The sequence below is a fragment of the Amblyomma americanum genome, chromosome 3 (assembly GCF_052857255.1).
Source record: "Amblyomma americanum isolate KBUSLIRL-KWMA chromosome 3, ASM5285725v1, whole genome shotgun sequence".
Lineage (NCBI taxonomy): Eukaryota > Metazoa > Arthropoda > Arachnida > Ixodida > Ixodidae > Amblyomma > Amblyomma americanum.
This window is the reverse complement of record NC_135499.1, coordinates 223,041,351-223,103,322: the sequence shown is the minus strand read 5'-3', so window position 1 is coordinate 223,103,322 and position 61,972 is coordinate 223,041,351. Positions and strand designations below refer to the sequence as shown.

The following is a 61,972-nucleotide window of genomic DNA, read 5'->3' as shown; positions in this document are numbered from 1 at the left end:
TGGCATTGCTATTTATAAAAATAAAGCTACAATGAGAGCTGCACTATCATGAAACATCTGCTTCATCAGGGTCTCAGCAAAGCACTCGTCAGATTTTTCTGTGCACTGGCAAATTTTTGGGGTGGCAACCACCAACCCTTGCCTTCCCTTGGCACCATCACTGCTCATCTCCAATATTTTTCCTCTTGCTTTGAATGCATAGCGCGGTGTGTGGTGAAGAGTGTTCAAGAAGTAATGTTAAAGGAGAGCAAATTTTTAACTTCAACCAAGTGAAAGAGTTCAATTGCGATGCTTCCTGGCAGTATGCACAGAGGTGGCAAAATTGCATCGTTCCGGTTTGAAAATACAACAGACTCTTTTTAAGACAAATTCCCAGATAAGATGAACAATAGGAGACCACCTGGTACATTTGTTTCCGACAGAACTCAATATAAAAATGTCCGCTTAAAATGAACTGTTTTGCGTGTCCTTCGGTTAAGACCACCTTGAGCAGCGACCGCATACCACAATGACTGCGCACAAAGGCACTCATGGGGCATTTGCGTGGCACTACGAAAGAAATAAACAAATATACAGAATGGTTCTACGCAGTAAAAAATGCACCCAAGATGGTTCCTGAGCACCTTTGTGAAAAACTGTGGGGAAGCCGTCTTGCAACAGCGCGCGTTCTTGGGGGGAAGCTTTTTTTGCCAGTGCGGAAAAGGCAGGGCACTATCCCGCCCACTCTGGCACTGAGAGCTGACATGCTTAGATCTTGGCATCGCGTGCGTCACGTGGTCTCCCACAGACTAAAAGGCGTGTATCTGCGAAGTGAACCCACTTATTGACTTGGGGCTTAAAAACTCCGGGACCACATTTTCAGTTGACATGGCTCCGCAATATGTGTTACTGTGGCGTAGTGATGGCCAGATATCAGATCCGCGCGCATTGCCTGCGGGGTACGGAAAGGCGTATAACGTGCCTGCTCGTGGAGTGGACAACAGCTATGCTGCAGAAGGAGTGAGGTATGAGAGAGTTGCACTGCTACCCAGCTGGGCACCTTCGAAGCACTCAGAGCAGGAAGAAAAGAAAAAAAGCAAAGATCATACACACACATGCGCAAAATAGCCGCCACTGTAGAATAGAGAGAGAAAAACGACTGTGAAAAAAAAACAAAAAAAAAACTAGACCAGTGACATTTTCAAGTAGGACTATGTTGTTGAGCTCACTTCATGCATGGTGCAATAAATGCTCTATTTGCAATTATTCTCTCTCTGAAAGGCTAATTTTTTCATTGTTTTTATGTAACATATATATGGACACACCTAGCATGCTCACATGCCTTTTCTTAAGGGCACTCCTGTTAGGACGAATTTCTGATTAGACGAACAAGTTTTCTGGTTCCTTCAAATACGTCTTAAAGACTTACATCAAGAGAGAACTCCACTGACTATCAAACCTCTTGATGGAAACGCTATGAATGTGCCTAGAGAAAGGTGCCACACTGTTTTCTGCCTAATGGTACATGCACTTCAACACTCTGAAATTTCAGCTGACTTTTTCAAATTTATGTTTTCAGTTTTGCAAACTCGCAAACTACATGCAAAAACAGTTCTCATATTACTCTGAAATTGCTGCAAGAAAGGAAGAACTTGTAAACTTGCTGATGCTCCCATGGTTTGTGTACCAGCAGTCCCACAGAAAAAATGCTGCTGAATGCTGTTTTATACCTGTGCTCATGTCATACTCAGACAGCAAGAAAATTGCAAAGGAAGTTCTGCTCTTTTCATGGCAGACTTCCAAGCCTGGCTGCATATTGCCATTGAAAGCAGGACAGAACGTGCCTGTATACCAAGTACAAATGCCAAGTATTGAGCCAACAGCTGTGACTGCTGCTGCATCTTTGCCATACGTGAAGGTGGAAAAAAGCTCCCCACACACATGCACACTGCCACTTCCTTCTTGTGTAGGTCAGCCTTTATTGTGCTAGCTCAGTGCATCCAGCACAGAGGTGTCGGACACTGTGTGCAGCAAACAGTGCAGCCAGGTCGCTGAAGTTGGGCCTCTGGTCGGGGGCCATGCGCCAGCAGTGTTGCATGGCTGCATATGCCCAGTCGGGACAGCCGTCAGGCATGGCCAGCCGTTCACCGCTCTCCACCAGTGCCAGCACCTGCACAGGGGCAAAGCACAAACACAGGTGCTTGTGCATTGCAAGCTCAGTCTGCCACACTCGAGGGGCTACTTGAGGGACCCCCTTCCCCCAAGAAGATAAAATGCACTAGTATCACTTAATGAAGAAGGAGGGAGAACCAAAAGCAAACCAGGAAATCATTGTGGTGTGCAAGCAGGCATGTTGGAGGTATCCAGCTTCCATGCTGGTTATTAATAGACAGCAGCGAGTGACAACAAAAGCTCAGGAAATCAATCTGGCCTTGTTCAAGCAAAACACCTGAACTAATACAATTCAACTATGCTGTCATGACAAAGGCCAAACTAATGGACAGAAGACTTGATATATTTTTTATTTAGGAAAAAAGACGAGAACATCTACTGAAGACAGGACAGAAATATATGGTTCGGCTTTAAAACACAAAAAAAATGTTACCTCAGTCCGCATTACTATGTATAATGCCCCTAATTTTTCGCAGTGAAAAACTTGCCAGTGCATGCCGCGTGCTTCCCCTTGATGGCCCAAAGTCATTGAGAAGTTGGCTTTTCATTGCTGTGGGTATATCAAAGAACAGTAAAAATAAATTTCTATAATATCCTTAGCTTGGTTACAAACATTATGCAAGGTCCACTCTGAAACAGATGATTTAAGGAAAAAAAATGCATTATATACGTATTCGTGCAAATATGGCGATTGACTGGCATTGACTGGCATGCCATTGACTGGCATGCCAGTATTGTCAGTCTTTCCATTCAAAACATTTGAGAATGTTGCTGCTAGAGCTGAAGCGCTTGATGCGCTAGCTTGATTGAGTAGATGGGGGAGCAAGCATGTCAAGTCATCAGCAAAACTTTGTTCGTTGCCAGATTCTACATTTCAAGACAATTCACATGATAGAACTAATCCAATTCCCGTCATTCTATCATTCCCACAGATGTCAACAAACAAAATATCTTAAAAATGGGGAAGGAGGGAATGCGGCTGCTAACACACAATTCTGCGCCCATGTGTCATCTTTCATGGGCTGTTGTCTCAGAGCGCTTTAAGTCTAGAATTCCTCAAACTGTGATTTCTTGCAGAATTTTGACAAACTAGGAACCTGAACTACGTATGGCAGGCAATGTAATGAAGACAGTCTCCTTCTGCAACACAAATTAGAAAACATGATGCCGAACATGTCTTAGGTCATGTTTACGATTCATCAACTTTCCAACTCCAGACCGTTGAACAAATTAGAAAACGTGCGTGTGCTCAGGCCAGTACAGCACTACCATTTTAGCACACAGCTAGGGCCATGTCATATTCTAGTTCCTGCAAGAACTGGTTCTTGGAAGCAGTTGTGTTGGCAAACTTGTAACAAAGTGCATGCACAGACACACTGGTTGTCCTCACTTCCCTACAAAAGCCTGGAGCACACTACAGTTGCAGCGCTGCTCTTCAGTGTCAACTTAACTACGCCGCACCCTCCCAAGGGCTCGTGGTGGTTATTCCCATGAAACGCACACGCAAGTGGAAAGCCCAGAAAGAAGGGAGAGGGCCATGCACTCTCTGCCTAGTCCTCTGAGCAGCACCGCTGTATTGAGGGGCAAACTAAGAGCTACGTCAGCTGTGCGCTTATGTGCGTGAGCTGTGAAAGTTCGTCACCTTCAGCACAGTGCAGGACTAACGCCTTCCGAAAGACAGCGCGAAACCTGCTCGGACTACAAGATGCAGATGCTACACGAGAGCTGGTACAGCAGTGTTGCGCGACAGCTCAGCTCCTACCACAGCAATTAACTGGGCAAGATGAGTAGCCAGTAGCTTACGAGGTCACAAAACAAGAAGTGACCCTGCAAGCTTGCCACCAAGCCTAAGAACGAAAACGCATGTCGCATGCCTGGCAAAATACCACAGTACCTTATCAAAACAGTGCAAAAACATGGATGTGAAAGGAGGACACAGACAGCGCCGTGTCTGTGTACTCTTTTCACGTCCACGCCTTTGCGCTGTTCCAATAATGTTGAACCAACTTGCTCAAGCTCCTACTTTGTTCACAGTAGTATGTACCCGAGAAGCCCAGGATGCATGTGTCAAGCAGGTCCACTACAACTACAGCAAGATGCAACCTAATTAAACAGCAGCTGGTAAACACTGGGCCATGGTCCGCGGCGTCCTGTGTTACTCCGCTGCCCAGTCACAACAGTAAATGAAATCTGCTTGTTAATGTTTGACTTCAAACAAGCCAGGTATCGAAATTCTAGAGTTAATAATTGTTTCTTGTGATTAGCTTCTTATTTAGGTAACAAGAAAATTTAACGACCAACTACTTTTTTGTCATGGAGGAATTCTGAGCGGCAGTCCTGAATTTGAGCGGAGCTTCACTGCAGACTTAAGTTGTATATCCGACCACAGAAACACCTGCACACTTAGTATTCAGCACTGCAGCTTCATATGCCCTGCATGTGCCACTGCCTCCCTTCTACTGGCAGCTCCTCATGCAAATAGGGAGCCATCACATGATATTTAGGATGTTCTCCACATACAGGACAATCAAAACAGCCAGAAATCCTAATTTTCGAGAAGCCTGCTGCACTTGAAAGAAATAACAAAAGATTGGCAGGCAACAAATCATTACTCTTTTATGCACTGAGATTAAAATAAGCCTTGTTTTCACTTCATTGCTTCAACTTCACATTTGAACAAGTTCAACTATACTACAATCCCTAGCTGTGCAGTGTTTTCCGGCAGTCACCTGAAAAATGTAACAGCACGGTTATACTGCACCTGTTTTAGTCATGTTGTGCAAAGTTGCAAAAGGAAAACTTGAAAATTTTAAATTGTGTACATTCCAACAGTTCTTACCTGCACCCCAGTGAGTGAGCCATAGGGAAGCTCTCCAAGTGTGTACATTTCCCAGAGGGTGATGCCAAAGCTCCAGGCATCGCTGGCATGTGAGAATGTGCCAAAGTTGACCGACTCAGGGGCATACCTGCCAGAGTACAGACACCAGCACAAGCAGCTGTGAGAGACGTTACAAGGTCAGCAGTGTACCAGTTTTCCTCAGCAGTGAACCCCTAGCACAAACAAAAACAAGACTCTGCTAAGCAGAGAGAATACAGACCACATCCAACACCTTCCAAAATGCTCAAAGCTTTCAGTGAAGTGCAAAAGTGTGCCGCTTGGTGCATGGCAACAAGGAGAAGGGAATGCATAGCACAGGGGCGGGACTCAAGAATACAGGAGACATGGTCATGCCAACCAGCAACTGAACAATTGTTCAAGCAAAGCACATGCAAAAGAATGTGATAGTGCACACACACACATGCAAACAAGAAGAGAAAGGAAAAGAAAATAGTGGTGATGCAACGAAAGTTCACGTGCAGTTGGCATGACGCCGATGCATTCACTTTTTGGTTGATCACGAAAATACAAAAAATCTCCCTGGCCCTTTGCACTACATTTGACAACGCTCAAATGAAGGAGAGCACCCACGCTTATAGCAATACACAGCTAGGTGTATATTCTTTCAGCGAATAAGCATGCTCTCTCAGTCATCAATAATATTAATTAGGAGGTTTAATGTCCCAAAGCAACACATGGGCCATGAGGGAAGCCGCAGTGGAGGGCTGCGGAATAATTTAGACCACCTGGGGTTCTTTCATTGTGTGCTGGCATTACATAGCACATATGCGTTCTTGCATTTCATCTCCATCAAAATGCAGCTGTCGCAGCCAGAGTACAATTCTTCAACCTTGGGATCAGCTGCCAGATGCCAAAGCCATTGAGCCACCGCAGCAGGCAAACGGTCATCAATAGGTCACCCATTGGTCTAATGTAGCAGCGACCGCACAGCAAAACTCAGCTATAACCGTCAACAAACTGGTGATCCTGCTACTCACAGCAAGTATTCCTGTTGCTACTTTCCTTGCTTACTTATCTGCAAAGCCCAGACAGTTTCCTAGGAGCTGAAAACACAACCCTTACTTCAGCATTTTTTCCTTGACATTATGGGACAGCTTGTCCATGTATGACATTATGGCTGGGAGAGATTTCTAAGGTCCAGACATTTGCAGCTGAATTTTCACCTTTCGTTTGCATGACAAGACACTAGGCTATGCCTGTCTGCATGTGCTTGGGAAAACCAGCCTTCCTCAGCCTGGCAATAAGCCCCAAAAGGTGTCCTTCTGTCAAGTGGTCGCAAGTTCTTTTCAAGCTCCGAGACCCGTTTTAGCAATTTCTGTTTTGACAAGTTTAAATTGAGCAGAATGATACAGAAGAAGAAATTGTGACATTTGAGGGGCGCATTTTCAGCAAAGGTTGCTATCAGATACAAGTTCAAGGTTTGAAATTCAAGGTCTTAATATTTGGATTGTCTAGTGTTCGGCAGAAAACATGGATACAATTGCAACCATACGACTTTTCCTGAGACAAACAACTCCTATCAAAGAACCGCTTTGATAGTTCCCACAAAAGTCCAACATGAACCATCATTTGCATGAAATTTAATAAACAAGTGAAAAATGCGATATTAAATTACTTTCTCACGTGCACAGTGGAGAGCATTGTGGCACAGCTATGAATATGCAGCCGAAACATGGCCAAGCCAAACACACTCCCGGTGTGCAGAGGTGCTCTTAGGTGCTCATACAGACAGTGGTGCCCTTCTTTTAGGGAAACTCCATGGCCTTGGGAGCTGGAACCTCTGGAGCAGAGCAAAAAGCCTGACAGCTTACACAACTCCACTGCATCTCATTGCTGACACTGCCAGGAATTCATTCAATGCAATCCACTATACCTGGACTTTTTATTTTCAGCTCTGCCTTCGTGCCCTGCTTTGCTCCCACATTTCATCCACACGCAATATAGCAGTTGAAGCAATACACGGGTTCCATGCCATGTTTGTGGTTTACCACAGAAGCATTATTTCTGCCCTTAATCACACTTCTTGGTTTCTGCAGCCAGCTAACTACCGTTGGGTAGCACATGAACAAATTGGTTGCGTTCATGCGACTACATTAGTTCGGACAACACCATCCTCACTTCGAGTTGTTGATCAATTCACTCTCGAGAGCCTCCCCATCTGCTAGCCACCCTAGTTAACATAGTTGGTAGAGTGACTGCCTTGGTCAGGTGGTGGTCCCAGATTCGATGCCTGGACTGGGACGAATCTTTCTTCAACTGTGAATTATCTCTGAAATCTCCTTAGGTTTCCCTTGTAGCAGCATGGCTGCGCTCGGGTGGATACTCATCGGTAATTACTCCCTTAATACAACACTGCTCTCCAAAATGCATTATGCTTGCAATCACATAACTAGTGCCATCGTGTAGTGATTAGCAACCCTGTTTTCCTGCCCAAAATATACAAGCTCCGTGGCAGTGGGGAGACTGCACCTATACTCACCACTTCAGAGGCCAGCGCCCACCTGTGGTTGCCCGGTAGTAATCGCTTCCCATGGCCAGAGCCCGAGACAGCCCAAAGTCGCTGATTTTCACCTTGGAGCGCATGAAAAAAGGAAGCCAGGTTGCCACGTATCAAGCTGGAAGGGTTCACTTGGACTGCCTTGTGTGCTACCATGCCTAACTTGAATGTTCTGGCATTTCAGCAGGAAATGTGCTGAAACAATTGAACCTGAGTGTGTGATGCCTCTGGGCAACAGCAGCACACACTCGGTACAGTGGTAGCTTATGCTGCTGTAGAATGCACGGTAGGTCCCTTCCCAGTGCACAAAACATTTTGACGCAGCTGCTTGTTGCACAAATGAGAGGACTACATTCAGACACAAAAGTGGAACCTTATAGCACAGCAAAACTGCTGCTTTCCCAAACAAGTCACAAGAGTAACTAAGGTGTCCTGCTGATGAGTGTAAAGTCGTAGACTGAATCGGAAGCTGCAGGTGCATATTTGTTAAGTACAATGAGCCATCACAAGATGTGCCAGAGACACACCAGACATGCATGGCAGTGCTTGCAAAAACACAAAGAGGCCCAACCTGCATGCGGGAAGCCAGCAGCAAGTTGCGGGCTGCCAGGTCTCTGTGCACGAAGCGGCGCGCCTGCAGGTAGGCCATACCACAGGCCACCTGGTGGCCCCAGCGTGGAACATCCTCTTCCAGGTCCACAGGGCAGCCCTGTTGCAGGTAGTTGAGCAGAGAGCCCAGGGGCAGCAGTTCCTGTACCATCATCAGTGGTGGTCCCAAGCAGATGGCGAGCAGCCGCACAATACAAGGGTGCCGCAGATCCACCATAAGTTCTGCTTCACGTGCAAAGCCCTCACCAGCTGACACTTCCCGCAGTCGCTTCACGGCCACCGACACCTGCACGTGACACAAGGTACAATGCATGCAGCATTGACACACGAAGCCATTATACACCTAAGTGGCTGATCAAAGACCCGAGACAGCTTCGGCACATAACAACTTCCGCTATAAAAACAGGAAAAGCTATTACTGTACGGTTTTTTACGGTAATGCACAGCTTCCCTTGACAGCCAACCATTCCCAAACTCTCAAGGCCGCCTACCTGCAAACCCTAGGTAGCACAATGTGCAAATCCTGCACCACAAGTGGCAGCGACACTGCCATGCACCATACACATTCCAAGGCCATCAAAACCTATCCATGCCACAGTGCAGTGCAAGAGCAGCTGCCTACAGACATGCTATTAATGCCTTTTTTTTTTCTGTGATTATGTTTTTCTTTTCTTCAGTTCTTCGATAAAAAATTGCAATGTCGAACCCCTTCATGACCCTTTCAGAGCTTTATTTACTCCTTCGGTTAGCCTAAAGAGGCACAATCTACAAAAAAAAAAAGTTGCAAGTTGTGCTGGTCAGTACTTATAATAAACTGCACATCTCCAACCAAAAATGTTAACTTCAACCCAACGTTTCGAAGCCGGCTCGGCTCCTTCATCAGGGGTGACTGAGGGCAGTAGCTAGTGTTTTTAAGTACGGAGGAGAGGAGGCGGTCAAAGGAATGAAGGCTGTGATGAGAAAGGCGTGGGAAAGAGGGGGGAAGGGGGGAGGGGTTACGGCTGTGAGTCACGTTGTCGCACTGTGGGAAGGCGGTCAATGGCGACTTTTTTTCGTTGAGTTGAAGAGCGAAGTCCCTGGGTGTATACTGGGGGCAGGTTTCCTTTTTTGGTTGGAGATGTGCAGTTTATTATAAGTCTTCAAACCCAACCAGACAGGCAAATCTGTCAATATGTTCAGTTTTCAATCTGGTCAGTACTTGCAAGTACAGTTCCTAGCCACGCACTAAAGCAGAACAAAATCTCAAAAGCATGCGGATATTAATGTGCTAATACCTTTGCCATTCAATAAATAACTGGAGGTGTGTAACCCGTAATTTTGAGCTAAACAATATGATTGCATTTTCAAAAATCAAGTACTCAGGTTCTCGATTAATTTAAAATTCAAATAGTTGGCTGTACTTGCATGAGTTCTAATGCCAACTTTAACTGAGCTTAAAAAGCTAACTCAACCTTGCCACAGAGTGCATGGCATTTTTCACAATGCACCTCCTGTGCTTCAGTGCACTTAACACACTGAAGTTCAAACCTTCAGTTAGCCACTGTCCCTTTTTTGCACCCGCACAATCAGAGGCAGTGCCGCAAAAGCACTGCAAATAGCATGGAAAATTGCACAGCCAATGTTAACAAAGGATTTGCTAGCAAAACCACACCTCGTGGGTCCTTTGCATATTGTTTCTTTTCCTGCGTTCTTGAATCGGCACACACATATCTTTACACATGTACTGCGATTTTGCAGTAGAACGCTTTACAACTAGGCTGAAAGGAACCTGGTTCCTGTTCTACCCTGGTGTACAGAACATCTTGTGTCACTGGATGAGAATTCACTATAAATGCAAACAATCCTGCCTTACTACACACCCTGCTGCAGGTCATTTACCATGGCCTACTGTACACATGGATAGCAATGGTGTGAAAGAATATCCAGAGTGAAATGAGCAAGGGAACAGTAAGCAAGTAAAACCTCACGTACACATTCCTTTAAATTTAGCTTTGGATAACTTGGTTCTGCACACTCAATGAAAGAAATAAGCGAGTTTCTTCCGTCTTGCAATTGCATCCTCATTTATTCCTGAGTCCTCTATGTGTAGTCTTCAGTACTGGCATACCCTTACAAACAATGATAGCCCACACAGCTTTCACCCTCCTTTGCATTTGTTTACAGTCGCATGACCTATGGTACTGCTGCTCGAGGCAATGCTTGCCTTATTCATATTTCATCTGTGCAACATAATTAAAATCGGGCCATCCACATTGCATGTAGTGCTCCACGAATCCTAGCTCTTTACTTTAAGGGGGGAAGAGGGTTTTCAAAAAATTTTTTATTAAGAAGTCACATTTATGAAATCTTCATTTTTGCATGCTGATTTCAAATGTCATTTAATTTTATGTAAAAATATTTTATTGTGCACTTATGTAATATGTTATGTAACTTTCTGCCTAGGGCTGTCAAAGAAACTTTGGTGCAAGAGACTAGCTAGAATGCATGCCGTTGGTTTCTCTTGACATCAAGCTATGCAATAAACGTAAAGTTATCGTCCTGCCTGTCATAGAAGTTGAGTTATAGGATTTTGAGTTGTCACTTCACAAATGGGAAGAAAATTTTGCATTACAAACAAAGTGCCTAGCATTCATGGGACTTCCAGTGTGGCTGGGCCTTAAAGATATAGAGCAATGGCACGCACACCTCCTGTTTCAGCCCTGTGAATACTAGGCACTCAGAAACTGCTCCCAAGATGTCCAAGCAAGCTGACCTCAGTGCCTTCGGGTGTCACCCACACTCCTTGCAGAACAGATCCATACTCTCCTTCGCCCAATGTTTGGCCTGCACACAGAGACTTGAGTTAGCTGCAGTATATGTATTGCAGGTTAGCATTTCACACCCACACACAAACGATCAAATGATTGCTAGGCCACGTTGCCCTGAACATGCATCATGCATATTTAGCTGTAAATGCTGCTTTGTTTGGCCAATTCTGGACCAAAAACAAATTTTCATTATGCACAACAATAAAATGGCTAAAGCTCCCATAACTGCAGCGAAGGAAGAAGGTAGGGAAAGAACCAAGGAACGTGTTTACACTGCCTGGGAAGCCAGAAAACATTGCTGATAATCATGCCCTTTACTGGATATGAAAAGGACACTGAATGTTTTCACATTTGCAGGAAACAGCAGTGCATGGATCCTACTTGACGATTTCACTGAGCAAGCACTGCAAAATCTGCCCTTACACACACATACCAAATGCATCAGGCATACCTGGTTACCCATTTAGGTAGATTAGCTGACCGTTGCTCCTTGTCTATTGAGAAAATGGAGAATGATACCTCAGGAAAAACAGGCAATTTACACTTAAGCTGCACTATGCCATTTGGTCACAACCATAATTTAGCAGAAAAGCAAAATCCAGAGACAAGTGAGCACATAAGGCTGCATTTCTAACAATCCGTGATTGCAAAGTACACTAGCTCCCAACTGCAGTGCACACACTGTTTAGTTTTCATGACAGGCCATCATCCCCATCGAAACGCACAGTGCCCATCACAAGGATTACTGGGGGCTCAGGTGGGCCCCCACTTGCGTCTCCGCACTCACCCAGCCGCAGCGAGTCTCGGCTGACTACCGCTGTCAGGGTGGGCGTCTGCCGTTGGGATGTGGGAGACCGAGGCCCAACCGGTGGGGGCTCATCTGGTGCCACTGGTGGGTGCAACATACAGAAGGGAGCACTAAGCAAGCAGAACTGCTTCACACACTCACTCAAACAATGCTCCAGCCTTTCCCAAAAAGAAAATAAGTCAACTGTTTGCAAACTGAATGAACATACTTTTCTCCTCTTAGGCTCAACAACTGAAATAATGCAGCAGTCTAGTCCTTACAGTGGCAAAAACAAGAGGCAACATGCAGGGTTACTGCTGCAAACATAACGCTATGGCAGATTTGTGAGGAAAGCTTTCCAGGGTTCATGGTGTCACTGAGGTTGCCAGTAACCAAACTCTTTGTAAGGTCATAACATCGTGTGATCACCTTCGGAACAATAAAGAGGGCTTCTCTGCAGTCAACCAGCAGTTGTTCTGTGGCATAACATCACGTGACCACCTCAGTAGCTTACTGCCAAAACAGCGCAAGTGTCGAAGAGTGTGTACCCCTTGTGCACTGCACAAGTCATGCAGGCATCATTTTTTCGTACCATGCAGTGAAAATTCATCGAATTTTTACAACAGCGATCACATCTTTGCAAGTTCTTTCTCAACCAATTGTTTTATCTGTGCCACAGACACACAGCACTACACCAGCTTCTATGCACCAGCAATAACAAAAGCCTTATATCTTGAAAGGTTCTACAAGCCTGTTCTTTTGGCAAAAGTTTCTTTCAGTGCAAATTGTTCAGATAAAAGTGGTCACTGTTCGAAAAAAACTGCCAAAGAGCACTGACGGGGCTGAGCCAGGCGCACCGGCAGGCCATCTTCAAAGTTGCCGTAGTGGGAGATCAGGTGCTCCAGCGATGACAGCAGCGGGCCGTCATCTATGTGCACATACGGACCCTGCACAGGAAAAGCCGCCCATGCCCATGTGATGCAAAGTGCTGGCACAGCCCACAGACTTTCGCAGGAAAAAGGAATACATTACTAGAATCAAAGGTTCGTGGCCACAACATTTTATCAACTCTGCAGCCACTGTGATCAACATATGTTACAAATGTCAGGCAACCTGGAGAAGCACAACTGCCATGCGTAAACACTCACTGAGCATATGTTTATACCACACGCCTCTACAGACTCCACTGTCAACAAGTGAGCTTGGTCCATCGCAACGGGGGCGCCTTCCAATGATACTCATTTATTTATTCAATTACTTGTTTTTTCAGCCGGCCACAACCACATTAGTCCAACAAATTACCTAAGCTCAAAATCCATCCAACTCTCAGATGACTCTGATCATGGTTCTTTGTTTTCTCGCTATTCCCTCTGATGTTTCGAAAGACCATCCATTTGACAGTTCTGCACACTACATGCTCTGGCCATGTCCATTTATTTCTTCCTATCTATTTCAGCTGAGGCAAGTAGCAGTGCTTCAAAAATGATCTGAATCAGCATGGAAGTGCTCAAAGCCTTCTCCAGGGTAGACACTGATGATGCCTGTGACATGTTTTGAGGCAGAATGATGCCTACACTGGGCAAACTTCAGCTCCACTGAGTGATCAAGTGCACTGCTGGGGTCTCCTAGCAAAGACACAAAACTGCCCTCCGGTCACAGAACATGAGTGAACCCCCACCCGCAAAAAGCGTCAGAAACGTCACTATAATTAAGGCCACTAGTCTCCTACAACACTGCAAAAAATCGTAGATTTCAGCATTTTTCACAGAATTGTGCATTAGCAGCCACATTCTCTTTTCAGTGCACTAGCATTAGGGCTCCCACTCCTGTCTGTCCGAAGCCTCTGCGTGCATGCAAGTTACCGTGGAAAATCCTTTCCTCACCCCGGCGCCCCTTCCCAGAGAATCGCATGTGGAAGAATGTGGCGTCGGAAGAGGAGGAGAAAGCAGTGGCTCTCTCTTCTGTTCTGGGCCTTGCAGCCAGAAGGCTCTCAGTGTGCGAGCATACAGCGAAAGCAACATGTGTGGGTGCCGAAGAAGGGGATGGTGAACGCGAGAGAGGGTGGAGGCTCTTCCTCTTGAGATGGTTTCAGTCCGCCACTTTAGGGCTGTCAAAAGCCCCCGATGAGACGGGGCTGGAGCGGAAAATGTGAACTTGTTCCCAACTCATTGTTATGCTTCTCTACAGCTAACTTCGTGCGTACTAATCCAACCCCATCAAGCCTTTTAGTTTAGTGCGCTTGCACTAGAATATTTCAACCTAACATTGGCAATGCCAAACAACATGGATTGCTGGTGCTCTCATTCGAATTTAGCCAAACTAAGCTAAATCGCCGGTGATTTTTTTATCCCATGTCTTATTTGCCATGAATTTAATTCTGCTTCATTTGATGCTTTGTGTTCAAGTTTGTATGCTTGGTATATTTCCCCCTTGTTGCCCATGAAATGTGTGTCATAATGTACTCCGCCCTGCTAAAATCCCTGTTAGGACTGCAGTATTAGTTGATTAATTAATTCATACTTACTTTGTGAACAATAGTGGAAATGACAGTATGTTGAGAATGTAATGGATTTAAGTGCCTGAATTCTAAAAGCATACAGTCTGTTAATGAATGAATTTTTGCCGAGTGCTGCAGGTCTGGGAGCAACGCGCCCGCACGCTTCTATGCGGGGAGTGAAGATGCTGGCACCTGTCAAAAGCAGCATTAGTGTATTTGCTTAAACATAAAGTGTTTTTTGCTTGAATAATCTGCTTCAAAAAGCACTGCGTGCCATATGTGGAACCAAACTGCGAATATAGTTCTCTCCAAAAATTACACATTGGCACAGTGCAGTGCAGTGCAGTTACAAAACGACAGAGTACACTCTACACGCACTGCAGCATACCTGGGAATGTATCTCAAAGTGGAATACTGATGTGGGTCCAGCCAACGACAGCACATAAGAGGTTCGTCGTCCACGTCGCACAAGGAACGTCCCTTCCTCAGATGTGGAGAGAAGCCGTGTCGCACACTGCAAATAAGAATGCCTTCGCTGTGGGAAGATGCAGACGGCAGAAAAGTTGAGGGGGCAGAAAGGCCAATTGGATTGGAAAACATTTAATTCGTCAGAAGAGGCAGAATGCAGACGATCCATGCTAGGTGGCTATCAGTCCACGGCTGACAGCGACCTGGGTAGCCCATTCAATGACCCGGGTTTGAACTCCCCAAGTCTGAGCTGACCAACACGGCCTCCCACTGCTCGAGAGTAGGAACCTGTATTAGAGATTTCGAGGGCGGCTCCTCTTTACAATTCCACGATAGGTGATCATAAGTGGCTAAATCACCACATAATGTACATGCAGGGTCGTATTCACTGGGGTAGAATTTTGACAACAGGTAAGGCGTCATGAAGGATCGCGTCTGGAGTCGCCTCCAAGTGGTCTCCTGCTCCTTATTAAAGGCTTTGTCTGGAGGAGGGAATATCCTCCTTTCAAGTTTAAAATGATTAGTAATATCGTGAAAAGATGATAGGCCGTCCTTCGAAAAACTCTCAGCAATGACAGCGTCCCCTGCTTGGCTGACGAATCCTCGAGCTGTTATGTGTGCCGCTTCGTTACCAGGGTTCCCCGAGTGAGCCGGGACCCATATCAATTCAACAATTCTGTCTAAGTCTTTGGTTTGACCCAATATGCTCATTGCTGCCTGAGAAATTCTGCCCCTCGCATAATTGCGTATGGCAAATTTAGAGTCGCTGAGTATGGTAGTAGCTTCTGTATTAATGATAGCAGAAAGGCCAAAATACCCTTCGCAAGTCCCCCACTTGCATTTGCTTTTGCAATTAGGCCTTGCGGCACTGAATAGGTTATACTCTGTGACTTGGATGAAATGAGGAAAACTTAATGCTGGCCTTGATGATGAGAGATAAGACCACGAAGCATTTTGTTTCAGGTTTGTGGTTTGCACTTCTATATGCAGTACCATTTTATTTTGTTCATCCAAGTGTAATGTCCCACTCATTTGAATGGTTCCTTCTAATGCATAGTGAAGGGACTTGACTCGGAAAAGTTCCCTGAACTATAACTGCTATTCAAATTTATGCAGAGGACATGCGGCAACAATTCGAGTATGCATTCACACATCCATAACGTGGTCACTGTGTGTCCAGATCTCTTGCAGGGAATGTAAGTGACGCTATTTAAAGAGCATAATGACCTTGGTGGCCATTTTTCGTTACCAGTGGCTTAGTGGTTAGGATGCTCAGCTACTGAGCCGGAGTTCCTGGGTTCAAACCCGACTGCGGCGGCCGCGTTTTGATGGCAGAAGGCTCCAAGGCTCCCGTGTGCTATGTGATGTCAGTGCATGTTAAAGATCCCCAGGTGGTCGAAATTATTTCAGAGACCTTCACCTTTTTCTCTCTTTCTTCTTTCACTCCCATCTTACAATTACTGCACCAATTCCTTTCCTCAAAGACCAATTTTACCAACTTTTACCATTTTTGGTGCAAGAGGACATGATATTTAGCTCTTTAGGCAGTTTTGGATGGCCTAAAGTCAATGGTTGAGTTCCCCATGTTCTTTACGTTGAAAAAAAAAAATTTTTTTTTCCAAGTTCAATTTGTTTCACAAATGCTTCTCTCAAACTCAGAAAATTGCTTATTGTGGTGCGAAATTGTACTCCATTATTGGTAGTACTTGGCTGCAGCAGAAAGTTCACTGCAGTGGCACCCCCTGTAGTGGCGTTTAGCAGCACTCACGCACCATGTCTATCAAACAGTGAACAGACTGTTCACCAGGCTTACCTCTCTGTCTACATGAGGAGGGTGCAGCCAAGAGCTCCGCGGATATGATGAAGCAGGTCTCTCATAGGATTCTGAGAAGGAAAGACAGAGATTAGTGAGACTACCACAACCACCTCAATTTCTAATTAACTGCTTTTGCTGAAAGGTACCACAAGGTTGCAGTTTCTGTCTGCCCTTGTCCAACACCACCCAATTAGTCTTTTTACATAGATTCCGACTGAGTGCTGCATTTATACAACAGCAAATGCGTCTCGTCTACTGCAGAGGGTATTTTGTACAAGCTCATGGAAAAAGTGGACAGTACGATTTGTTTTTGGCCACATGCGCACAGGAACACACATCAGCCACTGGCCAGGCCTGTCTGCACATGTAACAAATTCGACAAGTGCGAGGACTGATTCCTGGAAGCAGCCACCAACTGGCCGAAACAGCGGAGGCAAGCATTGTGGTGCAGTCCCACTGTCGACATTGGTTCCCCTCGATTTAAAGAGCCTGGATCACATGGTAGCTGTTTGAATCACACTTGCGATCGCGAGTGCAACAGTGAGCCGGCACAGCTTGGCACAGCTTGGCACTGCAGAGTTTGATATATCCTTCATTGCCAATCGCATACAATATAGAAAGTATAAATTGCATGTGTTTGTTAAAAACGTTTATGATGAGTTCGATACTGCCAATAATTCGTAATACCCATGTTCGTTTTATTGAGGTTCAAATTGAAAATGGACAATTTTGAGGTCACTGCTTGTGAGTGCAGTGGCTATGCAACTGTTGCAATAACCAAACCACTTTGACATATTTGAAAGAACAAGCTATTGCTCCAGGAGTGGTGTGCTTCGAAAATCATGAATTACTGTAGCCCTGGCTGGCTGAGACATAGATCCCCTGAATCATGCATGTTTTTCGTAGCAGCTTGTGCGTCACCATCCTAAAGGCTGCTTGTTACAATGGCAGTTTGCAATGCACCGTGTGCCACGAGCGCTTCTGCTGCTTCAAGCCAATCAAGGAACGTTTCCAGAAATCAGTCCTAATGGGGAGCAGAGATAGAATGTGGGGCCTGATTGCTGCAAGAGAATTTCATAGTAGCCAAACCATCTCCGCACTATATTTGGTTTTGTACGTAGCACTGGACTTGACTACCACCCAGGAGGAGGCCCAGAAGCTGCCAGGGAGTGCATAGGCTGACATCCCTTCTCTCTCCTCGTTGACATCTGCTGTGGCCCTTTCCTTCCTTCAACGCCTTCACCTTTCCCTCTCAAAAATTTATTCCACCCCCTTTTCATTGACATCTGTAAGCATGCTATGAGATGCATCCCGCAAGCCTCTCAGTGCCCTTCACTTCGCATAATGACATGCGTCCCTTTAACAGACACTGCCCCCTTCCAAACAATTGACGTGTCACATGATGTTTTACACCATATAGGTAGAAGTGCTTTGCAGAAAGCGAAATTCCCATGACAAAGAGCAGTGCAAACTGCCCCACTGTCGGACAATATTAAGCGCACCAGTTCAAGCCTCAGTGCCTGCAGAGTCAGTCCCCAGAAGCACCCACAGATTTGTATTTCGAGGTACCAGCAGTGACATAGACAAGCTGCACACAAAAACTACGGGGACACTATGTGGGCCTAAAGTGTGCATGGCAAAAGCCTTCCTGATTACTGTGTCACCTTGACTGCCTGTTGCTATACTGTTGCTATACACAACTGTGTGTGCGTCGCGCGCCACAGCTGCCACTGGGGCAAGCGCCACGACTGACATCACTGCTGGGGGTGCGAGCACGATGCACGCCGGTGAGGGGGAGGGTAGCAGCTGGCACTGCACCAAGATAAGCCAGACCGACCCCGTCACCATGAGTATTAGCGCTTAAAAGCTTTCGCCTTAAAATACATCAGAGTGATGATGCGCAAGTTGTCCCAGTGGATGCACTGACCAAGCAGGTGAACGCAGTCCATGTGTTTTCCCTGAGCAGCCAGGTCAGCCGGCAGTTCATGCCGCAGAGTGCGTGGCCGTGCGGGTGCCCCATGGTCGAGCAGGGCGAGCACCACATTGGTGTGGCCTCGCGCAGCAGCAACATGCAGCGGCACCCAGCCGTTGTCCACGTCCCTTGCTTGCGGGCAGGCTCCAGCTGACAGCAGCGCCTTGACCATCTCAGCATCCTCCCACTCGCACGCGTACTGCAGGTGGCACAGAACAGCTGCACTGAGCGACGCATGTTGTAAACCTCGTCTCAGCCTATTTTTTGCAGAATTAAGTGCGTAATACTCCGCAGGTGTAGCATTTCTTAACCTGAAAGCATCACTAACATTTACACGCACATTTACTTGATGGTAAACGAGTTGCTCCTTTTTGCAAAGCTGTGCTTTTTCCCAGACCTATACAGTAGCACTTGCTTTTGGGCTAGTTGGTTTTCCATGTCCTGATGATCCAGTGCAAAAAAAAAAAAAAAAAAAAGCTGTGAACAGAATGTGGGAGGTCACTTCTGTCCAACCTGTCCTCCTTCATCTTGCCCCTTGTGTTCCTTTGCACTGTTTCATCAAGGTACAACACAGCAGGTTTTTCTTAGCGATATTTATTGTCTCAGGGCATAAAGGGGGGGCCTTTAATGATGGTAAAAGAAGAAGACGTATTAAACAAATGAAAAGCAGTTGGCCGATCTAATGAAGTCGAAGAAAGAGCGATGATGTGGTCCCTGTGTCCAAAAGATACATGACAAAGGATTGTTCAGCAAGAGATCCACTGCCACCAGGTAATGGATTCTTCTCGAAGGCTTCCTGCAGCAAAACCGCAGCAAGTGGTAGATATCGGTCTCAGTACTCCAGGACTGACGGAGTGGAATCTGAGGGCAGGACACTTTCGAGTTACGGCAGGGATGAGAGCAACCCTTACTCAGATCCTCCAAAGCACAGCTCCCTCTGCACGGTTTTGTGTTGTGTTGTGTTGGGTTTAGTGGCGCATAAGCATTTAAGGCTATCATGTGCCAAACACAAGGTATAGAAAATTGTTTTGTGTAGGATCTTATAAAATGTAAAATAATGGTGGGATAAAGGGCCTAGCAAGTTATTTCGTACTATGTAGTGAAGGTGAAGGGCAAAAATTCTTGAAATGGCTAATGGTAAAAGCTTTAAAGGAGGTCAGGTAACCTCAGTGGTCATCCTTGGTGGGGCAAGGATGTCGAGGCTCCCAACCAATGAAATAGACACCTCAGCCTTCTTCTCATGAATGAAAAAGTGGCTGAGGTGTATCATATACCAGTGAGGCATTCATAGTTTATCAAGAAAACCAGCTTCTCTTAAAAAGTTAGAAACATAAGATATGTCAACAATTGCATTATCACTTAAGAGTAGAACTGGGTGAAAAAGAATGCATTCATTATAAAACTGAGTAAAATAGGTATTTCTTCTTCAGTGATTGGAGTTCCGTGCATGAAAATAAGATGCGCTGTACTGTAATTTCATCTCTGCATTTTTCACAAATAGGCTTGTCTTGTTTTGTTAGTAGGAAGTGGTGTGTAAGGTGTGTATGTCCAATACGGAGACGGCATAAAATCGTATGAAATGTTCTAGGTGTCTACAGGTTTTCCATTCACCCAGTACGGGCTTTACCGAATGCAGTTTGTTATTTACTTCATTGTCCCAGGTTTCTTGCCATTTAGCCTTAAGATCACTGCGTATTAATTTCATGCTGTCTTTATGAGGTATGTTGACTTTCTTGATTTCATGACTGCGAGCTTCTGCAGCACATTTGTCGACTCTTTCATTACCATATACATGGTTCAGCACTCAGCAGAATTTTATTATATGTCCCTGTGTTCTGACTTTTTCTATGTTGTGTAATATGTTTCCTACTAAGGGTTTGACTGCATATATACAACGTAATGCCATGAGCACACTAAGTGAATCCGTGTAGATTATGCTGTTTTGAATGTTGTTATATATTACTGCCTACAGATATAGAGACTCCATAGCATTCAGCAGTAAAGATTGATGCACAGTTAGGAAGACTTACTATTTTTTGCCAATTTCCTTGTACAACCATGCTTCCGATACATTCTGTTGTTTTTGAGCTATCAGTGTAAAATTCCGTACAGTTCGCATATTTTTCTTGCACTGCCCGGTATTTCTGTAATATGTGCTTGTGTGGTGTTTGTTTCTTTCGGAAGTGTGTTAACGTGAGGTCACAGACATTGGGAAGGCTGTACTATGGGGGCAGTGGGTCACGCCTTGAGACGACATCAGTAAACGTATCTGATATTCCTAAGGTTTGGCAACTGTCCTCGAAGCGGAGAAGCAGAGGTCTAATTGACTATGGTTTGTTGTTGAAAAGCGTTCCGGAGGTGCACTCTGTGACAACTGGATAAGAAATATGTTTAGGTAGAGACCTTATCTTTAGTATGTATGCGCTTGTGAGCAGTTCTTCTGTGCACTAGGGACGGTTCATTTGTTTCTACATAAAGACTATTTCTGGGAGATGTTCTGTATGCACCGCTTGAAAGACTGAGACCTAAGTTGTGAACTGGGTCTAGTCGTTTCAAATATGAAGGCCTGGCTGAGCCATAGACTATGTACCCACAACCTAAACAGGAGCACACTACGAGCGGTAAATCTGCAAAAGGCAAGTTCTACTGGAACCCCAGCGTTTTTTTTAAAGTACCTTGAGTATGCTGAGGGTCCTAGATGCTTTCTTCTTTAGGCTGTTTATGTGAGGTATGAATGTGAGCTTTTTATCAAATGTTATGCCCAAGAACTTGTTTTCCTGTTTTACTGGTAGCACACCTTCATTCAGGTTTAGGGTGGGATTGCACTGTAAGGCCCGTTTGAGTGAGAACAGCACAGCCACTGATTTTTGTGGGGAAAATTTTAATCCATTCTTATCTGCCCAATTAGCCAATTTATTTATAGTTAACTCTATCTGTCTCTTTCATGTTCAGGTGGCATTAAGAAGGTGGGGTCCTTGCCTGGTTTTGTCAGATTTAATAGAAACTTCGCATCGGCTGTGGCTATTCACGATAAAAAACTCGCAGGACGGTTACGACTGTGTAAAGCGAGATTCAGCGATAGCTGTTTAGGCGTTTAGTTTTAGGTATATAGTTCTGGCGCACTGGTGTAGTGGTCACGTGATGCACCCCTGCACTGACAAGTGGCTGTTCCAAACAGAACCACCCGTAGGCTTTTGCGACCTACGTTGACCGGTTACGCTGACGGCGACGACGGCGAGAAAGCCACGGACGGGTGCCTAACAGCTATCACTGTAAAACAGAGTTTTCGCAAAAGCTCTACTAGCAGCGAAATCTCTCGTTGGTGACCGAAGGACGAAAGCAGACACCACACACCAAAAAGTGGTCCTGGTTGGTATGCGTTCCTTTGAAGTGCTGCAAATTCATGTGATCAGCGTTTGCGTCACTCATAACACACGGCTGTAATGCACGCCTGTCCCACTGCAGTTTCTACAGGCAGCAGCGAGCTGCCGAAATTGCACAACTGCAGCGCCCAAGTGGTTCAGAGTCCGTTTTTACATCATTTCCGGCTCTTGGTAACGGCCGTTCTTTTTCCAGTTTCGATTTGAAAAATGTCAGTTTTTGTGAGCAATTCCCAAAGCATCCGCTTCTGTTATAAATGCCATTTTTTGTTTTTAGAATTCTACCTTGACATACTACTAGAAAAAGGTCCTTCGAAGTGAAAAATTCTGTTGTAGTTAGCTTTTAAATATGAATTCTAGAAATGCCCTCCTTTACTTGGACAAGGCACATTCTCAAGCATTCAAGTGCAAAGTCACAAAAAAAGAACACCAAACACATAAGCCTTACCTCTCCTTAGTCCCAGCTTGCAGTCATCACTAGTTGCGGGCAAGCTGGTTTTGTAAGCCCTAACTACACATTCACATAGCAGCACTCTCAGCAACCAGTTAAGACTAAGGGAGGGCCCAAAACTCTGCTAATGCCAGAGAAAATACAAGCAGAAAGCAGAGGCCAGGGTCTCTTGACCACAATACACTTTTCACACAAAAAGCACTTTAGTTGAGAATGTTTGTTTGTTTTAAAGTGGCAGCTGTTAAGGGCATGTTTCCTGGTTCTGCAGCATAGGCGTGGTGAGAAGGACAATGGACAAATGAGAAGGAGAGGGCAGTGGTGCCCTCCGTGTGCAGAATTAAACTAATGCTTGAATTGTTTGATGCACTGCGCGGTCTAAGGTCACCGCGTGGCAAGGTTTAAGCAAACTTATATTCACCACAAAGAGCAGCTGCTGCTGGATATCACGCTGCACAAGCATAGCAATCAGCATTCAGTTTTTGGCACTTTCAATGCAGCTGGTAGTATTAAAAGGACCCTGAAAAGATTTTTATTGTCATATTCTAGTGCAACAGATCTGCAGAGGTGGTCTTTGTGAATATTTAAGTCAAATTCAAAAGCTCTGCACGGACCCTATTTTTACAAATAATTTTAAAAATGTGCTCTTGGCAGAAGCTTGCAAACGATTAAAGCGTTCTTAGCCTCGGTTACCCCAATGACGTCAGTGGCAACCTGGGTGACCTTTCTCATCGCGCGTGCCCACATGGCGAGGGCAGGGTGGGGCATAGAGGGCAGTCGTGACTTGTTTTCTTTTTTTTTTTCTGGCGTGCCGGTGTGTATGAGTTGAGACGGGCAAGAAGGAGCATGGTTTTTAATCACTGGTATCTTCAGTGCTTATGAACTTGCTAGATTAAAAATGTTTGCGGTGCAGTGATGAGTGATGGAATACCGATTGCTCATGTGCTTTTTGTGACCTCAGTAAATATCATTTAATGGTCCCTTTAACTGTGTGCCAAAGCAGAAACTCTAGTGGACAAGCTTTGAGTCCATATCCTTTGGCTAGGATTAGTCATGCTCACTCGGGCCAGTATGACAAACGTGTCACACAATCCACTATCAAGTCATGTATGTGGGTTGTTTTTGCTGTTTTCCTATTTTATAAACAAGTGATGAAGCATGAGTGAAGGGTCCAAAGTCACTTTAAGGTCTCAACGATGAGGGTGAGGTCCCTACGTTCCTCGCAATCAGTGGAAAGAGGAGGCGTGCACGCACATGCAGTGGGTGTCGGCCGGAAACGTCTGGTCCGGACGGGGCAGCCCCGGCCAGCAGCAGGGCCCCCAGCAGCTCAGAATGGCCAGCTAGGCAGGCCAGGTGCACGGCTGTACGGCCCTCCTCATCCTTGGCCTCTGTGGCGTAGCCCACCCGGAGCAACTCGTTCACCACCACCAGGTCCCCTGTTGGCACAGCCCACCACACAGCGTGATGAACGTGTGGTGGCCTCACACCCTCCACAGCATGCAGTCACTTACCCTAGGTCATCTCACTTGGGAGCAGCTCAAAAGGGAAGAAAGACAGAGTAGACATAAATGCAAAAGCGATTTGTACCCCAAACATTTCAGGGTGTGCGAATATTCGAAACATTCAAACAGTACACCTTGAAAATTACTCAAAACTATTCAAATATTTTTGCATGTTTTTGAACAGTTTCCAAGTAACCAGTTCGAAAAAATGCTGCAGTTTTTCTACAGCTGTTTTGAAAACAACACCCACTCCGAAGCCGCAGAGTATGCTGCTGCAATGGGTTTATATGGGAAGGTGGGATCAGGGCCATAACACAGTCCATTCAGGTAGTGGAATTCATAATACTGATGCATCACGCAAGATACACAAAGGAACCGCGGTGCAACTACAACAGAAGAAAGAGAATGATACATGCACACCGAACACACAAAAGGGGCCCACTGTACAAGAACGATACTTCAGATTATACCGGATTATTGGTCAAGTTGGTGCATGATACAAGAAAACGGCAGCGGAGGTTTATTTGCTGCCATCACCAGTGGCAAAAGCTAATTTTCCTATGCATATGACATAATGGTGTTTGGTCCCCATAGTGAAGATCAGTATTGCGTCTTTTCACTGTTATACGTATAACTTCCAGTGTAACAGCACGATAGCACAGCGCCACCCCGAGTGTTTCTAGCCAAGCCAACAGAGAAGACAGATGTAAATGAGGGGGGCTGCAGCGGGTCAAAGCTGCACTTCAGATCGTGCTGGGCCGATTGAGAGAAAAGGTGTTAACTCACCCTGCCTGGTGGCCCGGTGCAACAAGTTGGTGCGGCCGTGGCGTCGCGTGTCGGGTGGAGGTGGCCCTCCACCGGGGCAGGGTCGCCCCAGGGGCTGCCCCCATGGTGCCCCGCCTTCCTGGCTACCGTGGTACACCAGCTCCTCCAGCCCTGCCAACCAAACAAACCGACACAGCAACGCTTCCTCAGCCACCATTACTGCCCACAGGCCCTTCAGCAGTTGACTCAACCATTTCAAAGAGTCGCTTCAACACTTTCCCCACTGTGCCCATTAAGAGAATAGAGACCACAAAATTTCAGGTCCTGTCCCTTTTTGCTGATAATGGTGCACAGGACCACAGGAATGATGGAACTACAGGAGATATGCCCCAGTAATTTATTACAGCCCTTTATTTTTGCCTGAAGTTTTGGTTTCCGTTCCCGCATGTGGAAAGCGCTACCACAGAACTGCCGCAGGTTGTGTGCACTCACAAAACAGCGATGTGGTTGCTGCTCTCTCGTCTGCAGCAGTGGCACTGGAAGAGGCTACCCCCACCCTGCATTCCGTCCGTCTGCAAAAAGCACGGACACAGATGGGACTTCCCCATAGTCCACACCTGCTCACCTCTGACCTTAGCGGCACAAAACTTTACTTAACAGAGCGGTGCCTTGTTGACAGCAGTGCTCTCTGGAGTTCTCTCGCCAGTAATGAAACTGGTCTGTTACAAGAATTACACTGTAGCTAAGTATTTGCTATATTTTCATCATACTTTGTATCTGACACTTAAAGTTTCACATTATGGTGGCAATGTTGAAATATGTCACAGACAGGAAGAGTGCTAGGAAAGCACATCTAAGGGAAGAGGGCACAGCGACGACTGACGAGGAAATAAAGAGAACCAGGGGAGACAGATCTTCGTGAGAAGAGGTTGTCAGTGGAGATAACACAGGGCAGGAGATGTGGAAAGTGGAAGAAAAAGCAAATGGGCTAAGTCTAAGAAAGAAAGAATTATGGGCTGGTATTTCTATAGTATCTCAAATTCATGTTACAAGAAAAAAAAGTACATTCATTTAGACTCCTCTTGATGCGCTGGGTGTTAGCGTAACTATGGCATACATTTCAATAAAAGATAGCAAAGTGAGCCGGCACAAAAGGCCCACTTTTCTCACAGTAAGGAAAGAGTTAAACATCACCTACTTGTTGCTACTAAATGCACCAAGCACAGAAACAAAACTCTGATGAAGGCTACACCTGAACAATTATGCTTCCTTTGTTTCCTTGGGCATGCAGTGGGAACGTCTGTGTGACAACCAGTAAAGCTTCAGGTGTGGAATGACTCTGGTGCCTACTTAGTGCTCCTTTAGTTTTGTGCTTGCAACTGAGGAGGGGAAAAATTCGAGATCACTTCGATGACCCGCACTTGAGTAATGCGAAAGCATTAAAGCCTCCTCGGCACTCGTCGCCTCTTTTTTGATTCTCTTTGCATCAGCGCACCAGCACATGCGAAATGCTATCAGCGCGTGAACGCAGCATCTGCATGTGGCAACGGCGAGAGAGCGACTGGCGTACAAGCAGCGCGCTGAAGCGGAAGGGGCCGTATACTCATATCAAGTTGTTTTTTTTTGGTGCGCCGTCCCTCCCGTGTCTCTCACTTGATCGTGACGTCATTTCAGCAAACTGCCAAGGGCGTAGGAACGACGCGTCGAAGCGGATGGAGCTGTATACTCATTTCACGTTTGGCGTGGCATCACTCTGCACCGCACCGTTACACCATTAATTTCCCTTAATCCACCATTAAAACCCTTAATTCACCATTATTCATCTTAATTTACACTTAACACTTTTCACTAGTTATTAATTGATTGAATTTCGATTAATTTCGCTTTTTCCCACGTTTCATCTCAGTATTCATTTCGGGTGTTCAAATTGGGCGCCACGCGTTGGCTCCGACCACACTTTCCGGCACGTGGTCCCACACTTTCAGCGTTTTCAAATTTGGCGCCACTTTTGCTCTGGCCCCGCCCACTTTATGGACATTTTTGGCCCTAATTAACTATTCATCCGATTTCGAAAATTTTTGTTCGCGCAGGATCCTCACATCATCCTCTTTCGATTACAACCACTCGTTTGACGCTACCTCTTCTGAGTACCTTGTCAACATAGCCTAGTAAAGCTTTCGCTTTAATAACGTGTCAACATACCATGCACGACGGGGCCACCATCAACACTGAAGAAGGCATCTTCTCGGTGCCTGTGCACCTGAAGGTGCAGCACCTGGTGACCCTCGACGACGCTCAGTGCAAAGTCCCCTGGTGAGGACCCACTGGGGCGCACCAGAAACAGGCCATCCTCTGCTGCGTGCCACAATCACCACAGCTTACACACTAGGGGGCACAAACAGGCCATGAACTGCCAACGCAAACACACTGGAACATTTCAGCTTGCTTCATCTCAACATGCAAATTTTGCTTTAGCACATACCTGACACCATCTTCATTCAATCTGGTGTTAGCTCAGAAGAGCGAATTGTACAAAAGCAAAAAAAGAATTTGGAAGCACAATTAACAGTGCAATTAAAAACTGGACACCTCATTCCAGTACACAGGCATGAAAAGAAGTGGAGCACACTGTAACCTAACAAGTGCACTGCCAAGAATGCACGCGGTGTGGCTGACGCTCTTTTGCATAGACACCAAGTTTGTATTGATTTCTGCTGAGAAGGGTGTGAATAAGCTGACAACAAAACATATTGTGCCTTTACTTTTTTGCCAGCACATGCACACCCCACATCAGTAATCCCTGGCCCTGCAGCAGAATACATCCTCTCGGAGCTGCAATCAAGGCTTCCACACATAAAGAATAATTTCATACCTGCGAAAGAAAACTAGCATGTCTAGCATGTTTAGGCTAGAATATTTGGTAGTTTATCTTGCAACACCTATCCTGGATGAATAGTTTTTTTTCTCTCCCATTTCTATGCTTTAATTTTATTTTCCCCATTTCACAACACACTCACTTTTCACAAATTCTCTGCCTGCCGAAAGGCAGCCATCCAGTGCATGGCACAAAAAAAAAAAAAAAACCTGGGAGCAGATGCCACACACACATAAACCCCACTGTTATGTGTGCAGCCACTATCTTAAGTTGGTATCTTGTTTTCTCCTTCTCTTATCTTTGAGGTGTACTATTTCATGTAATCATATCATATCATATCATATCATATCACAGTTTTTTTTTTGAAGTCCAATTCAAATCTGTTTACAGATTGGCATCAGCAGTCTGGCCACACTGCAATGCTGCCCTTAACAGCATTCACTGCAGAAAACGGTGAACAATTACCTGTCTTTAAAATAAATGCAAAGAACACCAAGCTATTTACTATGTCACAAGGAAAAGGTAAATAAACTACATACTTTCTTTGATTAAAATTTCCAACTGAATTACGAACACATACATCACTACAAATAGAGGAACATCAGTTGTTAAACTCATACAAACACTGTTATCTGAGGAAGCAAAGTCATTGTGCCATTTTTGCAGGAGTCCTCTAAACACATGCAGCTAGTTTCCATAATACATAGAACGCCTTTAATCTTCATTCCAGGCAGCCTGCATGCATACAGGCCCGTGAATTTCATCAGCGGGTGCCTCAATACTCAAGGCTTCATTTGAAGAATGCAAACTGAAGTTGGCCTGCCTCGATAGATTACCATATTCTAATCACAGACACTACTTTCAGTGAAAATTATGCCTTTATAAGCTACAGAAGGCCAAAAAATTAAATACAGGTATTGCCATCATTGGCCATTTACTCAAGTGAACTGAGAGAGAGGGGAGGGACTTTAATGGAACAGGAGAGGTCTCCTGGTTGTCCGCCTGGCATGCTACTCCAGGTGAGGGTGAAAGAAGAGAAGATTAGAGAAGAGGATGGTGAAAAAAAGAGGAAAAGAGAAAAAGAAAGGGGGAATGGTGAAATCAAGCGTGCACGTGCACGCACACACGCGCGCACGCACACACACACATGTGCGCGCGCGTACACACACGATTGTCAAAGAATGTCCACCAAACCCGTGTCTCTTATAAAAACACTAAAAATGCTTTTGTCCCGCGCGCACCCGAAGCCGCGTCCCTCCAGGGTCAAAGGACATGCTCCAGGTGCACGGGGCCGTCCTGTCGGAGTCCTAAACCACTTAAACAAGTGAACTGTGATGCACCAACGGTATTATAGGCATGGATCCCAGAGGCTAGGCTATACCATCTTTCACATCAAAATAATCATGGAGTCCTTTTTGGTGTAATGTTTGAAGCATAGTTTGACTCAAATGGCAGAAATGTTTTTAAATGTAATTTTCTCAGCAATTTAAATGTGTCTTTCACTGCCGGACAAACGTCAACATACCCAGAAAGAGGCACAGAATCAATTTTTATCGAGAACAAAAACTGAATGACGTCCTCACTGTCCCTTTAAGTACCCACTCCATATCAGAATCACACGTGTGCAAACCCTACACAACATGAACCATGCACTGTGACAAAGGAACAAATTCACGCACTATTAGTCAACTCCAGCTGCAATTTGAAAGGGCGACGAATCTGTATATCCAATTGGCATAAAATGCCACTGACTCATCGCGTGAGAAAACATCACTGGGTTGTGGAGCTGTCAAAAGACAACTCGGCTATGGAAGCATCAATGGCAGTTCGAAAGTTGTGCTCGTTTCATGTTTCTTTCCATGTTATGAACCGTGCCCACAGGTGAACTGGTACTGGCATTAAACTCGTTTAAAATGTCAAATACACCACATTTCTGTGATAAAAATAATCTACAATCATGCAAAATTTTGTATAGCTGCACTTATTCAAAACCGCCACTAGTAATACAGCTTACGGGTTCATTTATAGCTAAAACAAGCAAATTAAACCATTGACAAATCTTTGCGAGATAGTGGTGACACGTGCCACTTGAACTTTCTTATTCAGGTGTGACAAAACCCTTGCGTGGGTGCTGCTTTTCTGTTCTGCCCCGTAAGTCCACGAAAACTGCACAAATTGTAGCTTTTTCCCTCTTTCTACACTACGACTGCCCTGTTCAGTTGTAATATGAAACAAACTACTAACTTCGATCATTCCACTTTCGAAACAATTTGCAGCCCATCTTTCCTGACTCAGATATTAAATATATACAAGCTCTTAGACTTGGAAAGAACACTCCACAAAATTCCACGCACGTCATGGTGCAGCATAGCTATGCTTACAGGTACTTTATTAATGCCTGTAAATGGCATCTTTTCCAAGCATTCACATAGCCAAACCACATCGTGATCGTCTCCTTCAGACAGACAGGCGCGACATATGGGTCAAAAGGGAAAAACACGTGCCTTGAAGTAAGAGCAGCCTTTCTGCAGCAGCGCGATCAAGAGTGCCATGGTACCACTCGCAGGCATCCGGTGTCTGGGCAGTCACCCTCTCCGAACAGCTTGCGTCACGGTCCGACACCGAGTAGATGCTTCCTGCAACCGATGACATGACTCGGGTTAGGTCCCACGCTTGACATCAGAGGCCAAGAAAAGACTTTTCCCCCAGCAAAAACTCGAATCATGCGTGCTGCGACAGCATACAGAGGGGCCATCGCCGCTGCCCCAGCCAAACAAATCTTCTGTAGTGTTTCGCCGAAACTTACTCGCCAGCGGTTCCGGCTGCGTTTCGTGTACAGCCATTGCGATGACCGGCGGGCATTCAGCCGCACGACGCAGGCAGGACGCGGGGTAGGGCAGACAGCATGCTCATTGCGAGTGAGTGCCGTCAACACGCTAGTCAGTTCCCCTTGAGTCATGCACTGGCTGGTGCGCGCCGCTTGACGCCCGTCCGTCCGGCCAGACGGCCCCTGTCCGGGCGAGAACATGACGCAAACCGCTCTCGACCAATGCAGACGTCCATTCACCCATTCTTTCCACTGCAAACAGACAGCGTCCGATAGAAAAATCGAAAACAGCGTACAAACATACACCTATTTCATTATTTCCTACTTTTTTTATTTTTCACGGCGTTGAAGGGATATAGTGGCGGGATATTTAAATAAAAACCAAAATGATGCGACCATACATTGATCATACTATTTGCGAACCATAGAGCTTCTCAAAACTCTATGTTGCGAACAGAGTGACAGGGTCCATGTATTGTTGCAAACTCCACAAGTTTGATAAACTTTGATAATGATGATTTTGATATATTTCACTGATTTTGATAAAACAGATAACAGTGACAAAAATGCATTGAAATATCAACCCGAGGTAGAAACATGGGAACTAAAAGAAGCAAGATTATCTCAGAGATATGGTATAGTTTATGGCATCACTTAAAGGCGACTTGCTGTTTGAAAATTCCCTAAAATTCTTCACGCGGTTTGGGATTAGCGGCACTGGCGGCCGTTCCTGCTGTGCCTGCGGCCTGCGCATGACTCTAACGAAACGGAACTGGTGCGGCAATGTGCGATCAACATTTTGAAGCAGTTTCTCAACCGGAGGAGGCGTATGACTACTATCACTGCTACTGTTTGACTGGTAGTCACCTGGCAGGCTACTCCAGATATGGCGAAAAGGGAAACACATGTTCCCAAAACATTCTCGCCCTCACACTCATGCACACACACGCACGACTTTCAGAGGTTTCACATAAGACTCGTGTCCTTACGAAAATTTAACAAAGGCTGTTGTTCCATATGTTCCACACATTCGTTGTGGAAAAGACTGCACTTGAACCGGCCATACCGGCCGTACCACGGGCCATACCATCTGGCGCTACGAAATCGCACTGGTGCAGTGCACGTGAAGCATAAATCGAATGAAACCGCTCCAACCGCGGCACTCTGTGACGTCAGTCGCTGCAGACGCGTGCCTTTGCACTTCTGAAAACGGTTCGCTACATGCGAGATCGCCGGCGACCGGCCGAGCTGCGGTCACCTGGCGCTACACGCAGCCTTCACGTAGAACTGTGCCGACGACAGCTCGCAGCAGCAAGGATCGTCGACAATGGTGCGCAGCGCAAATTTTGAAGTCTTCGGGAGAGTGCAAGGTATGCCATTACCGGGAACGTACATCGCGCGCTTCTTAACGACACGCTAAAATTGTGGCGGCTCGTCTTACCAAACGATCGGGTTGCTTGTTCGTCCTTTAGGTGTTTTCTTCCGAAAGGTAAGTATACACTCTACTGAGAGAGGAGTGGCGGTGAGTTTGACGTTCTCTACCATTTCCATTCAAGTGCACCAAGGACAAGGCTGACAGTCTGGGGATCTGCGGATGGGTTCGCAATACGCGCAAAGGCACCGTCGAGGGAATTATACAAGGCACTACGGATAAGATGAACGCCATGTAAGCGGCTCCCTTGCCTCCGAGGCTGAGCTCCGAAGCGAAACGAAGAGCCCATTTTTCTGCTAGCCAAAAGCTTCCCGTCCAGTGAGCTTGGACCCTGATCAATTTATTTACTGCCGTATTGAGCTATGTGCTCAAATGCGCGCCATGTGAACGTGCCTCATGTGCGTTGTTTCTTTGTTTTGCAGGAAACACTGGCTCAGAGAAGTTGGCAGCCCACAGTCTGACATCGAAAAGTGCACCTTCACATATGAAAAGGACATTGACCAAGCTGAATTTGAAGACTTCAGCATTAAAAAGACTGCCTGATCCTCACATATGCATGAGACTATTAGCGTAGTGTGCACAAGTGTTGTGGAGCAGTGCACTTGTAGAAGCTCACCCATCTTGACCTGTTTGTAAATAAACCTTCAGATGTCGCACAACTGTTGGGCTATTTTAAAGAGGGAATGTTTTTTCAAGTATATTTATAGCCACAGGTAAGTAAAAATAAGCGGACTGAGCAAGAGACTAGACCACTGTGGTAGCAATTTGGGCCAGTTTGCAGTGAAATACAGCAAGGGTATGCACTACGTAACCCAGGCAAGACAATTCAGAAATAGTCTGGGCAAGTACAGTAAAGATGCCACATGCAACACTGCGAGATTAGTGTTTCAGGCAGAGGGAGGATAATAATGCCCCAACAATCTGATTGGGGCTGTTTTGTCGGGGAAGAGTCGCTGCCAGTGGTAGCAACCCTTCAAAGAAGGTAGCTCCAGGTTATAACTTCTAGAAATGCTTATGTCAGCATTTCCTCAAACTAAATATCAAGCATAAACAAGTAAGCAGGCACCATCATCTGCAAAATTTAATGTTCATGTTTTTAGCTGGAAAGTTATAGTGAAGCTGGCACATTAACTTTTGTTTTATGTATGAGCTATAACATGGGAAATTCTGATGGGCAGCTTACCCATAAAATGCAGCATGTTGCCCATTGAAACCTGTGAAATGGCAGATGTTACAGGTATGCCGCTGCAAGTTATTACCAATGTGAGTTACTGAAGTATGTCCCCGGCCCAAGTTACAAACTGGCCGGTAGGTTGAGGTGTTTAAAAGAGAATGATTGAGATGCACATAGATGTGAAGCCATCTAGTCCTAGCTATAGTGGCTAATGAAAACATGTTTAATTCAAATCTCCTAACGTCCTCTGGTACACAAACTCTGAACAATCCTCAGGCCTCCTCCAGTTGCGCTAGAGGTAGTGGGGCAAGCTCGAAGCGTGAGATGCTGTCGAGCACCCAGGAAGGCTCTACCAGCACTGCTGCACTGGAACGATTCGTGGCAGATGCATGAGGTTGGTCGGTAACTACTAGCACAGTCTGCTGGTCGTGGCCGCTGGGGGGCACTCGGGCGAGCAGCTGGGCGCCACCCAGAGTGAGCAGGGTGGCCAGTTCGTCACGTGAGGGCCCCCGCGCAAAGGGGCCTTGCAGGACCACACTGTAGCTGCTGAACAGGGTGCCACCGCCACTGAGGCGTGCGCGCTGAGGAGCCCCACTGTTGGGGTGTTGTCGCACACCCTGGGCTTCGTGTGCAGCCTCGTCGGCACGGACACCCCGCTGCAGGCACTCTTCCACCCCTGCGGTGCACAAGTGCATGTTCTGCCTGGCACACCACCGGTTTCGCCAACATCCAAAACATTAGCATACAGCTAGTTTACTTTATTGTGTGTAGAGGAGGGACACTAGAAGCACTGTGTGAACTGCAGAAGTGTTCAGTGCTCACAGGAAAAAATGCCACCATCCTGCGGGATGCAGCAGTGCAGTACTGTCTGAACAAAGAGGTGTGTGTCATCATTATGGCCCCGGCAGAGAGAAGGCACAGATGGTGGAATTCCTCCTGCTCCTTGTTCATTCCTGCGCTGTCAGTACGGACCGCAGCATCAGGTGCTTAGCTGCACTACAGCAGCAGTGCACTGAACAGCATTTCAACACGGGGACTTGCCTTCATGCAAAAACGCCCAAGTGCTGTGCAATATCGGTGCACATCGGAGAACTGCAGGTGGTCGAAATTATTCCAGAGCCTTCCATTGTGGTGTATCTCGGAGACTATGCACAGCTTTGGTACATTAAACCTACACACCATACAACTGCTTGTTTTCATCCACGAAGACGAAGCCCCCTTTCTGCCTTTTTCTGAAGTTTGCGCTTCAAACAACCATCTTCTCTCTTTCTTCTGCCAATTAAGCAATAATATTAGCCACAATAACAGCAAACAAAAGAAGAAGGTTAATACAATTCAGCAGAAGAAAGCATAAAATAGATCACTAGGACAAGCAAAGGTGGTGCCGCCAATCCACTGCATTCACGGTGTGCAGCAGCAAATCTCTGAAGGTTCCTCACAGTCATGACCGATGACCAATCATGACCGATCTGGTGACTAGAAATCTTTCCTGGGCATTTCTGTGAATTTACATTTAGTCTCAAAAACTTATAAAAGGCTCTTTCAAGGAAGGCAAGCACCATTTTAGCTTTGTGAGATGGTGGAGGGTTGACTTACACGAGAAGTTGACGATCCAGGTTCCAGCCACCATAGCGCTGAGCACTTTCAGAGTCCTCTGGCAGCAGTTGCCCTGCTTGTCACAGGTCACAACCAAGTGGCTCACTGCAAAAGGGAAGTTCATGTGGCCACTCATAGTGAACGCTTCAAGTACCAGCCACAACGTGGCAAAATGAATCAATGTATAAATATTAAGCTTGCCCAAGTCGTGTTGCAATCCTACAATATGACTTCGGCAAATACTACTTAAAATATTACTCATGGGTCATTCCATGCGAAAGGAGACATGTCAATTTTTTTATATTTTAGATTTGGCTGAAAAAAATTCTTATCAGTTAAGACAAGTCCAAATAGAAGTGTAGAGGCCTTGTTTTGAAGAAAAAAGATCTCCAAATGTCATGCTCCAAAGTTTAAGAAATTGGCTTTATCTGAGTATTTTTGGAAAATTATTGTTCAGGAACCGTTCCTCACTGCAAAATTTTTTTGCAACACGTAGACAAGATGCCCTATCTGTCGTGCCCAAAAGATGAACTGTGGATGATGCCATTTTGGTTCAAAATAGAACTGCAGAAAAGGAGAATATTTTAAATGTTTCCAGCTTTTTTTAATGTAAATTTGGAGTCTAAATTTTGGGACAGAATTTCTTTTGCTGTGTTGTCTGAAACTTTGTAATAGCTTTGTTTTCATTCAAGTTAAAAATTGCCTTTACGCTGTTCTTTAATTTATTTGCAAATACTATCTCAATTTCTGCGAAAACTGCGACATTGTGGACTGTAAAAGGCTTATGAGGAACAGCACACGAAAAAAACAAAAATAGCCAAATGGTCAAGCCATTTAATCAGTTTCGCATATTAAAAAATTGGAAAATTACTTTTTGTTGTTGAAGAGAAACCATTTTTTAAAAAGGAGTCGAATGGATGCGGCGCCAGCATCTACTACGGTGGGGTAAAACACGGTCTTTACTTCCGGTCTCACTCATAGCGTTAGTAGCAGCCATCAGCATTGAGCATTTTGTGGTAAGATAGCCCAATGGAGCGATATGACCATCTCAATTATTATTAAAAATTATGTTTGGGCTGAATGCTTACGGTATACAGAGTGCCATGTTATATTCACTGTAGTTTTGACCTAACCGCACAATTTAAAAGGTAGTCTGAACGTGTTAGATAAATAAGCATCTATTGTTTACACTTCAACCAATTAAGGCGTTGGCTGACCAGATAATTCAACTTCCAATGCCACGGTGCACAGCAAATGAAAAGCCTAACATGAAATTTGTATTCAGTTAAATGGCACACCCTATATATGCACGCTGCACAACATACAGCACATATTAAAGTGAGGGTGAAATGCTTGTATGATAACGTCTTTTTTTTTTTTACATGAATATATAGTCCAGACACACTGACCATGCAGCATTGCACCAGACACAGTTTCGTTTATGACCTGAACAGCTTGCAAATTAAAGGAACATTAAGGTGCCGAATGACTAGGAGGGTCATTTTGCTTGCTGTAGGAATGATTAGACAACCCAGGCTGACAGAGCAACACCTGCCTTTTCAAACTCGGGTGGAAGATTATGCCTCCTCTGATTACCAATGAAATAGTAGACACCATCTGCTAACTGAATGCCATTGAGGGACCATGTTTCTCTCGGCCGTAACAGTTGCTGCCATACTTTGCCACAGTCCGTTAGGTGCCTGGTCACGACACCGATGCAACTCCTTTTTAAAAAAATAATTTCTCGCCGACAACAAAAGCCACATTTTTAAACTTTTTACTTAAGACCATTTGGCTATTTTTGTTTTGTCATGTGCCGCTGCCCACACAGCATTTTTTGGCACTCAAAGTGGCCGTTTTTGTAGAAATTAAGACATCTGCAAGTAAATTACAGAACATTGCAAAGGCAGTTTTCAATGCTATGAAACAATGCTATCACAAGGTTTCAGACAACACTGCAAAAAAGTTCCGTTCCATATTTAAGATTCCAAATTCACTTCAAAAATTAAAAGAAAAGCGGAAACCTTGAAATTTTCTCCTATTCAGAGCTCCTATTCTGAACCAAAATGGCATCATCCTTGATTCACCTTTTGAGGCACGACAGGGCATCTCAACACCCAACTAAATGCCGAGACAAACTTTTGCAGCAAGGAATGGTTCCTGAACAATAATTTTCTAAAAATACCCGAAATAAGGCAATTTTTTAAACTTTGAAGCATGATATTTGGAGAAAAAGATGTTTTTTTTTTATTCAAAAAGACTTCTATTTGGGCTTGTCTGAACTGATAAGTTTTTTCAGCAAAATTTAAAGTATGTCAAGAAATTGGCGCGTCTCCTTTCGCGTGGAATGATACAAGCTCACAGCATATTTATTCACTCAGTGCACAACCACTGAAGATGGCATTACACATTTTTCAGCATGACACATTGGCATTCCACACCCACAAAGTGCACTATACTCAGTTTCATACATAGCAGTCAACGCTGCCAAAGTTAGCGCCCCTGTTCATGCAGGCTAAGTCCGTGCCCAAAAAGTAGGTAGTTCGCCATACAACCAAAGTAAACACAAGCATATTTCGTTGCAACAAACCTTAAGCACCCTGACTGGTACCTCCTGGACTCCGTTTTACGCCTTGCCACATTTTTGTCCTCCGATTCATAAAGACTTTGAGAAGCAAGAATTACATGTGGCAGTAAGATACGTGGTTGGTAGGGCTAATCACTGCTACTCAATTCATGCCTAAAAAGTAATTCACACTCAGAGGAAATTATGGCCAGAGGGCCCAAACCGTGAGCGCCTCACAGCTTCGACTGTAATTTTCAATGCTGCCACATCATTTTACATTGCCCTTTGTTTTCAACCACACTCACCTGTGTTTCGAGAAGAATGAATGAAAGGTGGCGGAGTAAAATGGTTTCGCAAACGCATGACTTCCGCAGTCTCCACAACGTTGTCTGCTATTTATGAAACAGAGTATAGGGACAGCATCGGGGGATTTTTATTCCTGCATAACAGCCTCCTGCGTCTGTCCTTTTTATCTCTAGGGCTGACAGTAATGCACTTTTTTCGTTATTGTTTCCAGCACTTTTTTATTGATTTTTCATTCCCGTTTTAACATGCAATGCCCCATCATAAATTGTTTTTTTTTTCATTGTGTGACAGCTCCAATCATAAGATTAGCGCTTATTGGTTTTTCTTCTTTTTTTTTTTTCATTTTAAAAAAGCAACACAACATGGCATGGCCATTCAAAACCCAGAGGTAGTATAATATAATGCCCAAACCGATTCCATGCGATTTTCGATTTTCCCGCCTTTCACCATTGGCTGAGGTGGCGCCAAGCCCCATGTTTGCTCTTGGTTATTGGCTGAAGCCCAGGGTGCGGCGTCACTCGGCCAATGGCGATGAATGGGAAATTCTAAAATGGAATCGATTCGGGAAGGAATCATTATATCATGCCGACCCAGATTTTTCATAGCAAGCCACATGTCCTGATCAGTGAAGGGGCTATAACTCAATAGTGCGCATTTTGAACTCGTAGGGAGAAATTCTGCCATTGTAAAGTTTTCAGGTGATTTTTCAGCTAGATAACAAATATTTGAAAGAAGTGCAGCACGTGCGCCACTAATGGAGTTATTTGAAAAAAAGAAAAATGCTGAAATTTTCTATCTTGCTGTCGTGCAAGTAGCTCTTGGTAAATTATATTTGGTGCATGACTAAACGAAGCTGACCTCCCCCATAGTGCTGCACATGTAGCTGACAGCTCCTCAACTCGAAGTTTCTGTGTTCTAGGCACAAGCCTTGAGCTACATGCAGCACTTGCTAATCTTAATTCCATGGTTCCAAGACAATTTATGTAGGGTCTCCAGAAACAGTTAGTGGCCCATCAGGAACTACTAACCATGTGACACACTTAGCGACACGGCACTCAGCAAGAAATGCTGTGTCACTACATGTCATTGCTCAAAAGTGCCTTGTTCTAGTCTCTTCTGTGCAACGCTCCAGCTATCAAAAGCCAGACAGCACAAGGTGATCCTATGTCATGAAATCTTTTGTGGGGTGGTGCTGATTACAGAGCAAGTTAGATGCTTAATCATCTAACATAGATCATTTTACAGATAGTACAAGAAAAGAATACACTCTCTGGTGGACCTCCCAAAAGCATAATGGGAACAGCACAGAGCAGAGGACACACACCACAAGCACTGGCTTGCCATTGAAAGTCATCTCATTTGGCTGCACACTGTAGGGCTGTAGCAACCTGCGGTTGCACCTTGCAGTTTATGGTTGTAGCACTATGTTGCATGAAAAACAGTTTGTATATCTTGACTGGTATGGCGCCTTATGCGTTTTTTTCCTCTTCCTTTTTTGGCATCTCAGTGTGTGCACTGGGCAACTTTTCACATTTTTTGTCTTCCCTTTTCGTAATTAATGTTTTGGTTTGTGGAGTGTGCACCACTCTGTGCTTCTCCCATCTGTGATGCTGTCAACCGTCACCTTGGCGGGAGAAGGAAGTGGCGCAGCTGCCCCCCAGCAGCCGTGCGCACTGGGCCAATGCCTGGCACTGGGCCTCGTCGAGGCCAGAGGCCAGCAGCAGCACCGGTCCGCCACCACCACCACCACCACCACTGCAGCCACTCTCTGTGGAAGACGCTACCTGCAAACACAGTCCCGACTGCAAAACTCGCAAGAGACCACATTGTTTATGAGTTAAACTCAAGCTGTGCCCGGAGAGATGTACAACTCTTCAATTTTTTTTTAGTAATGTCACGGGAGCCTCGACCAGGCAGTTACACAGCATCCCATGCAGGACTGCAGTGAAGAAACAGGCCAGATGACACACATGCACACAGAACACTTGCCAGTTGCAGTGTCACGCAGACAAACGGAGTGTAGTGTAGCGTCAGCACAAAATCCGACACGCTGCAGCTGGCCATCCATTTCATTACTGTGGTCCTTCGTGAAACACTGTGAATGACACGCTGCAACTGGCCATCCATTTCATTACTGTGGTCCTTCGTGAAACACTGTGAATGTGAATAACCCCCCCCCCCCCCCCCCCCCACCCGTCATAGTACTAAAAAAATTGCCGAGCTGTACTGCAATCATACACCAGCTCTGCTCAGGACCAGCTCAGTTTGTTCCGACGTTCCCACGATGGCAACCCCTTAACTTTTCTTCTGACAATGTGAACTTGTGGGGTGTATTGCCCATTTGCAGTGGGTCGGATGAGAGACACTAGGACAATTCCAAATTTCGACTTCCATCATTGCATTCCGCACAGAAATCAGCGCACTAGTTTGTGTATGCATCTTCTACAGGAGTTTCTTTTTCTAGACAACATTCTTCATAAAACAAACAGACAATCAAAAACTACAAAGGTTGCTCAGGTGGCATTTTCACAGGATGTTATGCAATGAGATACACAGTATATGTAAACTGCTTTGTTTTGAGGTAAAACCCAATTTCACCGGATTGATACACAATGAGCAGATTTTGTAGATTTGGTTAAATCCAATGTCGAACCGAAAAGATATCTCCAAGAAAATGTACTTTGCCTGCACAAAATGTTGTGAACGGCGCCCAGAAACCAGTAGATATCTAAAGGTCATTCTAGATGCTGTCTTTTCTGTTAATTATATCTCAATCCCGGATCAATGTCGCGAGGGCTGTGAGATTCTCTTCGATCTCCGTGCTTGCTGGAAGCACGACCTCTTCAACTTGGGGGAAAGTTTGTGGTGCCTCCTTGTTTGCTATAAGGGAGTGGTAAGGCCTAAGTTGTTCATTGTATCTGAGACGTATTGCCATTGCCCTAATGCGTATTTTGAAGGCAGCACTGCAATCATTTGTTATAAGCAGGCTCCACTGTATGTCATTTTTGTGATATTTTATGTGCCAGACCAATTGAAGAACGCAGCAGGAACACTATTCTGTTAATAAAAATATGAGTCCTCTTTTCTTTAGACAGCCAGTGGATTAACCCAAAGCAGTGCCAGGCAATGCTGTTCTTGATCACACCATAAGCCTGCCTCTCCTCTGGGGACTGCAGATGTTGCATGTGTGGCACGGGCAACATGTGCAATCTTTGACCAAACGTACATATTTCTATCATGGGTTGCCATGCACGTGCACATGGTAGCTTCATGCAAGTCGAGTGGATGGCATGCAAAAACCTAGCAACACTATACTCCATGTCACCTGCTACGTTGCTTTCCCATTTCAATGGTGTTTCCTGTGAAAGCAGCACTTGACACAAAAGCAGTGAGCCAATCATGGCCGCCGAAGGATTCCCTAAACCAGGCACACCCGAACTCTTGAAGGGCATAGCTGCTTCCATATATTACTCTCTAGCTTGCCCAAACACTGTTCTCAGTAAAAAGGACATACAGTGAGTGGCAGATAGCAATCCTCCTCTAGAGTGGCTCCAAGAAGACAGCTGGCCTCGCAACATACCAATATGCTTAAATAAATAAATGCACTGTCACAGTGACACAGAAGGGGTGCTCACCAGGGGCTGGGCTGCGGCTGGAGCAGCAGGTGACCGGAGAGCAGCCCGCATCAGCTCATTCTGGGCCAGTGAGCCAGGTGTGCGGCCATCATTGGCACTGCGGCAGCAGCAAAAACATGGAGCAGCAAAACAATGAAGGCGTGGCCCACAACAGCAGTTAGGCAGAACGCTGCTCAGAGTCATTCTGGGAGAGCGAAGACATCTCATGAGGCATGCATCAGAAATTAGTAGAACACATCAAAGCTTGCAGGCCCTGTGCGCCTAAGCATCCGCTGCGGTCAAGGAATGCAACATCTCATGTTTCTAGCAACTTCTGCAATTGAAGGATAGACAGTTGGGCAGGTTGACTGGAACTTGACATTGTTACAACAATGCAAAAGACAACGATCAAAGAAGAAGAGACAAAAAAACAAACTGAAGCCTGTCCTTCAGAGGTATGTACACTGCCCATTTTCCAGGTTTTTATATGTGCGCTATGCCGTCTTGCCTTTTCTTCTTTGTCTTTTGCACCGTTGTGACAATGACATGTGCCAAGTAGGGCTTACAGAGTTATACAAAATGTGCTGGCTCCTACCTTTTGGAGCCTTGGCTTGCAAGCCTCTCTATGCCAGAATGATAGTATGCAAGCAACAACACACCTGGCATCGGCATTGGCCCCTGCACTGCGGAGCAGCAGCACAACATCAGGCACGTTGCTCAGCACGGCGTCATGCAGCGGGGTGATGCCGTCCGGTCCCGCTGCATTGACACAGGCCCCGGCCGCAATCAGCAGCCGCACCACCTCCAGGGCCCCCTGGCTCGAGGCCTCGTGCTGCGCAGATTCAGTCAATTACAACACTCCGCCAATGGCAGCACTTGCAAACTCATCAGGAGCTGGCGACCAACATCTCCTAGCATTCCACTTTGCTACCGAGCGCAGCACCTGAAAAGGCCCCGAACAATCACTTTGTCATCACGAGAGATTCCCTGGAATTTCTATGGTGCCCAAGGGTAATTCTCATCTGAGAACTGTTTCTTGACACTAAGGACAAAGAAATTAATTTATATTATGTGATGATCGGCAACAAACTATTTCACATAATATAAATCTTTAGCATATAGCAATCATTTTTGCAACATCCACTTCTGCAATATAATCATTAATGCTATGAAAATTGCAGCTTCAGCCGAGGTGATGTAACAAGAAAGACTCGTCATTTGTGATCACACAGCTGTCACCACTGCATATGGGGCATGCGCGCACATTTTTTATTTCGAATAAAATTAGCCGCAGGATGGCACTCATCCTGCCATTCTTTGCTCTTGTGGTTTGGGTAAAAAAAGAGCATGACACAAATGGGGACAAAAGGAGACTAATAGCACAGGTGCTTTCTTTTTGTCCCCATCTTATGTATTGCTCTTTTTTACCTACAGTTTTGCCCAGTTGTACGATTTGCTAGAATACCAGCCTACATTGCCACACAGCATCTGAAAGGCACGCACATGCTAGTGCACAATAAGAGAATACACTGAAGGATTATTTGTACCAGCCAACACTGTCCAAAAATGTTTCACAGTGACAGCGGCAGAGGGGACTTTGAATTTGATTTCTCCATCGCTTTTTCATTGCGCTGCTGTGTGGGCTTACGGTGGGTGAGGTTTCTGGAGGTTGGAGGCCTGTTGGAGGGTGAATGTGGGTGGGTGGGGGATGCATTTTTACCGGTTTGTTGCCAGAGCTGCACCTACTGAGGATGCCTGCCTACTAGAGGTGTTGGAGGATGGAGGTTTCACACACAGACAATGGGTTTTTCGCCAATAAAGTACTTACTGCTAACACAGCAAACATGAATGTGACCTCACCAGAGGTGTCCAGCCAGCATTGTCGCGGACATTGGGATTGGCACCCGCACTGAGGAGGGCCTTCACCCGGGCTGCATCCCCCTGCAATGGGCAAGAGCTTTCCCAGGTTGCAGAACAGACCACAGCCTGCCTGAAAGGAGGAGCATTTAGAAAATGGTCCGCACCTTGATGGCAGCCACCTGCAGCGGGGTTTCACCCATGCGGTTGCGCCTCTCGGCCACTTTCCTCGAGGCAGTGGGCAAGGCTTTGCTCAAATGCACCTCTCCTGCGTGCACCGAGAGACACCGTCTGGGCACTGGACCTCGCACAGTAGGAACAAGCATGTGGTTACCCCTTCCTTCAGGCCTCTTCAATCATATATCATACACATTCACTCTTGGTCAACTACTTTGTGTTACATTTGGCCTACACAAGCCAGAGAAACTCAGCAACATAGTAGATGCCGTCTGTTCAGCACATTGACTCCTGATTCCTCATCTCCATCTAGCAGCTCTGGATGGCACTGAAAGACTCAACACAGGCCACAGTGGCCTTATACATCACATTCATCTGAGCTAGAGTAGCGAGCAGCTGCGAGCATCACTGCACAGGCAGGATACACGGAAAGTCACGTGGCATGCAAGCCACGCAGACTTGTACTGGTGGGAGTAGCTATGCATGCTCCAAAGACATACGGTTATCAAAACATGAGTGAGATGGCCAAAAATTTTGAGCCACAGTGCTGAGAATAATTGCAATTTCAAAATTTAAAATCTACAACCTTTGTTCGTAAAGTTTCGAGACTGATTTATTTTCTTCTCTAGAAATGATTCACCAAAACAAATGTTGGTGCATATGTGTAGCGCCATCTTTTCGGGCTAACCTGAGCTATTTGTGTTAATTGCTGTGGCAGCCGCTATATGGCTCTACATGTAGAAAAATACGTTGTCACTCGTGGTCTGCGCATTCTACTGTGAGTGAATGTGGCGAGATGGACGTCCACCTATAACAGCGTGTAAACAAAATTCTGTGTGAAGCTTGGCAAGAGAGCCACACAGGCGTATGAGCTCCTATGTGACGCTTACGGCAACGAGACATTATCACGGGCGCGAGTTTTCGAGTGGCACAAGAGGTTTGTTTCGGGGAAAACGTCGGTGGAAGTCGACACAAGGCAGGGGCGCCCTTCAACCTCACGGAATGAAAATAGCGTGGCTCGGATCAGGGAAATCGTGCAACAAGAACGCACCATTACAGTCCGCATGCTATCAGATACTATCGACATTAGTAAGACAACATGCCACCAAATTTTGCGTGAGAACTTGGGGAAATGAAAGCTGAATGCCAGACTTGTGTCGCACTCCCTCACACAGGACCAGAAGGACACACGGGAATCAGCAAGCGCTGATTTGCTCTCCGAGGCAGAGAAGAATGCTGCATTCGTCGACAGCATCATTGCTGAAGACAAAACATTGTGTTTTCAATACAATCCTCAAACAAAGAGGCAGAGCACCGAATGCCGGTCCACAAGCTCTCCGGCGTCGACAAGGGTGCGGCGACAGAAGACCAAAACAAAGACGATGCTGATAGTTTTTTTCGATGCCAGAGGTGTCATACATCATGAGTTCGTCCCACAAGGGCAGACAGTGAACCAGGAGTTTTATATCCGCGCGCTCCAACATATGCTTGATGCAATTCGGCGCCATTACCCTGACTTATGGGCATCTTGACAATGGAGCCTTCTCCACGATAACGCAAGGCTGCACACTGCTCTCAATGTCACAAAATTTCTCGCCAAGCACAGCATTACAGTACTTCCCCATCCGCCATACTCACCTGACCTCTCCCCATGCGATTTTTTCCTGTTTCCTTGTGTGAAGAGAGCCCTAAAAGGTCACTGGATGGGGAGCATAGAAGCCATTCAAGACGCCACGACAAAGGAGCTGACAGCCCTGCCAAAAGAAGCGTTTTCAAACTGTTTCCAAGGCCTCAAGAAGCGTTGGAAGGTGCGTATAGACTGCAAGAGAGACTATTTCGAAGGGGTGCTGCACAAACGATTTCAATGTTAAACGCATTCTTTTTAATGGACTCAGTCTCGGAACTTTACAGAGAAAGGTTGTAGTATAGCTATTACCAGAGTCCTTCAATGCACTGCAATAACTAACTACAAGATAAAAATCACCAACTGCGACCGGGTACTTAAATATACCTTACAATAATAGTTAAAAAGTTAATAGAACTTATAGTCCACTTCATACATTTCAGACTGCGGATGTAGTGTGCCCGCAAAACCATATTGCTCCGCCAATATGGGCCTTCCAATTAATTCTTGAAGCCTTGGTGAGTGTTTGGACGGAAACAAAGACCGATGTAAAACAAAGTGCCGGCATAGGGAATCACGGTCGAAGCTGTGAGGCGCTCAGCGTTCAGGCCCTCTGGCTATACTTTAAGCTGAGTATGAACTACTTTTTAGGCACAGATGGAGTCAGAGCGATTTGCCCCACCAGCCCGATATTATATCGCCACGTGTCATTCTTAGTTCTCAAAGTCTCTATGAGTCACAGGACGAAAATGTGGCAAGAGGTAAAACAAAGCACAGGAGTTTGCTAGTCACGGTACTTGCGATCTGTAGCAATGAAATATGCCTGTGTTCACTTTGGTTTTATGTGAACTAATCTTTGGGTGCGGAATTAGACTGCGCGAACAGGCGTGCTAACTTTAGCAGCGTTGACTGCAATGCATGAAACAGAGGATAGTTAACGAGCTTACTATGGTGAGATGCAATTAACTCTGCAGTGAAGCTCGGCCTACATTCAGGACTGCCAGACAGAATTCCTTCGCGACAGAAAAGTAGCCTGTTGTTAGCCCGTATATGCCTAGCGCCCTACACGTAGGCCACTGATTTTTTGCACAGTAACTCTAAAAGTTTATTGTGAAAAAGCTTGAGCCAAAAAGCATAGGGTCAAGAAGGTCTAAACTTCTCTTGTGCAAAGGTTGTGTTGTATGTGTTCAATTTTGTGCGTTTTGTACATTCAGAAATATCTCTCAGTCTTCTCTGAACGCCATTTGTTAAATTCAACATCGACTACATTGTAATACTTTAAGAAAAACAAATAAATGTTGCACGCTGTGATAAGGAAACCATCGCGTGTGATGAAAAACGCGATTTTAAAGTTGATGTCAAATATTTGAAGTTTTACCACACGTAACAAGTAGCGAATATGCCTAGCATCCTATATTATAGGATGGCCGAAAAGGCGGTGTTGAGAAAAATACTTCTGTCAATAAAAGAATGATTCTGAATTGTGCAGTGGAGTAAACGTTTCATATTGAAAGATACTTTATTTTTTTCAAATTTTTGAAGTTTTGGCATATATGAGTTAAGGCTTTTCTTGTTACCTAAACAGGCAGCTAATCAGAAGACAAAACTATAAGGTCAATAATTTTGATACCTCTGGCTAGTTTGATATTCAAACATTAAAAAGCTGATTTTGTCCACTGGTGTGATTAGTCCGCAGGGTACTAGAGAACGCCATGGACCACAGCCCAGTGTTACCAACTACTTTTTTCGTAATTAAGCTGTATTGTAGTTAGCGTGTAATGTTTCAGCTGTTTTCAGACGGCTGCCAACACACTTATTACTGTGCTGCAAAAGCGATCTTTACACCTCAAAAAGTCTATTTTTAAAAATTACTGGCAGGCCCAACATGCATGCACCCTTTTCCACTAACTGATCCGTATTTTACTCTACTTCACATTGCATGCTGTGCATTACAAACGGCAACTCGGAAGGTGAGAGATGGGTGCGGTGCTGGTGGAACCACCAGTTGTGAATGCCAGCTACTCTCTACAAAGGCTCGTACATTGCAAGTAACAATCATTACTGAGCACAGCAAGCACAGCTGTACTGGCTTAAAGTGTGACGGTAAAAATTAAGGTAATATGCAGTCCTGACAAAAGTGTCTAGCTCACCTTTTTCTAAAAGTTTTTGCTCACCTTGAACGTTTTTAGCACAATTCACAGGTGAAGCAGGTGGCTCATCATCATTGGCTGTAGGCCCTTAAAAAATAAAACAAAAGAGCATCAAACTTCATTACTGTGCAAAACTATGCAGGCAGCGCCAGAAGATATTGATAATGTCTCTTTGTTTCAATCAAACGCTAACATATTGTTCTTAATGTCACTTTTTTTCCTAACGTTAATCAAATGTAACAGATAAACATTGCGGTAATCCTTTCATAACCTCATCTGAACATATAGGAAGCAAATAAACAACACATGAGAACTTACACGAAAACAGTCAAGTAACCCTGCAGAACCACACCCACCAACTGTGAGAGCAGAATGTTTCAATCGACAGTTTGGAAGGAGCAAGGGTCAATGAGGGCTATGCTAGAACACTTCAATATAATACAACTAATACATGCAACAGACACTTTCAAACTGATATCGTGGCCTCACGATAGTGTGCCCAGTTATGATGAATGATTTTTCAGGTGCTTGTGGTGAATGCATAATGAGTAAAGTTTTGTTGCTATGTGCACAATCACATTTGCAGGCACATTCCAAATGATTTAACTGCAACGCTCTGTTAATTTAATGATTTTGCTTTTTAATGGCGCAAGGGCAGCTTTTGGCCAAAGAGCGCCATGGCACAAGTTATGCTGGTCGCAAAAACATGCGTGTCCAATAGAGTAAGGTGCCCTAAGACCAGTGGACTCACTGCAAATATTTTTTTTTCTCAATAAAGAAATGCAGATTTCTGTTGTTGAAAGGTAGGCAGTATTGTATGCTGGCCGCATAGTGTCCTGCAGCATCAAAGCAGCGACGCACACACCAAACTCAGTGTCGCTCTTCCTTCAGACAGCTACTGTAAAAGACCTGCCACACTAGATGTAATATGCAGAATGATTGGACCTGTATTAGAACAGATACATTGGTGTTACTTTCATTTCATCTCTCCAAAAGAAGAAAAATATAACTCGATAATAAGATCGCAAATTGTGCCTGTTGCGCTCGTAGCCCAACGAACCGCAGTTTGCACGGCCTTGCATTGATGTCCGGCTGATCTAAATGAAATCTGACTGTAATATTCATGGTCTTAAGCACTTATATTTCCATTCGGCTCGTACATTTGCTAATGCCCCATTTATGTCCGCGCAGTTCTTGTGCATGATGAGCGTGGCGAAGAGAGCTGCACTCATAAAATAGCTTGTTAAAGTAGCCTGGAGCAGCATAGCAAACTAGAGCTCATATCTGTTTATCTCACAGCTTTGCAGAAACCAGAGCATGCAGAGGTCAGCATACTGGGTTTTGTTGTCATTCTTGAAGAGGTGCTGCTTGGATACAGCCATGATGCAATATGCATTTAAGGCGGAAAGGAAATCCTTGTCCAGGGAAGTGTGGTGTCCTTAACAAGGCACAACACATCGCTGAGCTGGTAACCGGAAATTTATGCACATTTCTCAGAATATGTTCTAATATTATTGCGAATGAAGGCTACATGTATTTCACAATGCCCAGAAAGCGCAGAAAACAAACAAAAAAGGCCTCCACCTTCAGGCTTCTCTAAAACGTTCTCACGAATGTTCCTGATGCAAATACTCGATTGTAAGTTACAAAACATTTATAAGGTATTTATACCTCTCCATTACGTACTGGGCAGTCGAACAGCAACACGTGGACAGTTTGCCCACATAATTAATGAAGGCCCACTCTCTGCATGGTTCTCCTAGGCAGTAACAATTTCTTTGCAGTTGTGCTTAGACACAGCATAACTGGATCTGTGACCAAATTACACTGGTCCAATCCGGTGCACTGGTGCGTTTCGTGCAGTATAGCACCAATGACTATAACAGAACCATAAAGTGTCCCACAAGAAACAAAATAGAGTTATGGCACTTTTAGTGGTACCATTGTTCTCCTGCAGGGTTTCAGCGCTGTTTTAGACTTTTACACGCTAGTGTACTCTGCGACAACGCGAATTTCTTAAGTATAGTTTACCCTCCAGAACGCCATGGCACAGACTGCAATTAGTGAGCTAACAATATGGCGCCAGAATAAGTCAAACAATTGCTGTGCATGAACGCCTCTCTTAACTACCAAGCCGTAGCTAGAAAATCAACAGCCTTTGTAGTTTCTTGTCCATAGGCAACATAAGACTTCTTTTTCCTGCTATTGCACGATACGAGGCATGTCTTTCCGCTTTTTGCTTTTGCGTTGTTTGCATCTCCCTGTATCGCAGGCCAGCAGATTGGAGCACCGGCGGCACCTATCACAGTGTGCTCCTTCCGGAAAGGACCACGCAGTGGCACAAGCGGTGTTGTTAGAGCAAAGGCTGTTACTTGAAGAACATTATTACTGCATGAACAGTGGAGAAAGCTCTGGGACAGAGCGCTTAAAGTATACTAGTAGTAGTATGTGGGGTTTAAAGTCCTGAAGCTGCACATAGACTATGAGAGACATTGTAGAAGGAATTTAGACTAATTTCGAGCATATGGCATTCCCATACAGAGGTATTTTGCACTTCACATCCATTAAAATGTGGACGCAGAAGCCTGCATCCCAACCTTTAGCCTTGGGTTTAGCAGCTACACACCATATATCTACTAGGCCACCGTGTTGCGAAATATACTAGTATTATCATTTTTCAGTTACGAGTTCAACATGATATAAAATTTAGAGCAAACTTCAATATTATAAGTTTGGTTTGAGCATGACGCCATTGTTTAGGATATAAAAAACATAATGTGTCCATTTCTAACGTTGCACAACGTTTCAATCTAACAGGTAACATAACTGCATGCAACTTGCACAACTTTTGTATATTAATGTTTGATGCCACCCGGGGAAAAGACTCAAGCATTTTTTTATACTGACGTCAACACTTATGCTGCCGAGGAGCACAGTAATTGGGAAGCTGTACTACAAATATTCCTGCCAGATAATTTGTGCTCCATGCCATGTACTTCCTTGTGGAAGTGCACATTAACAACACACGCACACAAAAAAATACATGCCCACTGACCACAATTTCTTTCACAGCATTAGTTCACAGATGCATACTCCTCTCACTGAGCATGAAACTTTCAACAAGCCTTGGCCAATTTCCTTGCATACTTGATAAATGCTCCCTACCTTCATTTAACTGCGCTAACTTAAGATGTCAAAATGCTGACCTATCGTGGCTTAATTTCGTAAATATAACAACGATGCACTGCAAGCCACTACAGCCTAGGAGCACTGCCTCCTGGAGACACGCGGCGTAAATTAACTGGTGACCACACTCCTGATGTGGAGGCTTCTTGCAATCTTTATGTAACGAAGACGTAGTACGATAGAAGGGCTAGGTTGCATTCACTCATATTTGACACAAGTGCATTGCCACTGCTCCTCAGCTAGTTCTCGCTTCCATGCATTCAATCCACTAGTGTTGACCACACACTAATTACTAGGGGGAAAAAAAAAAAAGGCGTGTTGAAGGCAACTAGCTATTCGCAAGACCTCGGGCGTCCCATGAAGATATTTCTATGATCAGATATCAAGTGCTCGCCGCACATGCGTAGTAGAGAAAAGCACTGTGGCCAAGTGAAAGGGTATACCTTCACTGCCGGGCGAGGTGGCCGACGCGAGCAGCTGCCCAAGCTTCGTGGCGCAGGCGAGCACGCCGCTCATCTGCGGGTCCGGCCCAAGCTCCCGCTGGGTGGTCGGGGAGCCGCAGACCCCGCACGCGTCGCGGCCGCCGATGCAGCGCCTGCGTCGCGCGTCGTCGTCACAGCAGGAGGGCATTGCAACGAGAAGGGCTTACCTGCACACCGTGTGACCGCATAGCCCGACAACGTGTGGCTCCTGCAGTGGGCTCTCGCTGCAAGCACGCCAGCATGGAGGAAAATGCACGCGCGCCTAAGTCAGACAGCACCGCGCATGTATGCCATCACGTACTCACCACTGCGCACACCTAAGAAGTGACAACAGCTCCTCCAAGGCGCGCTTTGTCGCCAGCATGATCTCCGGTTGGTCTCAGTTCGTTCTGTGTGTTTTAGCTCGTTTTCGTATGCAGTGTAGGTGACTTGGGCCACCGGCAGCAGTTTGGATTTTTGGCGCGCAACTGGTGACTCCCGCCTGATCGTGCGCCTGAAGCGGCAGCGTAATGCTGAGCACAGGAGGACCTAGTGTTACCCCGGTGCACCCTGGAGTGACCCTGGGCTAAACCAATTAAACACAAGCATCCTCTGGGCAGCGCCGTTTTCCGGTCATAATGCACCACAACATGGCTGCTGCCAAGTGGCCGAACTTGCCGCCTAATGTATTGGAGCTTATTTTCAGCTACCTGGACCTTACCTCAGCGCGTAACTGTGCGCTGGTGTGCAAGTACTGGCACGCGCTGCTGAGCGACGAGAACAACGACGTATGGCGGGTACACTGTTCGCGCAAGCTGGCCGACGCGGCGCTCAAGTCAGACCTGCTGTGGAGCGTACCCAGCAGCAAAGCCAAACTTCGGGCCTTCTACCACGCGTGGGACCCGCGCGAGTGTTCGCGGAACATCTACATCAAGCCGAACGGCTTCACGCTACACCGCAACCCTGTGGCGCAGAGCACAGATGCCGCCAAGGGCAAGCGGGGCTTCGCCGAGGGCCGCCACTGCTGGGAGGTTTGGTGGGAGGGCCCGCTCGGCACCGTCGCCGTGGTGGGCATCGCGACGCGCGAGGCGCCCGTCCAGTGCCCCGGCTACGTGGCGCTACTTGGCTCCAACGCGCACTCGTGGGGCTGGAACCTGGTGGACAACCACCTGCTGCACAACGGCGACAGCCAGGGCAACTACCCGCTGCTCAACAACGCTCCCAAGTACCAGGTGCCGTCTGCTGAATTTTTGCTCGTTTCGCTGTGCACTGCCCCGGCAAGCGAAAGCCCATTGCATTAACTAAAAAAAAAATTGTTATCCGTGTGAGTGCACTTGTGGGTTCATTTCACTGCTGATTCCGCCTTGAAAGACCACTGAGAGTATGTGGTTATGCTGTGCAACCGACCACTGTTTCAAATTGTGTTTTCTGCATGGCTAACTTGATAAATTTGTACTCTATCTGTGCATAGCACCGGCAAACATGGAATATGTGGATGTTTCACGCTCACTGGTGCCCACACTCCTCTTCAGCAGCCATCGGGCAGAATTTGCATGGGGTCAGAACATATGTTCTTTCTCGTAGTGTTAAATGCGTGACTTTGACCGCACTCCAGGTGGGCGAGCGACTACGAGTGATCCTGGATTGTGAGGACAACACACTGGCCTTCGAGCGCAACTATCAGTTTTTGGGGGTGGCATTCAGGGGTTTGCCTGACAAGACTCTCTACCCGGCCATCTCGGCTGTATACGGCAACACTGAAGTCTCCATGGTGTATCTGGGGCGCCCACTTGATGGCTGATGCTGTCCTAAAAGCCTGAGCACCGGTCCAGAGAACTTTCATCACCATTGATCTGCCTGATTGACAGTTATGGTGAGGCTGCCATTTCATCATGTAAACCTTGCATGTGCAGTGCAGTTCATTGTCACACGGGCAGTGCCTTTCCACGTAATTTACCAGTGTGACAGACACAGCGGAGCTGTCATATCTTCACATGGAGGTTATACGATTGGCTGCAGCTTCCTGGCAGGGTCTTCCCCTGCATTTAAAGTGGTCATGACACCATTTTTCAGACTCAAGCTGTTTATTGCATTTTGCTTGCTATGCATATCAGAACAGTTGGGCAAAATATGAGCTCATTTGGTGCAGGGAGTAATTAGTAATTGAATTTTTAAGTTCTCCTGAACTGGGTGGTAGTAAGGCAACACTAGCACGCTCGCGATCCATGACAACAGGGACTGACAGTCATGTGCTTGCTTGCGACTGCACTGCGCATGGCGGCACGTAGTGAGCGCAGGGGAGTGGGTTGTTTGTTGTTTGCGCTAGGGGTGCAAAGGGATGAAGGGAGAAAGTCTGGACAGGAGGACAAGGGCTTGTCTTATCCTTGCCTTTTCTGTCTGGCTTCTCAGGCTGCTTCAATATGGCTGTCGCTGCCAGGGGGAGGGGCTTTGAGCTGATAACTTCTAATTGCAATTTCTAGCTCATATGCATGCATAAAGCCCTATTTATTTTTTGAGTATGCATAACAATGTTGTGGCTAGTACCTGCAACTTAAAACCACGATATGTTGGTCGACCATGTCATGACCCCTTTGATATCTCTTTTAAGGGCATTTCAAGGCCCATCGGCAATGCTTGATAGCAAACAAACTCTTGAAGCCTTCTATTTTCCACTTTGTATGTGCTCTGTCAAATTCTGTCCAGCAGTGGGGATCCCATTTTCTGGCAGCCTCATGATGGGGACGAACTGCAAGTGTTCTGGAGATGCTCAGGCACCTGCAGTCCTGTCAAAATTTCGGTCTGGGCTAGTTCATTGCAAGATACAAATGAAACCAGTGCAGCTAAAAGGACATAAAAGGTACATGCAAATCAGGCAGCATCTTGTATGTGCCTTTTGTGTCCTTGTTTAGTTATGCTGTACCTGCAGTTTTAACACTTGCAAAGTTTTTCAACAGCCGTTGTGTTAGTTTTGGTCATGTTTTTTTCTTTTTGAACTGATCTTACGCAGCATACCATTTTCTTATCTTGAACAGTAATTACTGCTATCCTCTCCTGTGCACAAGTATGTTGCGGTTTTGAGCATGAAGAATCAGGCTAGGCCACAGCTGCTCTCTTTTTTTTTTTTTCTAGAGTGCAGGTGTTAAGTGGCCATTCTAAGGTTGAGCAGCATGCCTTGGCATAACCGAGCGAACGAGGAGCGCAGCAGAGGATGAAAGAGAGCGAATGCAGAGCGCAGCGAAGGGTGAAAGAGAGTGATTGTGAAAAGAATGTGAGGAGGAAGCAGAGGAGGAGAGTATAGTGGAAGCATGAGGAGGAAAGTGGAGTGCCACATGAGACGTCTCCATGGCGGGGACCTGCTATCAGATGGTGTCAGAGTAGTGTGCCAAGCACCGCCATCCGTTCTTGCGAAGAGAAGCTCGGCAGCAGCGGATCGCTGTGCGAGCTGCCCAAGCCAAAACCCAGAGCCACTTCTGTTCAACAAAACGTGTGTGTTCGCATGCCGTTAAAATACCACCGCAGCTGCGCTCAAAAATTGCATTATCAAGAAACGTAATCGTCGGTCAGTTTTTAATGGCTGGAATTGCTCAAATTGTATAATAATTGGACTTTATAATTGGACACAAATTGGAAATTTATGGTCTGAACGATAGCAGCGTTTCACCATATATCTCCCAGCATGCTGCTAATGTCTATGTGGAAGAGGTCAAACTGTCGAACAGTTTTAGTTCCATCTAGCTTTGGCCTCACAGGAAAGGAAAAGTTAGAAGTATTTTGCAGGGGGGTCATTAAGGCGGTCCAAGTAGAACTTGTAGTGGTGTGTCTAGTCTGCTACCATGCCCAACTACACCCTGAGCTCTCAGAATGTCTCCTCTCCAACTTTATATTAGACCTACTTGCAGTGCTTCTTAGTGTCACATAAATATTTGTGTGAACAGCTTTAGTTGGTCTTCCCACTAATACCTGTGCCACAAAAGCAAATTTAGTGGCAGTAAGTGCTTACTGCCTTAAGTTTTGGCAGTGTTCCCATGGTGCCACATGAGCAAGTTTAATGGCATTAGCTTTATTGCTATTCACAACTTACTAAGTTCAACGCAACTCATTCACCTGAGAAGTGCGTACTCTCATCCCCATTCCATATGCAGAAAAGCATGCAACTTTGGTAGTAATTACTTCCTGTCTAGTAGCAAATGGATTATTCGGGAGTTTCAGTTACATGAGGCATTTATACTGTATTATTGATGCGAATGGCAGCATTTTGACCGGCATTCTGACACATTCTCAGCTTGTGTGCTCACGTGCGAGTTTAGGGCTACATTTTCCACTTGCCAATCAGGAACAGGGGCATTCTCTGCAAAATTATTTTGATAGTACATTAAGACAACATTGCTAAGACACAGTGCTCAGTAGTTCTGTTTATATTCCGGCAAAATTTTACTGGCTTGCAGGCTTGTCATTATTGCGACATGCATAAAGTGACATTAAATCTGGGTGTGTAACACGAACCCCTAGATTAATGGCATTAACAAACTTAAGACATTAAGCAGTTTCTTCATTTCTAGTGCACATGTGGCACGGATATTAATCTGTGCAGCCCACGTATTCTCTAAAGGGGGAGCTTCCACAAATGGCGTTCAGCATACCATAGGCATAGCACTAGGCTTTTTAGCGATATTGACATAGTGCAGCGTTGTGATTTTCCCTTTTCTTGATGTTGTTGACATGAAACAGTGTTGAAGGTGATCGTAGGATGCAGGATGTCTTGCAGGTTCGATCTTGCTCAGTCACATTCCTTGGGCACAACATCAAGATAGGTTAACTGGTTAGTTACACTTAATAAGTAAGACGGAACAGAAGATACAACAAGGAGAAAACTATTTACAGTTGACTGAATTGTAGAGTGACCTGACGAGGCTAGCCCCTGGTCCCTGCAAAACAACTTCTTTTAACTCCTGTGTCCCTGCCCTCAATGAGTACAACAACCATTTGGGTAAATCCCCAATCACTCGTTCAGTCGAAACTTGGGGTTAGTACGACACAGCATATCGAAGATTCTAGTAACAAGACAATACCTGCCAGCTAATACTGATTGACCATGTACAGTATTGTGCGTTTTTATCGTGAAGACTTTCAAAAGTTTCCCCGCCTCAACCGCTGGCTCATTTGCGATGAAACTGCACACAGAGCTTGCGTATTATGGTAACTTTTGTATCGTAGGAAGTTTGACAACGGTACTTACTTAGTTGAACCGTGCATGATGCGAAAACATAATCGTCTACGTAGAGATCGGCAACCAAAACCCGCAGACGACGCTTTTTTGCTGAAGGGCGGCAGTGGCGCCATCTGTTTGCGGTAGCGCAAAGCGTCACGACAAGGCCGTCGAGGAGAGCGTTGCAAGGAGCGTGGGCCGTTTGAATATGCCATTCCTGTCGTTTCGTCTGCTTCTACTGAAGCGCTTACAACATTTTCGACTAATTAAGCGGAAAAATATCAGAACAAATGATTTAACGAGGCTTTACCTTTTAAAGAATATTGTTTGCAATGCTCGCCTCGGCGGCCTTGTCGTGACGGTTTCCACTGCCCAAAACAGATGGCGCCACTGCCGCCCTTCAGCGAAAAAGCGTCGTCTGCGGGTTTTGGTTGCCGATCTCTACGTAGACGATTACGTTTTCGCATCATGCACGGCTCAACTAAGTAAGCACCGTTGTGAAACTTGCTACGATACAAAAGTTACCATAATATGCATGCTCTGTGTGCAGTTTCACGGCAAATGAGCCAGCGGTTGAGGCGGGGAAATTTTTTAAAGTGTTCACGATAAAAACGCACAACACTGTACATTCTCCACTTTCGGTATCTCAGTGGGTTTCCTTTTCCTCACACTAACTTAGCAAACACCCTCACTTTCCCAGGAGTGCGTGGCATATTTACATCTTCAAAGAGCATACATGGTAAACACAATTCCGTTGAAAAATCATCTTCGAAGCAGACCTATTATGTTGTCACCATTCAAACCTTGTGGACCCTCACATGCACACTTCAGATTGACTCGTGCTAACGAGCGGTCATTTGTCATTTGCAAAGCTGTCATAGGAACTGACCTATTGACAGTAAGCCATTAGAGAACGCCGCAAAAGATGGCCTCCACATCCACCAGCGCCGCCGCTGACTGAAGACAAAAGGGTGCAACACTGCCTAAGATGACCCCTTCCTTCCCGCATGTGGCATTGCCTGTGATCGGGAGCATGAACAAATGATTCCCCCTCCCCGTTTCGCAGAATACTCCGCTCTGCGACAGTGTCCCTATACACCGCCAAGTGAACTGACCGCAACTGTCGACAGTGGTGGCTATGACTCGTCTCCTTGTTCTGCTATCAGTTTGACAGTTCAGTTCACCTGTGGAGTCCAAAATGAAACAATATACACACACACAGCATGCGCCCCATCTGACACCCACCACAGGGTTGCCCTGACCGACGCTTTTAACAACAGTATCCGGGGGCACTGCAAGTCGCGAATTCAAAATCTACGAGCAGATGAGCTCAAGTGATGCTCTTCGTAGCCATCCTGCCGGCATCACTTAAGGTTGGCCGTTGCCACCCACTTTGCAAACATCTGATGTTATGCAGCAGCAGAGTGGTGCATGCTAGAAGATAATAATGATAGCAGCGGGCAGCTATCATTTATCTGGCAGCTGTCATTCATCTGGCATCAGTGCTGTGCAAGGAAATTTATGCAAATTTATGCTCTTTGCAGAATTTTTATTTTGGATTATAAATTTCCAGATGGGGAGCAGCCTATACATGAGCATGGCCCTTAGTTGAATGTATATGGTAAATTAATCTGTTATTTTGAAATCAAACTTCTGAAAGCTCCTTTGAAATGGGTATCATTTCGGTGGTTGATTTATAAGTACGTCAGTTTTGGTTTCATTGATTATTTTGATTTACAAAAAGGTGATGCCAGCATGATTGATTGTCAAGCAGTTTTGTGGCAGAGATGAGGGATGACTGCCTGAGAACCCTTAGAATGCACCATTTGAGGAGGTGAGCAGGCCGTCACATTGAGAAAGGCCTGCCTGTTGCAGGTGCTGCCCACTCCTGGAAGGAGCCGTGGCCAGTGGCGATGGCAGAGCCCCGTCACTGTGGCCCGCATTTATCGCAGAAAAGCTCGCCAGCCTGCTTATTCATTTAGGCCTGGAAGTCAACAGCAGGCTGCAGGTGCACGTTGGTTGACACTGTGTAAAAAGCATTTTTGCCTGCGAGCACGTGCTTTGAAGGAAGCTCGGCTGTTTGCAGCTTTCTTTTGAGCCAGCCGGGGTCCAGTCACATACGGGTGACTTTACAGCATGAAAGATGTCAGGCCGACAAGCCATATAGTATGTGTATAGGGCACTAGGTTCTATCCTTTTGAAAGTATAGCCTTGGCTTGGGGGGGGGGGGGGGGGGGGGGGGGGTTCTAGTGCTCAGGGACTGAACTTCCGATGCGCGAGTGCCTGTTGGTTTTGTGTGTTGCGTGGCTGCAGCACTAAGATTCACTATGCATGGACCTCCAGCTGTAGATGTGGCACCTGCAACCAGAGGTGTCTAGTCAGAGGTGTCATTTTCCTGTGTGAATAAATAAATGTGTTGAACATTCCATTTATAGGTTGGAGTATTTATTTCACTTTGAAATGCGAATTTCAATGGAGGTGAAGTTGTAGAGGCCTGTATACTGTGCGATGTCAGTGCACGTTAAAGAACCCCTGGTGGTTGAAATTTCCGGAGGCCTTCACTGTAGCGTCCCTCATAGCTTGGGGATGTTAAACCCCCATAAACTGTAAACCGTCACTTTGAAATGCACAGCTGAACGGCTTTTTGTCTGTCTGTACAGTAGGCACGGTAGCTAAGACTCTGGATTCTGACATGAACGTAATTCTACTTAAATAGGATTAGCTGCCTAATGAGATGTGCTATGTGTCTAGCATCACATTTTAATTTTATGCACTTGCCACCTGCCAGCATAACATACCCACGGCATCAGAGATACATCAGTCGCTGGTAGACCCTGAAGAGCCTCGTTTGACCCATGGGACCAGCAGTCCAGACAAAGCTGGAGACAGCAGGCATGCTTCGGGTGCTGAATTCAGTGGTGTCAGATCTGCCACTGATATCCCTTGCAGTGTCGCTTGCTGTTTTCTACAGAAACATTTCGAGGTGCATACAAATTAATGGGGGCTGAGAAGGTAGCCGCGCATTGCAACGGCTTGCGTGATGCATAGTCTGAAAGCAGTAATAAGGTAAGTGCTGTGCAAGGCCATCTTTGAGCCAGCTGGAGTGCAGGCAGCAAGGTGCCTGTGGTGCATGCCCAGTAGACAGGTGGGGATGTGCGCATAGGTTGTCCTAAGGTCATTTTCACTTCTGAGAAGAAAAGGAACTGGCACTTGTGCATGGACGAGTGGGGCGCTCTGTGTGCATGATTCTTTAAACGCTTATACAGGTCATATAGGGTTGGATATGTGCCTGTCTCCTAACTTGTCGCAGGAGAATCGAACCCCCCACCAATGGCCGAGGCGCCATGGTTACGTGCTAGCGCGCACTTTTTTGCTCCGACAGTGTTATGGCAGGAAGCGTTTCGCAAATGCTGGCGGTGTTTACGTGTTGCGGCAATGCCGATCTTGTATTATGCTTATGGGTGCGACAACTGAGAAGGCAACTGGAAAATACTTTTCGTTATTCCATCCGGCAAAAAACGCGGCTTGCCAAAAGGTTTGGCTGCACTGATCGTCGGGCAAACTTCAAAGATGTGCTAAATACGCCCCTTTGTGCGGTAAGTGGCCATTCTTGAGTAGTCAGTCATGTTTCTTGGGGAAGATTTGGTGTGAAGCACGAGCGACTGCAGTCTTCGCAGTAAATAGCGTTTGTCATGGCTGTTGTTGCACTCTCTTGCTAATGCACTCCGAAAGCCGTGCTTCGTGTTGTCTGAGCCCCACCATTAACGCTCCTGGCTCTGCAGGTCTTGCTTTGATGTTACGCACATTGACTGGCATATTTGTTTGGTTTTTGTTGCACGTTCGCGCAAGCTGTGCTTCATGTTGTTTGAGCCCCAACGTTCACGTTGCTCGATTGCTATGCAGGTCTAGCTTTGATGTTACCCGCATTGTTGAATGTATGTTTGTTATGATGGGATAAGTACCAAAGTTACTGTGCCTAGGCACAGTAAATGTAGCTGTTCCTTGAATACGCCATATCTGCTTGCATAATATTTGAGAAGGCAAGCGAGGACCTCGGTTAAACATAGCCGCAAACATATTGAATTCAAGGCCAATGTCGCTGCCGCCAAATACGTGTGCAAATTGGGCTGGTTAAACATTTTTTTACTGTATTAGGAATCTCTGACGCAGGAACACGCAAAATTATCGAGACCATTCTCAACAGTCAACGTTTTTAAATCTCTTATAGCCATGCATACCGCGTGCCGACGTCCCATGTCGTTCCAAACCTCATTCTGCTGACCACGTCCCGTTATGAACCTTACCAAATACTCCATTACCTAAGCCATGAGCCCATCAACAGCTGTGCATGCTTTAAAATTATGAAAGGTGAAGTTGTGCCAAACCAAATCTTACTTTATTTATTGCAGCAGTCCAGGCTGTTGCGCATTGTGTATGACATCTACACGACATAAGCCGATGTCCTCTTATGAGCCATTATTGCATCAGCTGATCCGAGACTACATATGTCACCTAAACTAACTGCATTCTAGTGATTACCAGCAGTGCTGTAGCTTCACGCGAAGCAATGAAAGTATTTTTTGATTGCCGTTAATCAACCAAGACAATCCTACATCAAAACTCTTTCGATCACAATCGTGAAACAGTGCGCAACTGGGCCATCGTATTCGGCAGTTTACACTCAAACATCAAGTGACTACCGTCAGTCAGATCTTTCAGTGTTAGCTTGTGGCGACCAAAGTCATAGTCAATTCGAAACAGTCGCCAAGATTTCCTGCAGTAAAGAAAATAAAAATTGAAATGAGTGGGCAACTATGCACTGAATAGCGCAACTGGTTACACGAGCTAGCGTGCCTCTGTGAGAATATACTATATGGAAACATTACATCGTCATCTCTTCAAGCCTAGACTGCATGCCTGTTTCCAGCAAAAGTAAAGGCTATATATCCACATTCAGAGCATATGTCGTTCCACTTACGGCCGGTAAGTGGAAGTAAGCTGTACGGCCAGTATCTAGGGGGCATTGGCAGGTCCTGACGGAAGCACGCGCTATTTCCATGACTTCAAAATCCCTAGATAAGCTATGGACCTCCTTCACCCGGCGACGTCACGAAGATGCGGTGGCGCTGATGTCGGCAGCGACTTTCGCATGGTAGGCAAAACAGCTACGGCCAGCCGGTGCCTACCGCAGCTGCTGCAGCTACCGGCGGCTACATATCATGCCTGCGCACTGCAGAAGCCGCATGTATTGATCAGCTGCGTCACTGTTCGATCCACGTAGTAGCATAAAAGGAAATTTAAATTAGCCCAGATAGGCTCCTCGCGATAAATACCGCATTAGTAAACTGGCTAACGGGGAATGGGCCGCGGTACTAAAGCGCGAAGCTGGGAGTCGATCGGCACTGCCACTCAATGTGCTTAATAGCATGTAAGTTACTGCGTTCATTCACCTGCACATCAGCATAGTACGCTTATAACTGCGCAATGAAAAAAAGCACGTATGTAGCTGCGCACGCATTTATCACCTTGAGCCGGTGTGCACGGGGCCCCCGCCGGCAGGTTCACTCGCTCCCAAGGAATGCGTTCTTTTGTTAACAGCACACCATGTTTTAATGACACGTTTTATGGCATTTGATATTTACTAGAAAGTGTTTCTTAATATGACAGACGTAATTATTTGATTCGAGTAGAAAGAAGTCTGGTAAGTTCATGCGCGGTCACGTTGGCTTGCTTAGAATAGCGTACCTTAAGTGTGCTAAAAGCCATATGCTTTTTCATTGCATCATGCATGTGTCATGTTTCATGATGCAGTCCATGACCGCGAAGCTTGTTTGGAAAGAAGCAGCCGCAAACGTGCTACTAACAGACGTGTCGAGATTGCGAGGGGGTGCGGCAATGAAAAGTATTTTCGTTATTTATGCACGCGATATGAAACTAAATTTGGTGCAAATATGAAATTGCTACGCTAGTTTCGGTAATGCCTTTTATTTTTAGCTATACCTGGTGCAGCTCTTGGGTAATTATAATTAACACCCTCGTCAAGTCACCTCAAGGTCCTAACTAATGTTTATACAAAGCCTTGTTCTGTATATGACGCTATTACTTCTTTTTTAGATGATCATGTACTTATGCATGCATAGTTATGTGAAAACGTTTCTTACAAAAATAACGGACATAATACTGCACCTGTAGGAAAAAAAATCGAGAGATAAATTACATTCCTCAACCTCTCAGGAATCGTTTGGGACAAATAGAATCATTCTATTTTCATGCGTTACGAGATTACGAAGGTGTGAGTGATACCAATCGCAGAAAATGTGAAA

The 61,972-nt window shown here is 45.7% G+C and overlaps 4 protein-coding genes across 7 annotated transcripts; 2 read left to right on the top strand and 2 right to left on the bottom strand.

Annotated features, from left to right (window-relative positions):
* Positions 1–1,938: 1,938 nt before the first annotated feature.
* Positions 1,939–31,405, bottom strand: Shark (SH2 ankyrin repeat kinase). 3 transcript variants are annotated; one of them, XM_077660180.1, is made up of 16 exons: positions 31,290–31,405; positions 30,280–30,483; positions 29,978–30,109; positions 26,801–26,953; positions 24,620–24,769; positions 23,586–23,767; positions 18,459–18,702; positions 16,529–16,599; positions 14,636–14,761; positions 12,589–12,697; positions 11,751–11,852; positions 10,909–10,979; positions 8,119–8,442; positions 7,530–7,621; positions 4,991–5,117; positions 1,939–2,149 (listed from the first exon to the last, which is right to left on the bottom strand). In XM_077660180.1, the coding sequence occupies exons 2-16, from the start codon at positions 30,314–30,316 to the stop codon at positions 1,958–1,960; spliced, it is 2,112 nt and encodes a 703-aa protein (XP_077516306.1). In that variant the 5' UTR covers positions 30,317–30,483; positions 31,290–31,405; the 3' UTR covers positions 1,939–1,957. The 3 variants fall into 3 exon arrangements, with proteins under 3 accessions (XP_077516306.1, XP_077516307.1, XP_077516308.1); XM_077660181.1 differs by having other exon boundaries at positions 26,801–26,950; XM_077660182.1 differs by lacking the exon at positions 31,290–31,405 and having other exon boundaries at positions 26,801–26,950; positions 30,280–30,552.
* Positions 31,406–31,424: 19 nt separating this feature from the next.
* LOC144126189 (acylphosphatase-2-like) lies at positions 31,425–32,391 on the top strand. 2 transcript variants are annotated; one of them, XM_077660186.1, is made up of 4 exons: positions 31,490–31,670; positions 31,773–31,789; positions 31,857–31,966; positions 32,155–32,391. In XM_077660186.1, exons 1-4 carry the CDS (start codon positions 31,628–31,630, stop codon positions 32,273–32,275), a joined length of 291 nt encoding a protein of 96 aa, XP_077516312.1. In that variant the 5' UTR covers positions 31,490–31,627; the 3' UTR covers positions 32,276–32,391. The 2 variants fall into 2 exon arrangements, with proteins under 2 accessions (XP_077516311.1, XP_077516312.1); XM_077660185.1 differs by lacking the exon at positions 31,773–31,789 and having other exon boundaries at positions 31,425–31,670.
* A 715-nt stretch (positions 32,392–33,106) lies between these two features.
* LOC144126187 (BRCA1-associated RING domain protein 1-like) lies at positions 33,107–50,908 on the bottom strand. Its single transcript, XM_077660183.1, has 11 exons — positions 50,770–50,908; positions 50,632–50,688; positions 50,426–50,577; positions 46,821–46,883; positions 43,013–43,113; positions 42,849–42,929; positions 41,648–41,820; positions 41,010–41,106; positions 38,999–39,158; positions 34,503–34,607; positions 33,107–33,582 (listed from the first exon to the last, which is right to left on the bottom strand). The coding sequence occupies exons 1-11, from the start codon at positions 50,826–50,828 to the stop codon at positions 33,179–33,181; spliced, it is 1,452 nt and encodes a 483-aa protein (XP_077516309.1). The 5' UTR covers positions 50,829–50,908; the 3' UTR covers positions 33,107–33,178.
* Positions 50,909–50,967: 59 nt separating this feature from the next.
* Positions 50,968–58,077, top strand: Fsn (F-box synaptic protein). Its single transcript, XM_077660184.1, has 3 exons — positions 50,968–51,675; positions 52,059–52,316; positions 57,525–58,077. The coding sequence occupies exons 1-2, from the start codon at positions 51,082–51,084 to the stop codon at positions 52,242–52,244; spliced, it is 780 nt and encodes a 259-aa protein (XP_077516310.1). The 5' UTR covers positions 50,968–51,081; the 3' UTR covers positions 52,245–52,316; positions 57,525–58,077.
* The last annotated feature ends 3,895 nt before the right edge of the window (positions 58,078–61,972 follow it).

Excerpts from the sequence above, each read along its gene's own strand:
- Shark (XM_077660180.1), bottom strand. The coding sequence starts at position 30,316 with ATGGCTGTACACGAAACGCAGCCGGAACCGCTGGCGA. Across the intron at positions 30,110-30,279 it reads GCAGCCGGAACCGCTGGCGA|GAAGCATCTACTCGGTGTCG; the intron begins GTAAGTTTCGGC and ends CATCGGTTGCAG. Across the intron at positions 23,768-24,619 it reads GCACCGGGCCACCAGGCAGG|GGGACCTGGTGGTGGTGAAC; the intron begins GTGAGTTAACAC and ends CTGTGCCAACAG.
- LOC144126189 (XM_077660185.1), top strand. The coding sequence starts at position 31,440 with ATGAAACCGCTCCAACCGCGGCACTCTGTGACGTCAGTCGCTGCAGAC. Across the intron at positions 31,671-31,856 it reads AGTCTTCGGGAGAGTGCAAG|TGCACCAAGGACAAGGCTGA; the intron begins GTATGCCATTAC and ends TTTCCATTCAAG. Across the intron at positions 31,967-32,154 it reads ACGGATAAGATGAACGCCAT|GAAACACTGGCTCAGAGAAG; the intron begins GTAAGCGGCTCC and ends TTTGTTTTGCAG.
- LOC144126187 (XM_077660183.1), bottom strand. The coding sequence starts at position 50,828 with ATGCTGGCGACAAAGCGCGCCTTGGAGGAGCTGTTGTCACTTCTTAGG. Across the intron at positions 46,884-50,425 it reads CACCTCGCCCGGCAGTGAAG|GGCCTACAGCCAATGATGAT; the intron begins GTATACCCTTTC and ends TTATTTTTTAAG. Across the intron at positions 43,114-46,820 it reads TTGTGCTAAAAACGTTCAAG|GAGAGGTGCATTTGAGCAAA; the intron begins GTGAGCAAAAAC and ends CGGTGCACGCAG.
- Fsn (XM_077660184.1), top strand. The coding sequence starts at position 51,082 with ATGCACCACAACATGGCTGCTGCCAAGTGGCCGAACTTGCCGCCTAAT. Across the intron at positions 51,676-52,058 it reads ACAACGCTCCCAAGTACCAG|GTGGGCGAGCGACTACGAGT; the intron begins GTGCCGTCTGCT and ends ACCGCACTCCAG.